This window comes from Malaclemys terrapin, chromosome 1 (genome assembly GCF_027887155.1).
Source record: "Malaclemys terrapin pileata isolate rMalTer1 chromosome 1, rMalTer1.hap1, whole genome shotgun sequence".
Lineage (NCBI taxonomy): Eukaryota > Metazoa > Chordata > Testudines > Emydidae > Malaclemys > Malaclemys terrapin.
The window spans coordinates 115127513-115199601 of record NC_071505.1 but is presented as its reverse complement, the minus strand read 5'-3'; positions in this window follow the sequence as shown (position 1 = coordinate 115199601).

Genomic DNA, 72089 nt, shown 5'->3' with positions numbered 1-72089 from the left:
TAAAAGACAGAAAATACAATGTAGTCAGTTTTTCAACATAGCATACTTACAGCTGGCACAGGCTGTGGGGAAAGGGTCCCCGTGTCCTGGCTGAAGTAAATGCCTCTTGGGATTACAAGCTACCAATGCAAGTTTGAGTAGCCTTCAAGCTGTGCTAACTCATGTTGCAGGCTGAGTGAGCCTCGGTTCATGACAGGGGGCATAAAAATGCCTTACAGCCATCTTTGAAACACTCCCTTTCCCCCGCTGATCTGACCCAACAAAATAATTATTTCTAATAATGTCTCACTATATTATACACACACATAGATTGAAAATGGGAGAGCACTTAAATGGGAAGGTGGGGATACACATTCATTCTTAAGTTTCTGAATATATTTTGCCTAAGACATGTGGGCTCTTTGAAATTTTTCTGCTCTTGTCCTGTGATATTAATACTGTGAAGTAGATCTTATTAGCACAACAGAACTAGTGCCATTATTACACTAATTAGTCCCATTTCTGCTGTTAGAACAGAAAATACTGGCTTTTTTTCCCAGTTTGCTTCCTTCAAAGATGTGCCAGATGAGTTCAGTCTCTGTTTTCAGACTGAAAATTAAAAGCAGTATTTTGATCAAACCATATTTAAAATGACTATGATCACTTAAAAGCTTGTTAATTCTGGGCCATGGAAATGAACGGCTGATGTTATTCTTTCTAATTCTAGTGGGCAGCCATATATACATGAAACTAGAAATAAAAAAAGGGGAGACATCATCTAAGCAGCAAATCATTTGATTTCTGCAATGTAATTTTTCTAGAATAAAACACAGAAACTGACAGCTTCTGCTCTGCTTTGCTTTTCTTCTTGCCATCAGCTGTAAAAACCACCCGTCGTGCTTAGATATCACGCAACACATATGTTATGCAGGATCACACACTGTTCTGAAAACTCTGCTCATACTTGGCATAACAGAATGAGTTATGGATAGAGTGGCAGTTTTACCCGGGCTAGATTTTCTTCACTTTTATAGCTTTCAGACAGACTCTTAAAGGAACTCTGTGTTAATGCAGTTTTCAGTAAACCTAAAGGTGGGATCTGTAAAAACTTTTACAGTAAATATATTTTATGTAATTTATTTATCTATTCTTTAAATATTAAAAGTGGGGAGAGAATGTATGTCTAATGTAGCAGGGGCCATATTCTACCACTAGTATTCATTATTGCTGGTTGAATTTTTTCATGAAAAATGGCTTTTTTGTCAAACAGGATATTTCCATGAGAGATGTCCATTTTTAAAGAAATAGTGGGGATTTTTGCCAAAAAACTGAAAATATTTTGATTTTAGAGTAATTGAAAAATGTTGCTTTTCAGACAAAATGTTAGGGTTTCCAGTTTTTTTGACAAAAACCTAAAACTTGTGAAGAAACATTCTGATTAAATAATTATTTTGGTTTTGTCAAAAAACTTTCCACAGGAATAAAAAGCATCCCCCAATCAGCACTACTATACACACAAAACACCCACTGACTTCCTTGGGGCATTTCATGGGGTGCAGAAGCTACACAAATGAGCTTTGTATATTTAAACACATGTTGTAAAGAAATTCTGCAGGGATGGGGGAACTCTCACAAAATAAAATGTAGGCAAGTCAGATACAGAAAGCAAATAGTTCTTCCTATTTCTGGTGAAATTCACTCAGTGCACCACTTAAGCCCCATTTAAGCTGTATTTTGAAGGTTCAAATGGGACTTAATTCATTTAGCTCATAGGCCTTTTGCTGGCCCCCTGCACATGACTGAATTCCACAGCTGGAGTATAAGCCAACAAAATGTGTTTTTTTTTTAGGAAAGTAACTAAGCAGAGTGTACTCAAAAACAACTGTACCTTTCAACCTACAAAGAATCAGTAATGATTTAACCTCTGTACTTTATTGCTAGTTCTGAATGTCCAAGAATAAAATTTGCTGCCTTAATGCTGAGGTGTATGTGTTAAATACAACCCTATTTTCACTACTGCCCCTCTGTTGAGCTGTAGCAGATGTTCAGGGCCCTGAGGTGTGGAGGAGAAACTAATGACAAAGAGTCAGGCTGGGTATATTCTAACTGTAAGTTGTTTTATTTACGCATATACACCAATCCTGAAACATAGGAGATCAAACAGCTTGGAGGGCAATCCCTTCTTTCAGGAATCTCAGCCCAACGCCAATGCTTGGTTCCCAGAGAGCAACTCTGCCTCTGAAATTGACTCCAGTCAGAGACCATTGCAGAGAGCAAATTCTCCTGCTGCTCACACAGCTCCCTCTCTTCTACCTCTACACAGAACAAAATTAGTACCAACACAACCTGAGTGAAATCTTGGTCACATTGAAGTCAATGGCAAATCTCTCACTGATTCCAACTGGGCCAGTATTTCACCCATATGTTTCCAAGTGTGAACATTAGCTCGCATACTAAGAAAAATATGCTGGAAGACACTAACAATTGCACGTCATGGCACCTGCCATAGCTCCACCATTATTTCAATAAAGAAACTCACATTACCATTACTGAAGAAAGCGTGAATAATCTTCGCTCAAGGGTACAATGTTCTTGACTTCAGTGGGACTACTTACAGGAGTAAGGGTTTTCAGGATTGGAATCCAAGTCAGAAGCCAAATGATATTGCCAGACCCACTGTACAGTTCATGATTGCATACATGCAAACACCCCATAATTAACTCACTTAGCAAACTGCCTTAAAAGCAAACAGGAGAATGTGTCAGACTGTTCTGTTTGCTTTATGTCCCTTAGGCAATGAAAGAATTTACAATGTGTTCTAAAAAACAGACATTTGAATTCTCGACTCATTTATATTATTGTAAATTCACCCATAGTTTAAATACACTCACACAGAGCAGTTCCAAGCCATTACCAGTGTTCTTTCAACAATATTGAAAGCTAAAAGAGAAATGTTACAGCTGGAATAAAAATTATAACCAAATAAACTACTAAAAATATTGATATCACTTCTACCTGCACATAAAACCAACTATGATACTACTAAGAGAAAAGAAAACTGCAGGAAACAGTCAATACAAAACAGAACTACAAATCAACAAACACCTAAAACAAGGTAGGATGATTTCTTTTTGGGATTTAGACAGGGGTGAAAGTAATATAAAACTCTTACCGGAAGGGGTGGGGCTGGGAGGGTCAGCCTCCCCTAGCCAGCCCATCCACGCTAACTGGGGCTCTGGTGGCAATTTAAAAGGGCCCAGAGGCCCAGGCCCTTTTAAATTGCCATCCCCGGGGCAGCTACCCCTTTTGCACCCCCCTCCCCAATCAGCGGCGGCTGGAGGGGAGGGGGGCAAAAGGGGCAGTGACATTAAAGCGCTGCCACGTATAGGCCGGTACTGGCTTCTTACCAGTATACCGTACAGGCCTACTTTCATCCCGGGGTCTAGACAAATCTAGGATTTTGAGGGGTTTAATTATGCTACACCTTTCCCTCTTAAACACACAGTACTAAGGTACAGCTGCAGGAAAATTCTACACACCACACTGCAGACATGCTTAACAGACACATGTTCATGTAGCATGCCAAGGACTTCCATGATAGTGCGGGAGAGAGAAGAAATAATAGGGCAAAAGAGAATCTTTATGTTCTTAATAGCCAGTATAGAGTAGCTGATGAAGCCAGAGGGCGGGAAAGAATTTAAAATCTGTGAAACTTACCATATTTCAGTAAGGGTGAAATTCACCCTGATGCACACCCAGCCATTTGGAACTACTCACAGTGCATTAAATTAGGCATGTGGACAAATCTTTGAAGGATTGGGGCTTTAATGGAGTGGAAGTAGAGTTATACAATGTGGGAGAGAGTTGTTACAAGACTGGATGGCAGCACTGGAAATGGGGCTGGGTAGGACTACAGCAGCCATCATGATTAAAGGTGGTGGAAAAAAAGGAGGGGGAGGTAGGACCATCAATGTTAAAAATAATCCTACTTTTTTAATTTCAAAATTCAAAATATTTTGACCAGTTCTTGCTACTACACAAATCTAATGTCTTCACATCCCACAGGAGGAAGTAAAGGTTACAAGAGGCCTTTGTGAAAATAGGGCCAGATCCTCAGCTGATGTAAATCAGCAGTGTCCTCCGGCTTAGGAGCTGTGCCTAGAATTAAATAGGAATGAAATCAGTACTGCTCTATAGAAATTAAGTTACTTTTAGGGAATTGCACTAAAAATCTTCAGAATTTAATAGTGAATTTTCTCTTTTCTCCAGGTTTGTTTTTAATAATCGTATAGAAAAAAATCATTCTCTATTGAATTTTATAGGATGGTTCAAAACCTAATTTATTGATACCGATAACTGTACTTTATTGAAAGGTTATCATTTTCTATTACATTCAATAGGACTTTTCTGCCAAGGGAGGTAAGGGGAGCAATGTAGTCCCACTGCATGGCCCTAGAGCCCTCATCCCCTGGCCTCGTAATGAGTATGATTTTGCCACTCCAGCCTCTCCTGCAGCCCAATTACACAAAATTCAATAACCCTCAGAGAAATTCTGGGATTACTGTTTGACTTAAACATCAATAATTATTTCAAAAGTGTGTTTAATTTCTGTGATTCCCTAAAGAAAATGACATTGCTCACCCCTCCCTCCCCCAGTTCTAAGGACTCTGAAATGTATTGTTTTTTTCTTCCTTCCTTTAGGAGTCTTAAGCTTAACAGCAATACCACATGTCTTAAGGTGCTAATTAAATGGACAGCTAGGATGTAGATAACATCTGCTTTCTGTAATAAAAAACTATTGATATTGTTGACCTGGCATATTTTTATCTGCAATAGACAGAACAAGATAGACAAGTCTAAAAATGGTGGGGGGGTTGTTAGCTCGAGAACATATATTATTATTATTAGGACTTATCTGTTCTTTTGCCCCCTAGAATGATTAATAGGATTGGCCAGGCATCTTTGCTCTTTATTCTGTCATATACACCATTTCCTCTTTCCCTCCTTGAAATGGAAAAAGCAATAGAGAGCCACCAAGAACCACCACTGGGACTTTGATCGTTTTTTCTATTCTATGGTGGTTTTCAAGGTGAGCCTATTATTTTTATGTTAGTATATAGAACATGGATCCCTGAGATCTATGAGAGTGAATGCCACTTTTCAAGGGATCGCCCTGTTGGGTAAAACTCGTAATAAGAAATGAACGCCGCTATTGGTAATTGCCATTTAGTACAGAATCGTTAATTGAAAGATCCCAAACTGTTCATACAAAATACAGATTATAGACCCAACCCTGGCTGTCTGCCTGGCGTCTCTCTCAAGTCACTGAAGGTATCTGTACACGCATGGCACTGAGTCTCAGAGCCCGGCTCCGCAGACTCAGGCTCACAGGGCTTGAGCTGCAGAACTAACACTAGCAATGTAGATGGTCAGGCTCGGGCTGGAGCCTGAGACCCTCCCCCCTTGCAGGGTTCCAGAACTCAGGCTCCAGCCCAAGCCCAAACATCTACACTGCAATTTTATAGCCCCACAGCCAAAGGCTTGCAAGCCCGAGTCAGCTGACCTGCACCAGCTGCGGCCATGCTGCAGGTCCTTTATTGCAGTGTACACATATCCTGAGAGCGCTGAACTAAAGAGTTTGCAATAGCAGCCCATTCGCAGTATATAACTCAATTAATCCTTTAGCCAAATGGAGCCACCAATACATTTCATTTAAATGCATATATATTTTTGCCATGAAGCTGGGAATGGGCAACAGGGGATGGATCACAGGATGATTACCTGTTCTGTTCATTCCCTCTGAGGCACCTGGCACTGGCCACTGTCGGAAGACAGGATACTGGGCTAGATGGACTTTTCGTCTCACCCAGTAGGGCCGTTCTTATGTTCTGTGATATTTAACAAAGCCACCATTCAAAATTATAATGCAGTGTGTTTAATTAAAGAACATTAAAAAAAGGGAACTTATCTAGGTAAAAGGCAAACTGTACAATTCAAAGGCCACATTGACCTCATGCAAACACAATCTACAGAGGGGACAGCGCTTTTCAATCGGTTCCCACTCATGGCTTTAGATTCTCAGCTGGTGTGAATCAACATAACTTCATTGACTTCAATGGAGCTATGCGAGTTTACACCAGCTGAGGATGTGGACCAGGGAGTTGTCCATTGGGAGCATCCCATTGGGTTGATGGACCTTCTGCACATTATCCTTTGGAACTGGCAGGCGGTTCAACTATCTACACCCCTGCATTCTGCCTGTTTCTGGATGGAGGGGAGTGATATTGAGAACAAAAGTCATTTTCCTAACCCCAGCAGTTTCCAGAGGATGAGGAGAACTTGAGGAAATACCACTGGGGCAGATTTAACTTCTCTCTTTTCACTCCCCACTCCAGATATCAGTGCCCAATCCTCACAGAGGGTTGGTCTGTATTATCACCAACCTCAAGCATTCAAAATTCATGAGTCAGGCCCCTCAAAATAAAATAAAAAAAAGCTTAAAGGGTCTGTAATTTTAACAAAAATAAATTGGGTACTTAAATGTATCTTCTGTCTTCTTGGGCTTTAGGTTTTCTCATGCATTGCTCTGCAAGCAGGAAGGCTAGAAACATACTTTTAAAACAAATTAAAGCTGAGATTGTCAAGTAATCTCATGTTTTCAGGAGCTCGGGCTTTAAGAAACACACCAAATACACGAACCTTGGCAACACTGGTTCCATGTCTGATATGCATCCCCAGCAAGGTCCATGCCTTCTGCCTTCAGGGCTTGTAGAGACTCATTTACAATGCAGATTGTCCAGCATGGAGCATGCTAGTGCATTACCTTCCTCCACCACCTCTAAGGGCTCCCTTAACAACTGTCAGCTCTTGTATCTCCCCCAAGACCGCGGCTGGTCTTTTACCAAGACCGTCTCAGGACCTGGAAGATAATCTCAGTGACCAGGTCCATAGCAGGTATTGAGTGGGAGGATGATTGGAGGTATTGGGTTGACCGCATGGGGCTCGGACAGCGCATGGAGCTGCCCACCCTGCACATCCCCTGTTGTGTGCTCCAGAAGGTGAGGCAGCTTTGTCTCCTGCTTCTCTCGCTTTCCTCAAGTGGACCCTGCAGGAGGGTGCTCCCCACCCTGATCCTCTGATTTCACCTTCAGGCCTAAGTCCCCCTACCTCTCCTAAAGCCACTCGACTGGCCACCTGAGCTGGCTGAAGGTCAGCCAGCCACTCTGCCTGAGCCATGCTCAGAAAACATCTGTATGTGGCCTTGCGTCACACCATCCACTTCCTGATCCAACTGTCAGGACCTGCTCTCACCTGAGGAGGGCAAAGAACCCCAGTTAGGCCAGTTTGTATTCCACTCTGGCTCCACAGTCCACAGAGGATATTAGTTGGCAGCTCCTCCATGGAGCCGTAAGCATAAGAATGTACCTGGCACGGGTCACGAACTCCCCCCAAAACCTGTTCCTTTTGTGGCGAAAGGGAGACCCTGGCTCACATCTATGTAGAGTGCATCAGATGTCAGCCCCTCCTCTGGCTCTTCCGGAACCACTTACTGTGGTTCTGGCTGTACTTTCCCCCCCACATCTCCTGATCTATGCACACCCCATCTGTTACTCCACAAAGCCAGGGGACCCCCTCATCAACCTCTTCCTGACACTGGCCAAGCTGGCCATTCAACACTCCAGGAGGAGGAAGCTGGACTCGGGGTGGTGAGAAGTGCTCTGTGACTTTAGGACCTATTTGTATTCCCTTGTTCAATCACATCTCCAAGCAGTGTTCCTCTGCGTGGTGTCCACTGACTCTTTAGATGTCTTTGAGGAGCGGTGGGTGCTGTCTGGGGTTCTCTGTTTAGTGCCACCCTCTGGTTCCCTAATTTTTAGCCTTTGACCTCACTCTTGTTCCTGTTTTCTCCTTTGTTGTCCCCAGAAATCAACTGTAGCATGGGATCAGTGGTTCCTCCCTCTGAATTGAGGGGGCAGACTTTTATAGTTTTGGGTAGGCCTACTTCAAATAGTACTTTAGATGATAGAATTTTCTTTTTCCCTGTGCGATATTTAAAAACAAACCAAATGATATTTCAGAAATCCTAAGAAGTGCTCACTTATACGCTCCATCTCCTGGGTCTATGTGTAAACCAGCTTGAGTTTAAATTGGACAATTGTGCAGAAATCTCTCACGAATGTTTTCCAGTATAACTTTTTGCCAATTTTGTGTTACATACATTTGTAGAGATTCACTCATTTCTAAAATAAAACTTTTTTAATTCATACCATTAATGAGATTTCAAGAAAACAAGTGAAAATATTTAAATTGATTGACTGATATAGAATTTCTAAACACCTAACCTGTGTATTTTTATAGGTTCTCTCTTGGTTTCCCATAAAGTCTTTTCTATATAAGCATATTAGTCTCACCCATATTAAATACTGGGAAGGGAGAGGAATTATTTAAGCTCAGTACCAATGTGGACACAAGAACAAATGGATATAAACTGGCCATCAGGAAGTTTAGACTTGAAATTAGACCAAGGTTTCTAACCATCAGAGGAGTGAAGTTCTGGAACATCCTTCCAAGGGGAGCAATGGGGGCAAAAGACATATCTGGCTTCAAGACTAAGCTTGATAAGTTTATGGAGGGGATGGTATAATGGGATAGCCTAATTTTGGCAATTAATTGATCTTTGACTATTAGTGGTAAATATGCCCAATGGCCTGTGATGGGATGTTAGATGGGGTGGGATCTGAGTTACTGGTGAGTCTTGCCCACATCCTCAGGGTTTAGCTGATCACCATATTTGGGGTCGGGAAGGAATTTTCCTCCAGGGCAGATTGGCAGAGGCCCTTGGGGTTTTTCGCCTTCCTCTGTAGCGTGGAGCACGGGTCACTTGCTGGAGGATTCTCTGCACCTTGAAGTCTTTTAACCACAATTTGAGGACTTCAATAGCTTGGACATAGGTTAAGGGTTTGATACAGGAGTGGGTGGGTGAAATTCTGTGGCCTGCGTTGTGCAGGAGGTCAGACTACATGATCATAATGGTCCCTTCTGACCTTAAAGTTTATGATTCTATGAAAGTGACTAGTGACTTTAAGGGAACAGGAACCTTACTTCCAGGTGGCATTGCGGTTAACTCTTTTTAAACTGCTTTTCCTGGGCTCTTTCTTGCTGAAACCCCACCACCTCTAACCCAAACAAATGAAAGCCTTCCTTTTGCAGGCCTGTATGAAGCCTCAGCTTCCCCCCCCCCCTTTTTTTTTTTCTGTCTTTTCCAGAGCATCACCTGGTTCCAACGGGGCTGAAAAGCCAGCTCTCTGCCCTCTTCCTTTCCTCCTTGTTGTTGTTCTCCTATTTGAATTAACTGAGACCTGCATTTGTCCTACCTGAACAGCTGCCATTCCTTCCGATTTTTGATTGGCTGTTTCAGGGTGGGACTTAGCTGTCCATCAAAATATCCCCGTGACCAGTCACAAAGATTTTCCTCTGCTGTTTGGAGGCAGTAACATGCCTTTAGGAGTCAAATATAATGTCTATTTTGGTACTAACTGAAAACCATGCATCCTTTTGGTGAAGATATTGATCAATGCTGTGGCTGCAGAATATTTGCTACAGAATACTGTAGTCTTAGGACTTGACTACACTGTGGGGCTACAGCAGCATAGTTGTGGTACCACAGCTATGCCACTGTATCCCCATAATGTAGATAGACCCTTTAGCGATGGATATATTCTTCCACTGACCTAGCACTAGGTCAGAATAGCTTCTGAGGCCTGGTCTACACTAAAAATTTAGATTGACATGGCTATGTCGCTCAGGGGCGTGACTTCGGCATGTCGATCTAAATTTATAGTGTAGAGCAGGCCTTAGATGCTGCTCCAAAAGAACAGAACCAGTGATCTTGGATGATCTTAATTTCCACAAACAGGAGGCCTCACACCAAAAAGCATGACCTCGCAGACAAAATTAATATAATGATTGCAAATTGTTAAGCTGATGTCCTTTTGGTGACCTATGGCAGAAATGTCATGTTTTCATTTCTTTCCTGTAATAATTGATCTATAATGAATGAGTGTACCAAATTTGAGGATAATAGCTGAAAAGGGTACTTATTTCAAGATACTAGCTCAAAAGGCACTTGAGGGGTCGAAATGTGAAAACAAAGACTGCTTGTGACCTTTTGGTGACCTCTGATGGAAAGTTCAAATTGGGTTATTTTTCCTGTCCTCATCTCATCAGCACCTAATGAATGAATGCACCATACTATAAGTTTCTAGCTCAACCGGAATATGGAAATTAATTGTGTTAATTGGTTGCTCAGTAACAAGCATCTGTGTTATATTAAATGCCAATACATTTTAAAAGTCTTGTTCTCTCACTGTCGATTGCATTGTGAGGAGATATTTCTCAAATGGCTACCACACAGCAGTCAGTTGATTTTATGTACGTACATATATGTATTTTTGTTATATATAGCACACACACAAATCATTATGTATACATACAAATTTTTATAGTTCATTCACAGTAATTCTAACTTCAGTTGGAGCAAACATCCTGCTTTCTGAAACCAGGTAATCGCACCCAGTATCTGCTAATTACATAGAAAGTTAGCTTGATTAGAAGAAATATTGAGGATCAAAAATCATTCAGTATCCTTCATGGAAACTAACGGTATGGCTACACATACAGTGCTGCAGCTGTACTGATGCAGTTGCGCCGCTGCAGCGCATCTGGTGAAGATGCTCTATGCCAATGGGAGAGAGCTCTCCCGTCGGCATAATAAAACCACCTCCATGAATGGCAGAAGCTATATTGATGGAAAAAGCTCCGGAAGCTCTCCTACCAACATAGCTCTGTGCACATGAGCGCTTATGTCGGTGTAACTCATTCGAAGGGGTAGTTTATTCAAACCTCTGAGCGACATAAATTATGCCAGCATAGGCTGTAGTGTAGACATAGCTTAAATAATTGAGGATGTATTTGGTATAGACTGTTCACATATACTCTCTCCATATTGCACTGAGCAAGTTTCTGTCCTGAACCAATAACAGCTTTATTATACCGACTCTAAAATATGAAAGGTTAGCATTTTGGACCCGGCAGGGCTAGAAACCAGAGCTACATTCCATTGGATACCAAAGTTCTCGGCATCCCAATGGGACCCCTACAGACACATTAGAATATCAGGAAGGTTCCAAGATAACAGACTTCAACAGTGATATTCCTAGGTATAGAAAAGCTATTTAGACAATTTTTAAATATTGTTATGGCTTCCTGTAGAGACGGATTCATGGTAACTAAAGCTTTGTAACTAGTGATGTACAAAACATCAGTCCCATTAAATGGAGTGAAACATCCTTAAAATGATACATATATGGCTTGCGCACACGCACGCACAGGAACGCACGCAGTGGGGGTCAATCAAATTATACCCACATTTGACTGCAATTTGATATCCAGGTAGGAAGCTGTGAGTAAAGGCCAATGAAAGAGTGAAACAAAACCAAACCTCCTAATTACTGTTCATGAATGCTCTCTCTCTAGAAAGTTATTCCGAAGTTCAGCACTATTTCTGAAACGTGCTATTTTGTGGGGTTTTTTTTAGATTAAACCTACCTCTTTCCCTAAGGTTTCACAAAATTCCTAATCTTACCCAGGTTATCTTCCTGTTCATTTTACACAAGCCTATGGCTCAGCTTCCATATGCTGGTTGCCAGCTGGTTGGTAATTTAAGGACCTGATCCAAAGGCCACCAAAGTCTGTGGAAATCTGACTGTTGACATCAGTATGTCTTGGATCAGGCCCCAGCTGCTCTCAACAGGTGTTTGTAGATCCACCCAACCACAACAGCAGCAAAGCCGCACCTTAAGCTCCTGCTGCCAGAGCCTCCATTCCCCTTTGTTGTAAACAACAGTGTTTGACGATTAGTTGCAATTAATGCTGCATGTCAGCTCAGTCCAGAAAATATAGTACCTCCGCTTCTTTTTAGACTCAGAGACTCAGACTCTAAGGTCAGAAAGGACCATTATGATCATCTAGTCTGACCTCCCGCATGATGCGGGCCACAAAAGCTGACCCACCCATTCCTGGAATAATTCTCTCCCTTGAATGAGAAAGTATCCCATTTTATATAAACACAGCCCATTTTTATTCAAAAAGCAAAACAAACATTTTAACCCCACAAAATGCTGAAACTACATTATTTCACCCAATTGATGGATGTGAATTCTATCCTCTCCCCAACCCCATCCCCCCAAAATACCGCGTCTCCCTACAGAGAGAAAGGGGTAATGCAATCTAATAAAGAAGCTTTGTTCATTCAAATGTGTGTGAATTTGAACCTTCTCCATTCCCACGCAAAGAAAAAGCCCTTGAAGTTTCTCTATATAACTCAGCCTTTTTCTGAGGCTCTTTAGAAAGCATCCTAAGTCTTATTTTTAAATACACGCAGAATTTTATTTATCAGGAACATCTCCATCTAAGACAAGGCTCTTATTGAAGTTTTTGCCTTCTCCTCCAGAGGCTTTTGAATATGTCTAATAGTTAAACCCATATGATTCCTTTCCATCTAAATAGCAAGACCTCCACTAAGGAAATTTGGAAAAGCTTCAAAGTCCTTCAAATAGCATTCTTAGCTGTCTGCAGTTAAAAAAAATAAAGATTTATGCAAGCAGAATACTTTGCCTGTAAATTCACTGTTTTTAAAGTACTGGATCTCATCTGGCACTGTTTGTACAGCACAGTGCACAAACAGTAGCATTCCTACCACAGCAATGCCAAGAGCAATAGAGGCTTAGAAATATTTCAAACAGACCAGTTTCCAATCTCCCACTGTTCAGTGCAGCAGGGAGTAGAATCTTGCTCTAGCTTTAAGCATATCTGAAGAAAACAAGCCAATATTCTTAGTATGATTATATATATATATATATATAAATAAAATAGAATTGGGAAGAAAAGAGAATATTTGATGAATGCAAAAATAAAGGAGATGAGAAACTGAGTGAAAAAGTGAATGAGAAACTGGAAGTCAGAACACTATTAGAAATAGAATAATATGTTTCCTCACAGACGGCTAGCTCAGGAGGGCTTTAGGCTGGGGGAAGGATATGGGACCATAGAGAGGAAGCTCATTATGTGAGGAAGTAAGAAACAAGGATAGAGTGAGTTGCGAGTATACAAATATTTTATGCAAAAGAGATCTCATTTTTCAGTGGACCAATGTGAGCAGGTCTGGGGAATGTTTAAAATGAATTTGTTCTTTGCAGCAGGAGAAGTGCCTGAAATGTTCTTGCTGCTTTGCTGTCCCTTACTGAAATGTGTATTACACAATCTGAGGCACTGGAAAAGCTTTTTGTCCCATTGATCCCTTACATGGGAGAGCTGTTCCATTAAATTAGCAGCTCAGAATGATATAGAATAGGAATGGAGGTAAATTGTCATTACTATGAGTTTGTTCTCATTTCTTTTGACAGAGGTAGTGTCTCAGGTGCCCCAATAGACTCTGACTGGAACTGTGTATGTCAACACCCCAAACTGAGGGGAAAGATGATTCCAGAACCTCACTCTATAGTGTTGGCTATTTTAGAGGATACATAGAGGACTTCAGTCTCTAGGCATGTGGAGGCAAAGAGCCACCATGTGTATGGATGAAAGAAATAAAACCGATTGTACATACGTCCGTCCAATCCCCTCACAGGGTATGTGACTAAAACTTAAAGTAAATAAGAATCTAGCTGCCATATCACCTTCACTATTGCTTTTTGAGGGGCAAAGCAGCTGTGAGTCATCCACAAGACACAGCTTTAACAAAAATGGTGGTCTCTAGGTGAACATCATTAAATGTAAGACATTGTGCATTGATGCTATTGCTTCAAGCAGTCTCTGAAACAAATCCTAATGCTACCAGATTAACAGCAACTTCAACATCAATAGCAACCAAAAAGCCCAAATGGACAATAGCCAGCACATTGTGTATTCTCTCACACACATTGCCTAAGGCTGCCTCCACTATTACTGGGGACTTTGTTAACTTGATAGCACTGAAGTTATTTACTATTGTCTTCAGTTTCTCCCGCGGCAAAGGCACTTACTGTGGTACTGAGGGATAACTTTCGGCTTTGCTCCTCTGGCTTTCAAAATTCACCTCTCCACAGTCTGTGCCTGTGGCACTCATAGAATACCCTCTCAGTCATACAAGACTGCATGAGCGCAAGAGCTGGGGCTAATTCCAGATCTTTGAAAGACAGCTTGATATAATCCCTAAGAAATCAGAAGATGTCCATATCATCCATGCCTACCTTTTCAAAACCTGTGCCTGCCCATGTCCCAGGTGATTTAGCAGAGGGCAAAAGCTCCATTTTCTCTGCACTACTACTCTCCCATGGGTCCTGCATTCTCAGCAGAGGGCTCCAGGACATCCTTCCATCCCTTCCTCACCACCACTCAGATGTTTCACAAAAGGAAAGGGGAGTTGGCTGCTGCTGAGAGTGAGAGAAGTAGCTGGCAGGGAGCCTGGGAGGCGGACCACTGAGCTACTACCAAGAGAGACACCAGCATGGGACACAGATAACAGTCCTTTGTGGGGGAGGGCAGGAGAGTGGAGAAAGCAGCCGCTGATGGTGAGAGAAGGGGGAGTCATCATTTGGGGGAAAAGAAACAGCGGTGGGAGTAGGCAGGAGAGAAACAGAGGTAGCAGCTATAGGAGGATGAAAAGGGAATTAAAGACTCCCAGAGGAGGGACTTAAAGACTCCCAGCTTATTTGGGAAAACCATTCATAGCAAAATTCAGATGCTGGAAAATATTTTTTCCTATTGCAGCTGTTGTGACTGCAAAACAAAGGAGCTAGAGGAATTGTAGCTGAAATTTAATTCTTGATTTCTAGCTCTTCATTCCCCAAGTTTCATTTTCATTAAAGCATCTTATTAAAATGCCAAGACATCCAAAATAATTGAATTGAAACCCCGGCTTTATGTTGTAGTCAGCCTGTGGGATTCAGACTTCGAAGTCATCTCACCAGAAATCTGTGGATGGATGTAAAAAAGAACTTGCTAACTTCATGAGCACTAACAATATTTGCAGCTGTGCAAGCTACCATAATTAAATGAAATAACCGCATTCATGCCACATTATGTATGAACAATTAAAATGAAAAAGAAATCAAGAAGTAATGTAATCATCCCAAATTCATGCTGATAAAGGCTTTACACCATAACTACTTTGTCATATATATCCCTGTATTTAGAGAGGGCCTGATTAAGGCATGGGCACTTTAGGCCAGTGCATAGGACCCCAGCTCCTGCAGTAATGTGATTACATCAGAATCTAAGCTTTCGTTTATATATAAGATGGCTGTGAAGAAGATCTTGAAAATACAAACCATTCATAAAGGATGCATAGTTTACCTGAGTCTGCAGAAAGCCTGAAATTATGGCTTTGCGAGTAGCTCAGTGGGGTTGACGTCAGTTGACGTCAAGATCCACTGCTTTGGAGCCCTCACCAGCACCATCCAAACAAGGAATCTGTCTGTGGCAAGAGGACAGGAATGTAGCAGGCCCGGTCCAAAAACTGATATTATAGCATGATGGCTTAAGCACTGGGGACTCCTACCACTATCCTACCTTTCTGCAGAGGAAAAGGGCTTTCCTGCCACTTTTGCTGCAAGTGGGGTTGGGTCCACAAAATGTGGATGAAGTTAGTGAGCCTTGCATCTGGCATGCCTAGGGCCTCAGATCTGACCCTATATTTTTTTCCCACCATCATCATAAAATCAACATTTACTGTATGTTTAAGAAGCTTTTGTTCAGTAACAAAAATGAGTCTTGGGTAGAGAGCAAAGATAGAAGATTTACACCCCTTAAAGGAGAATTTTCTTGGAAGATATGAGTGATTGAAAATAATGGTTATAACAAACTATTTGTGGGAATTAGGTATTTACACCTGCAGTGATCAGGGAAGAATAACCTATTTCCTCCCACTGCAACCAGTATTACCCAACTAGCTAAGTGCATTTAGTTTTATGGTTGATTGCAGTTTTCACTTTCATCCAAAGCATCAACCAGGAGGCAGGATAACAGACTAGAGGGATCAGCAGTATGATCTAGTATGTTTCTATATAAAAGTAAATGCTATCATTGGTGGGGGGGAGTGGGGGGAGAGGGGGTTGAAGACAGGTGTGTGATGGATATGTGGTTTCTTGATGGTGAATATGGATCTGTACCCCAAAATATGTTTTATGGATAGGATTTTGAAGGTGATAGTTTGGAACATCAGCAGGAGAAGGCAGTTTCAGCACACTACCTACAAATTTAAGGCCCGTGATTGAAAGCCACTAAGAATGAATGGGTCTAACTGTCAAATCAACTACTTCTTCCCCTTACCCCGTCAACTGGGGTCATTGTGCAACCATCCACCATCTTTGTCTGTCTGATTGTGCACTAAGGTCCACCTGCTGACCATGTTCTTTGATGCAATCCATCACTTCCTTGGCTTTCCTCAGGGTCTCTTTCCTACCACTCTCTCCTGCCATGCTATCTTCATCACGTCATCTTCATTCATCCTTTGCATGTGTCCGAAGCAGTGAAGTCACCCTTCCTGGATTCTGTCAGCCACATCACAGACTTTGACTTCCATACTAATACTTGAATTTCAAATTCTGGCTCTGTGTGTAATTCCTCTTATGGCACAAAGACATCTGTCTTAAGCACTTTTTGACATTGAACCAGCCATCTACTTATCACCCAGGCTTCTTCACAATACAGTCTTGCAGGGAGCATGATTTTTTATACAGTTGGGCTTTCAGTATCAGTGGCAAACACTTGTCATATGTAACCACTGACGTTTTTCCACACACTTCCAGAACTCTCCAATCTGGAGTTTAGCTCACATTCAAGCCATCTTCCATGACCCAGCCACCAAGGTACTTGAACTGATCAGTCTGGTTTAGTCTCACTCCATTAAGCTCTATGTCCAGTTTCTCTGTGGCACTTCTACTGACCCACATGGCCTCAGTCCTAGTCATGGTCATTTTTATCCCATGCCAGGTTATCTGGTCATATCACTGGGTTACTCTTTCCTCTAGGCCTTCTTTTGAGGATGTTTGCATAAAACTGCTTCTCACTTTTTCCATTGGGATCTTCCTACTGGCGCAGCCTATCATAGACAGATCACGGGCAATAAACAAAAATTCACAGACCTGTCCATGACTTATACTATAAATACCCTAACTAAATCTTGCAGGGCTTGCTTCTGGGGAGCCACCTGGGGGGAGGGGGCTGCTTGCTGAATTACAAACATGGCATCCGTAGTTCCTTGTCCTTTCCTAAAGCCAAACTGTTCTAGTTTAAGGAGGTAATCATTTTGCGCCATATAGTATATCCGTCGGCATCCCTGACATACACTGCAGTGAGAGGGCCTTTCCCTAGTTAGACTAAGTTCATATCTGCTCTTTTCCCCACATTTCCACAGTCCTGGCAGACTGCCAACTGGAGGTACTGGTGTAGTCGCTGCCCAACACCAGGCTTCATTTAACCCATGGATGGGGGTTTAAGATCAGAGTTTTTCTTCTCTTAGCCCAGGAGGGCCACATAACTAACGGGCTCCATCTGCCTTTAGCTATCTGGTTACTAACGGGCTCCATCTGTCCTTAGCACCAGATGCCCTGCCTTGTATATCCCCAGTTTTGGTAAAAAACAAAACAAAACAAAACAAACCTCTGCCACATGAAGGCAAGTGATGGGGAGTTTGGCTGTCAGAGAGGCTGGCCTTTTATAAGTGTTGCTAGTTCATCCCCATCCCAGCCATAACAGCCCTTATGGGAGGTTGCCAAATCAACACAAGGGTGTTACCTTAGATCACCTGGTTGGCCAACTGGGGGGAAAAAAAACAGTCTTGGCCAAAAGGAAGGCTTCAAACCTAGGCCCTGTAAGCCATTGAGATATATGGTAATTGGGTGAAGGCATACACAGGGAGGGAGGAGATTTCAGTAGAGCTGGTTGGAAAACAATTTCAGTACTGCAGAAAATGCTGACATTTTGAAACTTCCTTTCATCCCAAATCAGAACAAATAAAAATGTTGAAATTGACCCTGAAATGAAATTTCTGAAATGTTTCATTTTGGAAACACAAACATCTTTATTGAAACGTTTCATTTAGACTTTGTTGTTTTGACTTTTATGTTATATAATATACTATTATAAAGTCAAAACGTTTTGGCTAATAATAGATAATAAAAGGTGAAACAAAACATTAATGAAAAGTCTAGATTGGAACAGCCCCGACATTTTGGGTAGGTTCAAAATCTGGGTCTAGATCTTAACTTCACAGGTAGTCCAAGATCAATTAAAAGCCCTTCATATGAACATCCCTGAATTTATGGAGGACTCTGTTCCAATCTCAGCTTTACAACACAGGCTCCTCTCTTGCTTCATCTGTCATTTAGAGTACCCACTGCCTAGAAATTCTTTGCATCTAAAAATTCCTATTTTTTACAATTAGAGGTGAGAATAAAGAAGTCAGGATTTATCCGGCATGGCATGCCATATAAGTTAGTCACATCAAATACTCTAAATTTCACTATGCATAATCAACATAGAGGAAGCTTCCTAGAGATAATATTCAGCATCAGTACCATGTAAACAGATCACAAAAGAAGTATACAGCTGTTCATAGATTGAAAAATTATTCTCTCCAAGCTGCATGCAGATCCGTGCACGTTCTCTACATTAAATCTTCAGCTGCCCTGAAGGTGGACAAAGCAAAGATGGCTCTAAGCTACCTTTCCACTTCCATGACCCCAGGGCTAGATAGTTCTTAGGACAAGTTGTGGTTCCCAAAATGCCCCCTACTCTAGGGGCATCTACATATGGCAAATTATGCTGAATTCCTCAGCAGGGGTTTTGGAATGGACCAGGAATTGGCCCTGTGCTTGGAAATGCCATTGAGATCTATAGTTTTGTATGTGGGATAAATGTTGAAGATGGAGCAATGATCCACACTGTGGATTAGAAATGCCTTCTTTCCAGGCAGGTGCCAAGTTGTGCCACCCTTCTTTCTACTGGTGGGCAATTACTCCTATGCAAATAGTCCCAATAAAATCAACTTCAGGGGTATTACTCACGTAAATAACTGCTCCCTAGAGTAAGAACCCACAGCGTTTAAGAGTTCAGCGGGGCATGAGGAACATGATCATTTTGTTTAGCCCTTTTGGCAAGTTGTGTGTTTAAAATGCAATACTCTTGTATTATTATTATCTGTACAGTATTGCTGTTATGTTATCTTTACAGTAATGTTATGTTTGAGTTTGTTTATACAAAAGAACAACTTTTAATTTTTAATCCTATTGGGCAAAGAAGATTTCTATCCCACATTTGCGAGTAAGCAAAACTTTATTATTTAACAGGTAAAGGAGAAAAAAATCCTTAAATATTGTAATAAAGAGATTTTGCATTGAATGACAGCTATTCTCTTCCTGATCCTGGCATTGGAGAAAAAGCACTGAGCTGATTATACTTCTTGTTTTAAATATTCATGTGACAATGTTGAAGAGAGAAATGAATATAAGAATGAAAAAAAAAATCTACAAGAAAAAATGACTACATGAAATCTCCAGACATTTATCACAGGCCTAGAGGATACAAACCAATCAACTTCTAAAATCTACTCTTTGATTGAGACGCCCAGTTAAAGCCTACATTATTAATATGTGACTCTGTTTAAAAAGTCAATTAATCAACCAGGGATGAATGATTAAGTGAGTAAACCACTAGACTTTGACCCAAAAGACACTTTCACAAGTCTCTTAGGAATCCAATTAATAAAAAAAGAAAAAGAATACTTCAATATCTGTATAAATTATCTGGAAACAATGGTTCTCATTTTTTTTTAAATCATTAAATGGCTCATGTGTATGCAAGAGGACTATTTTCTTTATAGGCTCACTAGTGTGAAGGCCTGTTACATGATTGAGAATAATCAATAAATCATGTGCCAGTTGTACCGAATCTATAATAATAAAATACCTGCTTTGCACAATGACAGCTTCCTCCAGATGGTCTCCAAGCCCCTTAGAAAGATGAACAAATGAGGCCCCAATCCTGTAAATAGATCAATGCACATTGCTCTTGCACCTTCATTGAAACCAATGCACTTCCATGGGGTTCCTCATACAGCATCTTGCAAGTCTGGGGCCTTAAACCTCACAATATTCCTTTAAGGCAGGTAGCCATAAGTAATCTCTGGCAAGATGGACCTAAACCCTACCTTAAGGTCTGAGGCTTCTGCAGACTTCACTGCTAAACTCTGTGCTAAAACTGGAATGCTGTGGCAGCTCCGCTTGAAATGAAAGCAGGAAGATTTCAATGAATTTAATGTAAAAATGAATAATGCACTCAGTACAGGTTTATGTATTTATTTTTAATAAATGCTGTTTATTTTTATGCTTTGTCATTTTTAGTTTCCAATGTTTGCAGATTTTTGTATTATCGGTGAATAACTGATTGACAAAGTTAGTGGTGGGGAGTTGCATGTTTTATAGCAGTCATTGGAAAGTAATGCACAGGGGGCTGTTGAGATTGTTGGAACTAGGGAAATCATGAAACTTCTTTTTCCATCTCTTTCATGGCAAAGGCTACCAATAATTTTTAGGGCCTTCAGCACTCAGGCCCAGATCCTTAAAAGTAAGTAGTGCTTAACTCCCATTAAATTCAAGGTGCCTGAAAGGCACCTAAATATCCTTGAAGATCTGGGCTGTGGTTCTCCATCCCAGCTACACATATATGCTTAATTCTGTTCCCTGCATTTATGCTTATGATGCAGTCTGTCATGGGGTGGTTGGTCCTGGTGAATGAAGTAGGTCCAGCTTCCAGTGCCAGGACAGGGGCCCCCATTTGGCTAAGTAGGAGGGTGGGGCAGTTCCTGGATGCTATCCAGGATCAGGTAGAATCACAGACAGGGTGAGACCGGGTGACTCAGAGCTGCCTGAGTGAGAGTCAGGGGTAGGTTCTCTATGGTCCCCTTCCTTTTGAACCTCTGCATTCTATTTCCCTTTTCTTCTTTTTCTAGAAGACAGCTTTCTTAGTAACTTTAACCTCTGTAGGAAGGGTGGGGTAAATGACCACTGTAATTTCCGTTTCTCCCTATATGTTTATTAATCAAAACAAGGTGGTCCTCATTCCCTCATTCTATGCCCCAGCTTATCTCCTTTCTACCTGCCAGAGATTAGATGTTTGGATTCCAGTAGGAAACTGAAGGCAGAAGAGCAGCAAGAGGGGTTTGCTGGCTGATATCCTGGAGCCAGGGCTGGATGGCTGGAGAGGGCTGAAGGGAGGGGGAGCAGCAGAGAAGCTTACCAGCTGACATCTCCAGGGCCAGAGAGAGCTGGAACCAGAACCACCATGAGAGGGCTGGGAGAGGGAGGGATGCTTCCCTGGTAAAGATGATCTCCCTGCAGAGGGGCTGTATGGGGGTCAGAGGGGTACCATTGGGAAGAGCAGGGTTACACTCCAGTAGAAAGGGCTGGGGTGGCAGTCCTGGCACAAGGACAGGGGAGGATTGCCAGAGTCTAGGCATGGTCGAAGGCACTGGTGTGTGATAGGTGGGATGTTGTGGGATGAGATGTTGGGTGATCTCAATGGCTGTTTGCACTGGGGTGAGAAATGAGCTAAATGTGTTTGGGACTTCTGTTTTTGACCATTTGCATAATGTCTTGTAATGAACCAGGCCGAAGGAGAATAGTATTATGTCATGAGAGCCTGCATGGAATTACTGGAACTATGAAAGGGGAAACTGAGGCAGGTTGGCTGTCATGATGCGGCCCACCCTATAATAGTCCTTAATTACAATCACATAATATTTACCAGATGATACAGAACAATATTTTAAAAAACAATTTCTTCAACACTGTGAGGTTCTCAATGCATGAAACAAAGGATGATATGCTATAGATCAACTAGAAGTTATGGGCTTGAGACAGAAATGGACTGGGTGAGGTTCTCTGGCCAGTGTTATACAGGAGACCAGACTAAATGAACGTAAAATGTTCCCTTCTGACCTTAAAAATGTATTAGTCTATGAGTACTGTGCATAAGTGACTGTTACTGTTCTGGTCTGGCTTAACAAAAGCAACACACAGTAGTAACATATGCCACACCTCCTTTTCTAGAGTTTCACTTTAATGAAAAGTGGCTCTTGCTGAACAACAACAAAAAATTGATAAGGATTTTAAAAATGATTTTAAAAAAAATCAGTAAAAATTGTATGGAGGAATTTTCTAAAAAACATGATAATGGTAATAATTACCCAAAAATATTGTCTTTGAAGAAATGCCATTTCTCAATATAAAAACTTCTCATGAAAAAATGACAACCGGCTTCAGTAATACATTTTACTATTTACATTGCAGTAGCAATTTCATCTCCCAATCAACAATCATGGCTCAATACTGTTAGGCAGCACGTAGGCATTGTACATACCCATATTAGGACAACATTCCCCGCCTCAAAAGCAGGGGTGGATGTAGCCTCCTGATTCAATGAGGACATTAAAATAAACTGTCAAGGCAGCACCGACCACCTGCAGCACCAGCCACTACCCCTGTCATGTGGGTACAACCTCATACCCCAGGTTGCAATGCCCAGCGTGGTGAGCTAAGCCTAGCCCAGTGTGACAGGAACTGCCACTGTGGGCTCACTCTCCACCCCTGCCCTTCCCTAGGGCACCTCTTTTGCCCCAGGCCTGTTTTTGCACCCTTGGTTTCATGATTTCTGCGGGTGCAATGCTCAAGCCAGTCCTGCTCAAAAAGACCCAAAGTCTTATTTTCGTAATGATTTTTATTTGAAATTGAAGCTCAGATATTTACACAGCAATCTTTGGGCCTTGTAATTTCTGCAGGAAACTAGTATTTCTGTTTGCAGGGGCTTGGATTTTAAAAGGAAGTCTGCTATTCAGTGGATTTCATCCTACAGGACAGGCAGTAAAATGGCTCCTACTGATTTTATTTTCCCTGTACTCATCAATAGAGCATCAGCCCCCATTAAAATGAATGGAAGACTCCCATGGGAGCTCAATCAGGCCCCTGACGCATTTCAGATAAAAGTAAGTGTTGCCAACAATCAACTCCAAACCAGCAAAGAAATAGTGGAATCCCTCCCTCTACCATCCCCAACCATTTAATGGGAAAATGGCTGACAGCCTAAATTACATAAAAAGACAGTGAACAACCACTTCTTACACGGCTATGCTAAAAAAAGCAGCCATGTTTGGATTCTGATGGACCATAGGAGGGAATGAATTCCAGAGCTATTCTCCACTGAAAATACCCTGCTACCTGTCTCCTGAAGTTCCACCCTGAAGACAGACACCAAGAGCTTTCCAGTAAAATGCAATTGACACAGCAGGGAAGAGCAAGTCCTGAAGACAGACACATCCCCGACAATTCAGGGCTTTGGAGTTGATAATAGATATCTTGAACTGCACATAGAAACAAAGTAGAAGTTAGTACAGAGTGTGGAGCACTGGAGTTTTGTAGTGAAGGAGTCATCTGCCCCACTGCGACATGAACAGCTGCTTTCTGCTATAGCTGAAACTTCTAAGTGGTATAGTTTTCATTAGCGCTCATTACAATAGTCTAGGCTGGAGGTGACAGGAGGATGGATAAATGGTAAGTTTTGAATCGAAGAGGAAAGGTCACAATCTCTGGACCAGTGACTCAAAGAAAATTAAAAGGAACTTGGGCCTCCGCCATTGGCTGAGAACCCAGCAGGAAGCCAACTGCAAGCAACTGAGACAAAAGCTGCTCAGTGGATGGAGCTGTCATCACAATTTCCTAAGAATTCGTATTCCTCCCCACCAGTATCACACCATTTTATCTTGAATGAGGTGAAGTCAGATGACTATCATCCAGACGCCTAACTAGGTCAAGCACTGGGAAACCAAACAATATGAAGAAAGAGATTAGAAGAGAAGAGACAGATGAATATTACCCAAATTGTCTCATAGCTTCCACTTATGGCTGCATACACACTTTGAAGAGAAGGGATGATGGGCTGTCGGGGATAGAAAACATACAAGGCAACAAAAATCAGGCACTCTGAAAAAGTGGCTTTATGACAAAGGCATTGTGGGGATCCATATTTATTGTCTGTTTCCAAATCTAATGTGCTCAGTTAACAGATACATACTTATTTATGTATTTGCCAGCCTACATACTCTCCGTAAGATCTGAAAGTCAAGCTGGGTCTTCCCTACTGATACATCATATATTGTTCCCTTGTCCTCCCCTTTTCCGACCTTGTCCAGCTTGTTTGTCTCATCCCACCCATTATATCTTGTCTTTTAGACTGTGAGCTCTTTAGGGCAGGGATTGTCATGAATTGTTTGTTTTTACAGCACCTATCACCCTGGGATCCAACCTGGTGGTGGTGTTTATGTTCTACTACATTAATGTTGAACAACAATAATCATTACAAGTAATAGAGCTTCTACTAGCAAAATTATGCCTTCCATGACACCTGTGCAAACTCATTGCTTTTACTTTTTGTACATGTGTGATTGACTGGAATTTACTAACCAACTTCGTTGCTGATGCACACAAAAAAATAAAAATAAAAAAAATAAAAAAAAATGGAATCCAGCTCACACTTTCCTTGCTGTGTTGTTGCTGCTGGGTTAATAGAAGCAAGTAGTAGCATAGATTTATGTAAGTCACTTAAATTAATAGAAATTTCTTTGAACAAATCAGAGAGATTTATTGGTGCCATTTGTATATAGTCACTTTTCATAGCAAAGCTCCACTTTAATATATGGGTGATTACTTCTAAGCTATTGCCTTTTAAAAAGTTAAAACCATTATGGTCATTTTCCGGCAATGCACTTTTTCTAATTGCAGGCCAACCATGGCTCGTGTCTGTTCAACTTAGTAAATCTCCATACAGACAGCTAAAATGGTGTATTTGTACAATCCGTATCAAAGCCCTTTCCATCTGTCAGGCCCTAAAAGGAACTGCTATTTCTATGTATAAATTTGCCCCCTGCAGGGTATTTCTTTCTGATCCTAGAATTGCAATTCTGATATATTCCAAACCCTATACAAGTATCTTGGAAATTCTGGAGTAGATGACTGGAAGCTTTTCTGCATTGGATTTATACACTTTATATAGAATTACTTGGCTGACCCTTTAATTCACCTAAAGTAATTGAAGTAGAATGAAAGCTGCCCTTTTCCCATAAAACTTGCAAATGGGTGATACAACAGAGATCCTCCCACTCCCTACCTCCTTTTGTGCAAAATAATATAAAAAATGCCTAGTCCAAAGGAAAAATCCACACAAACAGTTGACCATTAAAATGATATAACCATCTACATTCTTAGCTGCAGCCCAGTCCGAGTAGAGGTTTTAGACTGTGTTTTATAGTATATTTGAGACATGCATCTGAAGTGCAAAGTTTTGCAAATTTAGCCTGCAGTCACTATACAATTTTTCCACTCTTTGCAACAAATGCCCCAAGGGACTGATTTGACTGGAATTGGATGGACACAGGGAGTGCCAGAAAATTCAGTGGCTTTGATATGAAACACCTGCTGCAAGCCATCAAACTCTTGTTATATCCTCAGCAGATCTTCTGGCTTTTCATACGCTCACTCAGTGCAAGAGGAGAAAATGAGGCACTTGATGTTATATAGCTATTTTTCCTTAGAGTTTTCTAGCTGGAGTTAAGTATTGATATGATTTGATGTTGCTTTGACAAATAATTCACCCCGACATCAGATATAGAGTAATGAAAATAATCATTTATGCTCCTGAGGTACTGCTTAATACTACAATGCACAGTAGGGGAAAATATTGTGAAAAATCCCTAAAATGATTTAACACCTTACAAATGTGATAGACCCAAACCAAAATCCTTCAGATCTTGGAGAGTCTGTCTCCTAAAGTGGATTAGGACTTCATGGCTGGATCCTACCTCTATAAAGGGTGAAATGAAAACCCTGGTTAGAAATACTCCGCACCCTAGTTAAATTCATATCCAAATTCAGCTGTCAAATTTGCAGCTTGGGCTCATCTCTGGTATGCAACCAGACACATTATTGCTCCTGGGTACAGTGTAGCAACAAAGTGGTCAGCGGTATTTGTCACCAGTACAAGAACATTCCTATTAGAAATACACTTACTGACAGGGCTTCCTAATGAAATGGTAGAGTAGATAGGATTCCTGAGGACCACATGCCTTAGAGTTGGGGTTGGCAAACCAGCTCAGTTAAAACAAGAATACATACGGACTTCAGACCTTTCCCCAAACCAGAGAATAGAAGTTAGAGGGAAAAATCTTCCTCCCAATATCCAGTAGATATTCACAGTACTTCATAGGGTTCTTCATTATCTGTACTTCAGTCACTCCACAATAGAGTTAAGCCAATAGTGGATTTTTCAGCTTGGTGGCTGAACAGAAAAATCTGGAAAAAAAAATGGTTTTAGGTTGGACCAAAACTGAAGTCTTTTGGTTTCTCTTGCTGAACAAAAAATAGAAAAAAAAAATTCATTTCTAGTTGAATGAAATGTTTAGTTGACACAAAATGAATTTTCTTTATTTGTTTTATGATGTTTTAGGTGGTTTTTAATCCTTTTAATTTAATTTTTAAACAAGACTGTTTCAAAATGACAAGTCAAAATGTTTCATGTTGAAAATGTCAAAACAAATCGTTTCCACTTTTTCAAATTGTTTTTCGTCATTTATTTGTCCAAAACTATTTGCCAAATTCCACCTGAATTCTCAAATAGTTTTGGGGTGACCTTTTTATGGCAAATAAACTATTTGACTGAAAAATTTCACCTGGTCTACTCCACAGTCAACATTTGCAGATTCTTGTCTTTTATTGTATCTCCTTAAACTCTAGTTTGCTGCTTCTTGGAATCTAGAATTATCTGTAATGTTCTCCATTATATATCTATGCACCCCATTATACACTGTATTGTGGGACCTAAGAACGTATCAGTCAATGCTGGCATGTGGCAGCAATCTGAAGGTCCAGTTCATGGATCTATTGCAGCAGTTTTCAAACTTTTTGAGCTTAGCCCCCACGATTTTTGATTGCGCATCCCCAACCCAGACCAAAATAGATGCAAAATCTGCTTCTCCCCCCTCACGTTTTCAGGGGAGCAGGAAGGAAGGCACATGAAATGGTCTCTGGGGGCAAATAGCCAGTGTGGGCACAGAGGTTGCTGGGAGCAGAAATTGGTGTGGCTGCAGCGATTGTTGTCACTGACCCACAGGCTGCGTGGCCTGCTGAGGTGTGTTGGGGAGGGGGCGGGGTTGGAGTGGTGGCGCTCCCTCCCTGAGCCCTGCCATGCGGTGCTGGCCTGAGCCACTTGGCATCACTGCTTGCCCCCTGAATGTTCCTCCATGCCACAGTGGGGGAGGGGGCACCCCACAGTTTGAGAACCTCTGATCTGTTGGAAGATCCTCTTAGCTGGGAAATTTAAATTTAGGAGGAGTTTGAAAAAGTTTAGGTGAAGGGAAGGAGAACTGCAGAGAAGGATGAAAGCCATGGGAGATGAGTATTTGGAATCTCAGAGGGAAGGGCTAGAATCCTGGAGAAGCATTCTGAGAGACTCTCAGAGTTTCATGCATGTTTGTATATGCCCTGGGGAGGGACACAGGCTGGTCAAAATTAATCTGAATTGAACCCCTGATGCTTTTTGATCTTTACTCATCTTCACCATGGGTGAGTGATCATCTCTACTTAACGTACCAGAAAAGTGGGCACATCCAGTTGGATAGGGTGAGAGGCCAGGATAGGAGTGATCTTGTGGTGAACTACAGAAATTACATTGAAACCAACCTTTAAAAACAAACACAAATGTCCTTGATACCCTTGATCGTTTTAGGGATGAAGAATTGGTCCAGCGAAAACAGTCTTTGAAAAAGCTGCGGTGGTAAAGGCACACTTTTTGAAGTACTTTAATTTGTTTGGCTACACATCAAGATCTGCAACCAGTTATAAATGTATTTGTTTATTGTCTCAATTTATATACTATGCCTATCAATACATTTCTAGCTATGTAAGTATCTTTTGAAAATACACACACAATAGTCAGAATTCATAAGTGCTCAGGAAAACTAAAAGCACTTTCCTATCTGAGATAAAACCCAACCTTCTTAACCCACCACTAAAGGCATGAGTAAATACACAAGCCACTCAGTGATCCTAAGAGATAAACAGATTTGGGCTCTTTCAGACTAAAGGGAGTATAAATTCCAGAGATGAGGGACCTCTTGCCTACAGCCGTCTGCCTCAAAAATGTTGGGACTCTAAGACTTAAGCATCAAATTAAGAATATTATTTCTATGAAGTGAATTGATTTAATGTCTATAAAGAAGGTAACAGGATTTACAGTCTAACCCTTCAGGTAATATTAAGTGGCCTAAGCCATAAAGTTTGGATCAGGGTCTGAGAGCCCCACATTTTGGGGGCTTGTTCAAATCCAGGGTTATGGGTTTGGCCTCTCTCATGTCAGACATAATTTTAAGAAAGGAAGTATTTCAGAGAGGTACTTAAAGGCCTGGGCTAAGATTTTCACAGCCAACTAAGGGATTTAGCAGTAGGTCAGAGTGCCTGATTCAATTTAGTGCATGGTAGCAAGGTTCACGTGGCCAGTTAGTGTGCAGCAGGTTAGAGTGCTGTACATGCCCAGGCTGTGCACTAACTCTCTGCAGGGCCGGCTCCAGGCACCAGCCGACCAACCACGTGCTTGGGGCAGCACCTGGTAAGGGGCGGCCAATATTGGGGTGGCGGGGGGCGCTCAGGGTTTTTTGTTTTTGGGTGGGGGGGTTTGGTCGGGCAGCGCTGGGGGTGGGGTGGGGTGGGGTGGGTTGGGTTGTTTTTGTTTTGGTGGCGGGGGGTGATTTGGCAGCGGTGTTCGGGGGGGGAGGGGGGAGTGTGGTGGCACGGCGGGGCACTCCGCGGGGGGTGTGTGTGTGTGTGTGTTCGGCAGTGCGGCTCGGCGGTGGGGTTGTTTGGCGGCACTCGGCAGGAGATCTGTGTGGCGGCAGGAGGGTTCGGCAGTGTGGTGTGGTGCTCTGCGGGGGAGAGGGGGAGGTGTTCAGCGGCGCTCCGCGAGGGGCTGGGGGGGGTTCGACGGCACGCAGCGAGGGGCTGGTGGGGGTTCGACGGGGGGGTTCAGCGGCACGCAGCTAGGGGCTGGCGTGTTCGGTGGCTCGGCGCTCTGCGAGGGGCTAGGGGGGTTCAGTGGCGTGGCGCTCCGCAGGGGGCTGGGAGGGTTCGGCAGCGCGGCGCTCCATGGGGGACTGGAGGGGTTCGGTGTGTGTGTGGGGGGGTGTTCAGGGGCATGGTGCTGAGGGTGTGTGTTATGGCAGCGCTATGGAGGGCGGCACTCTTTTTTTTTTTTTTGCTTGGGGCGGCAAAAAAGTTAGAGCCGGCCCTGACTCTCTTTATAGACAATCCCTAGGCTTTCACTTCAAAAAGAATGACGTCTCTAGCTTTTATGGTTGAGAAGGTACCCTTCATATAAGAAAGGAGATCCAAGTTGTGAAGATCTGCATAATGAACCCTTAGAGCTCTGGGTGGAGCTTGGTTTGTGGGCCCAGCTAGGCTTATGGGAGCTTGGGGGAGCAGAGTTTTTTTTTTTTCCTTCATTTGACTCTTGAACTCGGTGATTCTTCCTTCTATCTAATGACCAGGTAAGACGCTGCTCAACAATAGTTGTTCTATTTCCATGATCTGAAGGAACCATATCATATGGAGGAATGGCTGTAAGCCATACCTCATCTTTCATTTCCAACTATCCTCTTGTTTTATTTTACCAGATTATTTTTCTCGAAGGCTTGTTGGCTGAAATATTAAATCATTCCTCTTACACCCAATTACTTCCAGCTTGTATGTTAAGTAAAATTTTAGCTCACTAAGTGTTTGCATATTTCGTATTCAAATTTTTCTCTGAACAACTTTACTTTTCTATAGTGAAGCAAACTTTAAACGGCCTTAGTTATTTTAATTCTACTTAAATCCCTCATTATTTTATTGTTCTTACATTGGTTTCACTTTTTCCCATAAATCTTTTATCTGTCAAACACTGAATATACATATTGTCTGTACAGCGTTTATGCACATCCTGTTGTTTTAAATACATTGCAACAGCAAATTATTCACATTCTAAAGAAAAGCTCAATGTAGGTCTTAAATGTAAATCTTACTGGTTAGTATTTATAGTTACGTTCTTGGTTTCCATCCAGTTCTGGGGAAAAGAATGAATGGAAATCATATTTAACACTTCTCTGTGGCATAAGCCTGAAGACTATATAGCAGAAAATAGCTGTCATTTGCAGCGGAGTGTTTGTCCTTACTCTGAATGTTGCTCTGATAAGGCAGGCTTAAATAATCACTTCCCTGTGTCTGGTTTTAATTAAAATGGCAGTAAGTAAACAGTGACTAGAAATCAATGGCCTTATGGCAAAGTGACATAGAAAAATCTAGTGCGTCAGTCAAGATCAGAGTATGAATCAGTTACCCAGCCACTGCATGGGTGGTGGCACAATTACACCTCAAAAGTTTAAGAGCTCTGATCTTGTACTACTAATAAAAAGGAGAGGCGATTCTGAGTCAGCACATAAACTAGCAGCAGAATACGTGGATTATTCTGCATTCCCACCCTCTTTCATCCCTGAAGCCTTCTAGAGGAAGAATAAGGAGAAGAAAATGTACAGATAAGTATAGTCCAATTTTCATCTTTCCAGATCACTCCCGAAGTGGGCGTAACGTCAAACCAGTATGGTGATCTTTGCTTGTTTCAGCATAGATTTAAGTTAAGCCTCAGGCTACATTTTTACATTCATGCTATTCAGGAGCATTATGAATAAACCTTCTATATTTGCAAACAGAAAAGGGCACTCCAGGACAGGACTGTTCAAACCATATTGCAAGTTCAACCCAGCCACTCTTAGAGGGCTATTTGTGTAGTTGTATGTTCAGCTAAGTGTGTAACTGCATTTCCTTACTTCCAACTGATCTTATGAAAACATTTTCCCATTCGCTTACCTGTGTGACTATACCCCAGTTCTGCACTTAGAATAATAGTATGTACAGATATTGTCTCTTTTTGCTAGTAAGTGCTTTACAATCAACTAATTAATTTCACAATACCCCAAGGTATATAGTATTACATGTAATACTTTTATGGTCTTCATCTCCATAATAATTATATACCCATTTAATTGATGGCTAAACTGGGACAGAGAAGGGTTTAGTTGCTTGCCCAAGGTCACATAGAAAGTCAGGCGGAGATCTAGGAATAGAACTCTGGAGCCTAGAATCCATTTCTCTGCTCCAATCACTGGACTACTAACATTACTTACACATAGTATTTTAAGTGTTACTATTCTCAAAGGGGAGCAACTTATACGTTTCCCAGTTGTAATATTGTATTCATCTTAAAGAGAAATTAAGATACAGTTCAATTCTAATGATTGGACTTTACCCTGTTTATTAAGATGCTTTTAAAAAAAGAATGAACTGGGCTTTATTTTTTATTATTTTAATGCTAAGCAAATTATACTTCCTAGTAACTAGTTTGTAATTTGTGATCATGCATGATTCTGATAGTGAAGGAATTTCATTACAGGTACAGTAAAAAGAAGAGAATGCATGTGCATTTGCATGTCTGTGTGCAGGTAAATAAATAGTAAACCTCATTGATAACACAGGACATTATAATTTGAATAAGATTATATTCTCTCTGGGAGAGATAAAGGGTAATGAAAGACAATTCAAAGCTAGTTTGTTATTACTTCATCAAATACCTCAGCCTCAAGCTGATAAAATTCTGTTGTATAGCTCCCATGAGACATTAACTGCAATGATGCTGCCAACCATTTGTAGTGATCTCTAAAAACATTAATATCACTATTTAAATGAGTTTGTGATGTAGTATAACAGAGGGTAAAGCTAGAGGTGAAACTACTACATAAGCTTTCATAAAATCACTACAAGTGAGTTACTGGGTATGACAAAATGAATTATTTTCATACCAGACAGGTGCTCCAAAGAGACTTTAATAGAGTTTTTAGCAGAAGGCACACTCACAGAATGTTTTACAAAGTAACTTTTTCTGTCCTCACCTACTGCACAGCAAAAACTTTTATTCCTCTCTCTCTTCAACCAAGATCTTTCATTTATTCGTTTGTGATCATTAAATCCATTTATTTTATTCTTTAGCTGGTTTCAATGATAATGTCTAATTTTCAATTGATATGGAAGAATTTATGAAAGTATTTCCATCTGTGGCCCCAATCCTGCAAGGATATATCTATGTACTTAACTTTGTGCACACGAATAGTCCCATAGACTTCAATAAGACTATTCGTGTCTAAAATTAAGCACACACACACAAGTCTCTGCCAGATAGTAAAACCTGAAGAGTGCAATACTAGAAAACATAAAGGCAGTATATTGGGGTTCCATGTCACTTTCAGAACACGAATTAGTAACATATTAGTTTTTGCTTTCTTAGAATTCCAGAATAAGTTCAAAGTTATTGTGTTCAGGTCCACTTTAGGTTGAGTTTAACACAATCATCTCCCAAGAATTATGGAACAGTCAATTCTGTAAGTAAGATGCTGCTAGCAATGCATATTGGTGAAATTGTAGCTCTGAAAGGGAGTATAATTTACATTTCTGAATCAAGGGAATGGTGGGAAAAATACGTAAAATAAGAACCGCTCTACTGTTTGTCTTAATTATTTCAAATTAAAATGTTAGTAAATAAGAGATTTCATGTTTGAAACTGTATTTATATTAAAGTCTGTTTCTCAAGTGATCTAACTCTCAGACCAACTTTTACTTTAACCTCCCTCACAGGGAGTAATTCACTGTTATTTGTAAAGCACTGAGATCCTTGCATGAATGGTAGTATAGAAGTGAAAAGTATCATCATGACAGAGTACTGAATGGCAGGTTGTCAGGTAGCTTAACATTCTTAAGCGTAATAAATCCAGCCCCTATCTCCACAGTTACAGAGGTTCCCCCTCTGGTAGAAGAACCAATATGACCCCATTATGCAAGGCATGAGATAGTTAGGGTAAAAGTTTGCCCGAAGTGTGAACATCTGCTCCATAGTCTCTTTGGCAGGAGGATGATTTGTAAGCTCTTTTGGCAAGGGACCATCCCTTTGTTATGTTTCTACAGTGCCAAGCAAGTGAGGCCCTGGCCTATCGACACTACTGCAATACAGATAATAAATAATAGTAAAAAATAATTTCTTTACCACCAAGGGACCTCTTCCTTGGCTGCTGATTGCACGTTAGTTGTTTACATGGATTTGATCCATACCAAAAATTGCAATCCAACTTAAAGCTTGTAAATTTAGGACTTGTGGATCTACAGTAAAGTTAGTAAGTACATAAGAACACCATCCAGGGTCAGACCAATGGTCCATCTAGCTCCATTATCCAGTCTTTGGATGGTGGCCAATGCCAGATGCTTCAGAGGGAGTGAACTGAACAGGGCAATTTCTTCAGTGACACCATCATCCAGTCCCAGCTTCTAGCAGTCAGAGGTTTAGGGAAACCCAGAGCATGGGGCTACATCCCTGACCATACCAATTGATGGGCTTATCCTCCATGAATTTATCTTGTTCTTTTTTTAATCCAATTATACTTTGAGCCTTCACAACATCTCCTGGCAATGAGGTCCACAGGATGATTGTCCATTGTGTGAAGAAGTAGTTCCTAATTTTGTTTTAAAAAACGCTGCCCATTACATTGGGTGACCTCCAGTTTGTGTGTTATCTTGAAGGGGTAAATAACACTTCCGTATTAATTTTCTCTACAGTCATTGGAATAGTAAATTCACCTTCCCCCTCCCTCCAAAAAAATTGTAATTTCAGGTTGACAGAAACTATTAATGAATTCTAGTTAAATTCAGTGAATTGCCTCAGCTGCATAAAAATGATTTTTTTATAAATGTCAAAATGCTTTGTTTAGACATTTTCAAAATGAAGTGAGTTTCATTTAGAAATTTAACTAGATTTGTTTAAAGTATTTTTAAAAGGGTAAAAACAAAACTGAGAAAAACAAAATCATCAGTTTTAGTTAGAAACAAACCATTTTTTTTTCTGTTGTTCAGCTACCAAACTGAAAAATAAATTATTCACTTAGCTCTGCTACTGTGTTTATGCAACTGCCCTCTACTGGATAGAATCATACCTTTAACTGTGTACAGCCAATGGCTGATGAAAATTCTCTTTAGGGAGAAGTAGTCAATACTTCTTTGGCGGGGGGGGGGGTAGAAGGGGTACCCTTTGAAATGAATGCTATGTCTCTCACTGTTATAATGGGCTTTGTATCAGACTTAGTGCTGGTCAGGAATTTTTTGACAAAATGGCTTTGTCAAAAAAATGCCAATTCATCAAAGTGAAAGAGTCGGTTTCAATTAAACTTTCGTACGGAATCTTTAGATACAGGATGGAATTTCTGGGGAGAGAGAGCGAGAGAGACGCCAGCCTAGGCTGTGGAATACCCAGGCTCAGATGCCTACTCTGCCTGATATGGCTCAGGGAATTGAACCTAGCTCCCTTATGTGATGCTGGCAGATCAGATGCCAGCTCTTGCCAAGGCTGTAGGCATCAGCTGGGCACTAACAAAGTCATAGCTGGAAACCAGACCAGTTCACCTGTATGTTGTTATTGTTCAAGAAAGGTATTAGACTTATAAGAATGTATTTAGACTCAATGGAATATTTGTAAGTTGCTGCATGCATTAATTTCAGTTGTAATATCTGCGTTCCATTCTACTCCTTGTTCTGAACCTGTGATCCCAGTCACGAGGAATGGTCCACTGCCCATCAATGAGGACTATCAAAACTAACTGGGCCATTGTAGAACATCAAGATGCAAAGACTTGGTTAATGGCCCTCCCACATCTATGAGGGTGCTGTGTGCAAGAAAGCCCATCCCATCAGCTTGAATATTGGTAGAAGGAGATAAAACAGGGACACAAGAAAAAATTCTCTCTCTTTTTTTGCTGTTTGGACTTTGAAAGGGCTGGAGCTTCAAAACAGAAGCAGAAATCCCCAGGGTCAACCTGGGTTATGCCTAAAATACATTCAGTATTGACAGCTTTCTACAACTCTTTCACCTTTTGGTACCATAGATGGTAAATCCTGTGTGTGTCGATATATTTATTTGCCTGCTTTAATCTGTAAATAACTTCTAATTTCTTTTTCCTAGTTAATAAATCCTTAGTTTACTATAGGATTGGCTACAAGCTTTGCCTTTGGTGGGCGATCTAAGGTACAAATTGACTGGGGTAAGTGACTGGTCTCTTGGCACTTAATGCAACCTGAATCTTTTGCAATCTTTGGTGTATGGCAACCAACTATCACTCAGTCCAGGTGGCAAGATGGACTGGAGTGCCCAAGGGGACTGTCTATGGCAAGACTGTTATAATGCTTCAGGAGTTCACATTTTTTATTGAGTTGGTGAAATCTAATTACAGAACATACAACCCATTTGGGGTCTTTGCCCTGCTTTTTTGACAGTCTACCCTGAGGTTGGCACTCACAGTCGTGAACCACTCCAGACAGCATGACATCCTGCATCCCAGGTGAGTGCTCCAACCCCATGCAAGAGAGTCACTCACTGCCTTTTTTCTAGATCTCCGTTTTTGGTGCTGTTGCACTTTGTATAACTCATTAAATATTTATTGGGCCAGAGAGAAAGAGTGACACTAACTCTATAATCCAGGGCTATTGGCTATTCTGGTCTCTGCCTTGGGGTTCGTCTGCGGGCATTTGCTTGCATGCGAGCTTGTGTAAAAAACTTCAAAAGATCTTGGTTTAAAAAAAATCTTAAAAATTTTCACAGATGGGAAAACTGCTTCCAGCTCTAATCAGACCCCAGAAGCAGGAGTTTTAGGTTTGTAGCCCTGCTGCTGATGTGACGTTCTGCTTGGCCAGTGTACACAGCTCAACAACAGCCACACAATCCTAGGTAGCCACAGATTTGCAACGATACATTTAACAGTTTCATTCACAGGAGCCACAGAGTCTTACATTGTGAACTGCTAGATAGCTGGAGAAAGACAAAACTCCAACTGAAGTCAAGTGGATTTTGCCAGAGTAAGGTTCACAGGATTTGGCCCTCAGTGCATGAACATAACCAGCAGAAATTGTCTTAATAGAATCCTTCATTCTTAATGTAGCCAGATAAGTGTTACATGTATAACATGATTTATTGCGGGGAAAGTAAAAGATTATTTTGTGGTTCGTATTTTCAGTATTAATTTTATTTCGTTCCTTTGTGGATGACGGGTGATTTATTTTTTTGTCCATATCAGGATATCAAGACTGTAATTTTGATGGGGGAAAAAAAACGTCTTCTTATATTACTTTCAACAGGATTTACTGTGTTCCTCCCCTTTTCATTTACTCTAAATTTACGCAGACACTTTAAAAAAAAATTCAGGCAAATGTACTAAGATATTTGGAATGCCCTATGTTTTGTTTATAAAGCTTTGCAATCTTTTTTCTACCAATAGACTGAAAGTGCTTCCCATTATACAGTAAGTGATGCATATTTTATAATCTCAATTGCACCCTATTACAGGACATACCAAATAATGAAGATAGGACTGAGGTTACAGGAAATTGATTTGTGTTATAAACATATTGTTTTTCCCGAAGGAAATTGCAACTGTGCATATCCTTCATTTTTCCTTATATCCCTTCAAGCAATCTAACACATAACAATGACCATTGTGAACAGCATGTAAATCCTATGCTTCAAGGAATGACGCTTAAGACCCAGTAATACATAAAGACAGACTTTGAGCAGAGAAGTTACTATGTTTCTATTTCTCCTCTGCTCCCAGATTGTTAGTATCTTGTCCTGTGGCACTCTCTGGAGTTGACAGGGAGTGACCAGTATACATCCTTGTTACCCAATACCATGCTGATCCTTCAAGGAGCTGAGAAAACCTCCACATCCCACCAACAAGAAAGAGCACACAGCACCATGCAGGATCAAGTCCAACACTCAGTGAACCTAAAACTAAACTTCTCTTGCACCAGCCTCTAGGACATGTTGTTGAAGAACATGCCTCTACCAAGAAGTTCCAGGGTTTGCTGATCTACAGAATGACTGAGTTTAAACTGATTAAATGACTGCCTATAGAAATACCCTTATGTTCTTACTTACTAATTCGGAGACAGCTAACCTGGAAGGGAGAGGGGGTGAGGAAGGCCGATAACACAAATTCACATACATAGTGCCCAGCTCTCACTGAGGTCAAGGGTAAAATATTACCATGGATCTCAATGAGAGGCAGACAGTTGAAAGTCTCTGGGTAAAGATAAAACCAGTAAAAAGTAGGGGTGACCATCATAGCAGGGATCTACTATAGACCACCAATATCAGGAAGATGACGAACACAAGACCTGGTAGTAATGGGGGACTTTAACTACCTAGACATGTTGGAATTGAAGTACGACAATCACAACATTTTCAGTAAGTTCTTGGGCTGTATTGGGGCAACAGTTTGTTTCAGGAAGTGGAGTAAGTAATCAAAGGGACAGCCATTTTAGACTTGATTCTGAGCAACAAGGAGGACCAAATCTGACGGTGGAAGGCAAAGTGGGTGAACCTGACCATGAAATTATATATTTCATGATTCTAAGAAAAGGGAGGAGTGATAGCAGCAGAAAAAGAAAAATGTATTTTAAAAAACAGACTTTAACAGACTTATAATTGATAGATTTTCTTCCCATGGTACCTCACCTAAGGGATAAAGGAGAATCCTACAAATGTGAAAATGTGGATGAATTGCTAAGGAGGAGTACAAAAGAATAGCACAAGCATGTAAAGATAAAATCAGAAAAGCTAAGGAACAAAATGAGTTACACGTAGCAAGAGACGTAAAAGGCAATAAGAAGAGGTTCTTTAAATACATTAGGAGCAAGAGAAAGATGAAGAAATGGGTAGGACAAGTTAGTAGGGAAGAAGAGCTAATAACTGATGGCTGAGGTGTTTAATGCCTATTTTGCTTCAGTCTTCACTAAAATGGTTAATGGTGACAATATTAATTGCATTGAGTATCTGAACAACAAGGGGCAAGGAACACAAGTCAAAATAGGGGAAGAGGTTAAAGAAGATTTAGATAAGTGATATGCAGTCAAGTCAGCAGGACCTGATGAAATTCATCCTAGGGTACTTAAGGAACTAGCTGAAGCAATCTTGGCACCATTAGCAATTATCTTTGTGAACTTATGGAGAATGAATGAGGTTCCAGAGGACTGGACGGGGGCAAACATAATACCTATCTTTAAAAAGGGAAACAAACACCTGGGGAATTATAAACCAGTCAGCCTAACTTCGATACCTGGAAAGATAATGGAACAAATTATTCACTTATCAGTTTGTAAGCACCTCGAGGACAAAGGGGTTATAAGGAATAAGGAATAGATAGTATGGATTTCTCAAAAAATTAATCATGGCAAACCAAACTCATTTCCTTCTTTGACAGGATTAATGGCTGGTGGATAGGGGAAAGGAGTAGACATCATATATCTTGATTTTAGTAAGGCTTTTGATACAGTCCCTCATGTCATCCTCATAAGCAAACTAGGGAAATGCGGTCTAGATGAAATCATCATAAATTGGGTGCACAACTGGTTGAAAACTGGTACTCAGAGTACAGTTATCAATGGTTCACTGTCAGATTGGGATGATGTATCTAGTTGAGTCCCACAGGGGTCAGCCTGGGTCTGGTGTTATTCAATATTTTAATTAATGACTTGGATAATTGAGTGAAGAGTATGCTTATGAAATCTACAGATGACACCATGCTGGAAGGGTTAGCAAACACTTTGGATGACAGGACTAGAATCCAAAGTGACCTTGATAAATTGGAAAATTGGTATGAAATCAACAAAATGAAATTTAGTAAAGATAAGTGCAAAGTATTATAGGAAGGAAGGAAAAATCAAATGCACAACAACAAAATGGGGAATAACTGGCTAGGTGGTAGTACTGCTGAAAACGATTTGGGGCTTTAGTAGATCACAAATTGAATACGAATAAACAATGTGATGCAATTGCAGAAAAGGCTAATATTCTGGGCTGTATTAGCTGGAGTGTCATATGTAAGACACAGGAGTTGATTGGTGCTGGTGAGACCTCAACTGGAATACTGTGTCCAATCCTAGGTGCCACACTTTAGGAGAGATGTGGACAAAATGGAGAGAATCCAGAGGAGAGCAACAAAAATTATAAATGACCAATAGTTTAAGGAAATTGTGGAATCCTCATCATTGGAAGTTTTTAAGAACAGGTTGGACAATCACCTGTCAGGGATGGTCTCAGTTTCCTTGGTCCTGCCTTAGCACAAGGGCTGGACTACATGACCTCTTGAAGTCCCTTCCAGCCCTGTATTTCCATGGTCCTATATTTGAGCTACAGGTAAACAAAGTAATAGTTGTTGTCAACATTTCAGATCAAGATAATTTAAAAAAAATGCTGTTAATCAAAAACAGTTTGAAAATTTTTTGTCAGACATCGCGGAAACATTTTTCTTTGCCTTCAGAGTGAATGTGGAAATGTTCATGCCAAATCAACTTTCCAAGGCAAAGTTTATAGCATGGCTAAAATGTAAAGTATTAGAAGGGAGCTTAAACTTGGGGACAGGTCATTGCCTCTTAGTAATCCATTTCTAAAATGGAGGTGACAATGTGGCAGTGAGAAATGAAATCTGTTTTTTTTTAATTTGTGTCTAAATTTACAGTTGCAAACGTTAATATTAATATAAGGACAGATTCTGTTACTCTTATTCATGTTGAGCAGTACTGTACACAAGTCACCCAAATGGTTTCAGTAGGACCACTCAACTTCAGTAAGTGTATCAGAATCTGGCCCAGAGGGTTTGTTTATGTATTTCAAATAGATTTTTCATCATTTTCATTCATTATAGAGGAGTCCGAAACTCATAGTTCAGAGTCAAACTTCCCCCAAAGTTGAAGTGGGTCTGGTCCAAAGTGCTTGGATTCAGTTTTCTTGTTCAGTTTCCTTATTACAGAGAAGACGGCAGGCTGCAAATTTGGATCTAGATTCGAATGCCCTACATTTGAAGGAGATTCGGTTCTGGCATCCTCATCCTGGCCCATGTCTCTCTCCAGAAGAGAGAATTTCCATATCCTTTATAACGTTTTGCATTGATTATGTTTTTCATGTTTGAAAGATATGATATTCCACAATTCTTTTCAAGAGTCTATTCTCTGGGGATGGAGTTTGGTAAAGATTTTCCATTAGTACACAAACCTTTCCTAAAATCACAGCAGATACAATCTTTGAAATGTGCTTCATAGCTGTCAAACCAGATAAGATCACAGATTTGTCTGCTCTCGGAAGTGTAACGTCATATAGTCCCATTTGCTGCAGCACTAGTCATTATCTATCTTGTCTGACAGTGCTATACATGATCTTCAAGATCAATGCCAGGTATGTTAAAGGGAAAGCCCAAACACAACTGTGTTCCTGCATTCTAAGGCGGACAAGAAGGAGTCAAGATGCCAATATAGGCCTAAATTATGGCTGACCCTACGTAGGGTAATTAGAGTGGACAGAGAGCCTTTCCCAACCAGCACACTATGCAGGAGCCAGCCATTGCTTGATTGAAAGCACAAGAGAACATGATAGGAGGGGAATGGGGTGTCAACATCTGGCTCTGTCAATGGCGCCCACAACTGGCAGGTCATGTCTACACCCTACTCCATTCATAAACTTACAAGCACTTGGGGAGGAAGTACAGGATATACCTTTTAAATGATGTAACAAGAGCTGCTCTTCACAATGCTTTGTCAAGATTCCCAGGAGGCAATATGCTTTACAAAGGCATAATGGCTTTCTCCACATCACCCAGGGACTACAGCACTGGTGCAAGTAATCTAGTGGCCTGCAGGGCCACACTTTGGCCTTCAGAGAAAATTGGAAAGTCTAAATTAAATTGCTGAACCTGGGCCACGAGGATGCAATTCTAAATCCCAAATGGAGTTGGATATATTTTTTGTGCTGACTGTCAGAAAGTGACAAAGGTAAGAGGGGCCTTCAGCAGACAGTTTTAAACTAATATCTTTCTAAAAAAGTGGGCCTTAATTCAAATCCTTGATCTGAACTTCTTCAAACCTTGGGCAAATTCACATCTTCATTCAGTTCCCAACTTTGGGTCTCAGGCGCAGACCAATTCTTTTCCTCATTTCAGCTCACCCACTGTAGTGCCAATAATGTCACATCCTGTTTTGATGTCCCCATATAGATATTTCTGTGTTACTATAGCTACCATTGGACTTCAGCCAGTTCATGGGGGCTCAGGTAAATGGTGGTTTTTAACTAGGTAGCATGACTTTGTAAACAGTTTTTAAAAGCATGTTAAACATTATTGTACTAAACTTGCTTCAATGGGACTACTTGCATGAGTAAGGTGAGCAAGGCTTGGTGAATTTTTTGATAGGCAACCTGTTTGGCCTTCAACTGCTGGGATTCCAAAAACAATGCCATTGTGAGCTTTTTTCCAAAGTATTTGGCAAACATTGACAACGTTTTCAGAAACTGAATTTTTCATGAATTGTTTGTGAACAGTGTACAATGACTTTGGTATTCATAGCGTGTGACTTATCACCCAAGTCACTTGATTTTGTTTCTGCTCCATGATTAGATGGCAAACTTTTAAAACAGGAGCATAGCCAAATAATGGTTTGAAGTTGGAGTATGATTATTCAGGCGAACAATCATTTCTACTAAAATTTGTGACAGTTTCAGAATTTGTAGCGATCTATCCAGCAGACTGAATTTATGTCTCAGATTTACAAAATCACTACCCAGGTTTTAATTATTCATACAGATGGATTTATTATGAGAGGAAGTTTCCAAGGCATAAATAGGAGATGGATGCCCAATTCCCATTATCTTTCTCCTCCCTGTATACTTTGCATATATTACATCTTTTATACAAAAATCTCAAAGAATGCAAGTATCAATATATGCATTTTATAACTGTTTGAAATAAGCCACAAAATGTTTAAATAACATGCCCCAAAACACCACAAAGTCAATGGCAGAGCCAGGAGGGAAAGAATGCAGGAGCTCTGACTCCTAGTCACCTATGCTAATTACTAGAAAACACTCTCTCAGTTTCTATAAACAAAGAACAGTGATAACCCATGCAGGCTGGCAACTCTTCCATAAAGAGACAAGACAGTAAACAGAAAGCTCATGATTTAGCTGAAAGATATCTAGGCAACTCCAAAAGATAAATACATACATAGAAATACTAGGTCTCTATTTTTGATTAGTGGGGCTCTGAACATATATCCCTATTTTCAGATGTACCTGAATTTTTCTGACTCAGTTTGGCTCAGCTGTGTATAAAAACAATAATATTTCATGAGTGTAACAGAAATGCTTGACTAGGCAAAAGGGAAGCTCTTAATTCACGTTACTGCTATATAGCCATGTAACAGGGTGCTGGCCAGGAGGTCCTGAGCCAGCCCTCTGTTAGCCCAGCTCCAATTAAGAAGCATTACTTGGGGCTGGCTGAATATGCCACATCTAATTGATAGTGGGCCTCATTAGCCAAGGGGCTCTATAGGGCTGGCAGGAAGGAAGTGAGAGGGGAGAGAAAGGGAGGAGCCAAGGCCTGTGTGTCCCTGCTTGCTGGAGAAGCAAGCTGCCCCCAGGTTGCTAGTTTGGAGTGGTCTGTAAATAGAAGGCGGTGGGAGCTGACACTGCAGGGGTCCCGTAGTGAGAGGGCCAAACAGGAAGCCCTCGTTACAGGCCACTTAGCTATTTTACAGAGTATTAAGTGTACATAATGTTTTATTTATTTCACTGTCAAAAATACGTACAGCCTGCCTACTTTCTTTGAACTTCACTTAAAACTTGCTTCACTCTTGCATATGCCTTTGTCAGAATACACATATTTCTCTCTGTTAAACTCAATTACAAGTGTTTTTCTAATACACATGAATATATGAAGTTTATCATTTGAAATTACCCGTAAATCTTAAATCAACTCTTCAAGCCCATCACTGAAATCATATTTTGGGACAAGTTTACTTTCACCCCAATTTCACCCAATATTTTATAATATTTATGAGTTGTTCAGAAGCCTTTTGTCAATTTTCTCTTAGTAAAAACCAAATCTGAATTTCTCCTCCCAACCTTCTTCATTTGTACATTTTTTTTATGGGAAAAAGAGACTACTTTTAATTTTAAGGTTTTGCTGGAGAATAGAATACGACCCTTCAAATGTGAAATGTCTTGATTTTTCTTGGCAGTTTTGACTTTTTAGTAGTTGGTTTTCCGTGGCTGGTTAATATTTTCAGCCAGTGAATAGAACAGCATAGGGAACCAGAAAAATGTGGTGAAACTGATTGAGAAAACGATGATAACCAACATCATTTTTGACTGAGTAAACACATGCAAAATTTTTGTAGTAGGATGCCCTCCATACAAACTTCCACAACACAACAGAACGTTCTTCTTCCCTGTACCAACCCCCTGCTGAAATAATAAAATAAATAATAATAATAATAGGCTTAAGAGTAAAATTTTCAGAAGTGCCAAGGGGGGCAGATTTTCAAATGCACTTAGGCACTTAGTAGGATTTTTACAACTGCCTGACCAGGTTAGGTGCCTAACTTCCATTGATTTCAACTCCAATTGATTTCCAGTGAAATAGATAATTTTTTCCAAAGCACTTAAATCCCAATCAGAGATATTTATTGATATCAACTGAGATCTTAACAATTCAAAACCAAAAGAGAAATCCTGGCCTCATTGTATCTAGCAGCTACAGGAGATTTCTCTCAAATTAAGAGGTAGAAGCCTGTATTTTTTGAGCTGAAGAACCAGGGTTTTAATTCTGGTACCCTGTCTATGTGTGTGTCATATACTTTTTTTTGTTTGAAGAACATACTCATCACAGTTTACAGCCTTATAGTGGTTGCACAAGTTTAAATTAGAAGAATTTAGCCCATGAATTTAGAACTTTTAAAATAATATAAATGTCTCATATTAGACAGAGGACCAAGTGTAATTTACATTAGTCAGAGTAGTTCCAATCTGTACTCAGTTTTGTTCTCATTTGTAATCTTGTCAGGTGCATGTATTTTAGAATAGGTGTTACACTGATGTAAACACTTAAGTCAATGAGGTTTCATGCTCGTAAGATGAAAAAAAAATGTTATAATTAATGAAAGTTCAAATTGAAACGTGAAATTGCAGGAGATCACAAAAAAGGTCTGGCAAAATTTAAGCCATCCCTGACTCTATGATCAAAAGTATTGCATTAAGTCATTCAATCATGCTAATTCAACCAGTTTTATTACTACCTCTTCATTAACACTCACACTCAATGTAATTATGCAAATACCTCTGAAGAGAAAATGTTCTTTCCCAAACCTCTTTTTCAATTCTGGGGGAAATGTAACATATGTTGTTAGATACTGGTATATTTTCATTATCTCGGTTTCCTAGTTTTAAATTACTGTGGTGCAAAAGATTAGAATGGGGAGAGAGTTTGGTCTTCAGATTCACTTGGTATTCATATTAGTGGATCTCACTCTTTGGAAAATATTCTGCAACATTTGTCCCCTACTCCCCCCATCCTGAGTTGCACTGTGTGTTGCTCAGCTGTAGCCATGACACTTAGTCAGTATGTTTCATAGTCCAAATGCAGGGGACTTAGAAGTCAGTGACTAGCATACGAGTTTAGGGAAGTCAGGTAACCTCTCTGTGTTTACTTAATATGGAGAGTTATAAGATGGAAACATTTTAGTACCAGCCTCACTTCATAATGTTCAAAAGTTTGCTGGAAGATTGGGGGTTAGTGGATGCACTGTCTGGGTGCAGGGCTGTGGCAGGGTTCAATAGTCAATACAAAACCCCAAGTAGCTATGAGAGAGACAGTTAAAAGCTTTGTGGCCAGGTCATTTATTGGCTCACCCTAGAATCCAATAGCGATGGCATAGTGCCGGTACAGGTAGTAGTGACCAGAGTGTGTTCAGAACTCAGTGTTTCTCTTCCTGCTGATCAGAGAAAGGGAAATGAGATGTATCACTTCCTGATGATTGCTACTACAGATAAACTTTTCCAAGAACATTCATAGTCATATGCCCCAGGGTGCTGATCTTCTGGATTTGGAGCTGAAGTCAGATCACACTGTTGGCCAACTGCTTTAGCAGTGAGCAAGTAGTACCTTACTGCTACTTACTTACTACTTTCCAGCTATGCCCCCTCAGCAGATAACTCAGAGCACTGACCCTAACAATACTATATATCTGCTGTTTGGCACTCTTTGCACAGTGCACAACTGGCTGTGCACACCATTAAACACATTCAAAATTAAGTCCCACAGCTAGCAGCTGTAGTCGCCCCATTGTTTCAGAACAACAATAGCACTAACTTCCAATGCACATAAAGTGCCAAGACGGAGAACAAATGAGAATTACTGCATTTGATCTGCACCCAGAGGTAGGCGGAGGCAATACTGCTCCTATCCTTGCACTGATAGCCATTGCATCAGGCAATATCAGAGACTGAGTTTCTCTTTTTCTCTGCTTCTAATGCTGCAACATTGCACAGCCAGATGCATCTGCTCTGGGAGCAGCTTCAGGACCAGGCCCAATAAAAAAAATATTTTTTTTAAAAAGGTAATTTGATGCAGGGGTTTCTCTTTTCCTATAACAGGAACAATGAGATTGGAGTGAAATCTTGGTTCCATTGAAGTCAATGGCAAAACTTCCATTGGCTTCATGGAGGCCAAATTTTACCTTAGAAGGACAGCAAATCCTTTCCCACCATAATCCCAAACTGTCCGTATAGTGAATGAAAAACAGGTGTCGAGTTGGTCACATGGCTGAATTTAAATCCAGTCAGTAGCTGGCTGAAATTCTCCCATGAGACAGCAAAATTTCCTTCTAGCTTCTCATCCAATCCAGCATACAGGCACCTGCATATCCAGCAGCCAAGTATTACCTGACTGATAGCTATATTTGGGAGGCAAATAACTCTGGATGATAGCATTGTTTAGCAAATTCATTACTAATTTCACCAATCACTCAGAGGTCATCCTACTTAATGTCCTTGGATCATGCTAGTCCAATATCTTAATAGACAATGAAGTGTAATACATGTCCATTACATAAGTATTCACTAAGTCTGTATTCTTTCAAGGAGGAAGACACAAGCCTAAAAAAGAAATAAAGGATATTGCACGTCTTTGATTATAAAAAAGGATACGATTTAGTCATGGAGGTCAAGGATTCTGTGACTTTAACAGATATCCGTGACTTCTTTGGCTTTGGCTGTCAGCCCTGCCATGACCATATCCTGGTTTTGTACATTTTCCCCATGACTGTTCTGTGAATTTTGCTTTATTTTACCGTAAAAAAATTGTATCCATAATTATAAAGAAGAGAGGAGCATAAAACAGTGTGTACGTGTGTCTGTGGATTTGTGCATGTGTGTGCTTCTTTGCCACATGATCTTATGCCTCACAAAAAAACCCAAACTGTTTAATTCTGATTTTTAAAGAGCAAAATCATTTGCTCTATTGGAACAGCCCATTCATCATATAAAGCATTTGATTCTGTCACCTCAAGTACTTGTTAAATCACTTCCAGCTGCTACAATCAAGGGCCAGGTACTTCCAAGGTCTGGCACTTTCTGAGCTCCATTACACCTTTAAGTATGAATCTTCAATCCAGTTCTAGCCTTCATAATAATCAAGTGCCCACTCCACATAACTTCAAGACAACTGGGGAACTTGGAATTCTCCATATATGTCTGTATCTGATTTTCAATCAGACCTCTTCAACCCAAGACTGAAAGCCCCTGAACCTCTGCTAAGTATTATAACAGCATAATTTACACTGAAGATAGTGTCATCAGTAGCACTTCTGTTGTTAAACCCCTATTTTCCTCAGGTAGAAGGCTAAATTTTTATCAGGCTGAAACAAAATATACTGGACCATAGTTTTAGCTGCAAACATACAACCAATGCTTATCGTGTGCACAAGCCCTGTTTTTCCTCATGCCAATTGGGTAGCTAGAGGCCTAAAACCTCATGTGCATGTGTGTGTGCAAACAGTAGCTCATGCACATTGTGAGCCTGCTAAATTAGAAGTTGGCATAATAAATGCCTCACAATGTTCCTTTTTTGGTTGTTTTAAAGCAATATGCTAATTTTCCATTGAAATAATTTATTCTGAAAGGAAACATGTATTCTCTGGAAATTTTTGACCTCCGTGGTATGGTACTGCACAAGTGTCCAGGGTATATAGTAATTTTTTCACCGTGCTCTGAAGCATTAAGTTCTGTTCACTGTTGGCAGCAGGACTACATAGATTATTGATCTATTGTGGGCAGGAATGTCCATTTCTATGTGCTTGTTAGTGCTACAATAGATACAAGAGGGGCATAGGTGACTCAAAACTTGTAGGAGGCTTGAACTCCTAGTTCTCCAGACCACCAACTCCCAACATGCCCCTTAAGGTTTCATTCTCACAGGCCCCTTATTCCCCCTTTGCAGGACCCAAAAAGTAATCATCCACATTGATCTTCATTGGTATCTTATTCCTTTCCTTTGGGGCTACGGTTGAAGGAGTGATTCGCAACAGTATATTCTCTTCTCCCTACTCACCAGGTCCTTGATATGTCACCCGTGCCTCCCTTTCAGCCCCCTTTCCTGGTTCCCCACGACACTGCACTGAGAAGGAAGCAGGCAGCAATAGCAGCAGTGAGAGAGGAGAAGGAAAACAAGCAATTCCTCAAATACTGGGCAGGGAACCATTGCTTAATTTGTGCCAGAGCCCAGTACTAGCTCAGCACTCCCTGATCCTCTTTGCTTGGCAGAAGGTAGGGAGCTCTGTGTTATGTTCCAGCCGTAACTACTGAACAGCGTTTAAATATACCTAACAGAGAACAACACTAAAAAGAAATCCAAAGCTCAGGCCTGGATGAGCTGGGCTCAGTACAGAACCCAAGGAAGGGTGGGGTGACAGAAAGATGGATTTCTGTTATCTTTGCGGGTCCCCATCTCTAGGGCCAACCAGGGAGTGGCAGTAATATTGTTTTTCCTGCTTCTCTTACACCCACTACTGTAAGTTTTAAAAAAACATCATAAAGCTTTTTGGCTCAAAGAAGCCTTTTTATTTGTATATAAGCTGGAATGTCATGGGGCTTCTAAAAATGTGCTAGTTATACTGTTTAAAACATGAAATATAGTTCTGTTGAGTGAGACTTTTTGTTTTATTTGTTACAGAAAGTGCTTTTGAAGTCTCCACTTCAAAATGGGGCAGGTTCGTTTTTTTATTTTGGTATGGAAAAATCCACTACTTACCATTCTCCGCTGTAGCAAAGCTGACTAGCCAGTTAAAGGAACATTGCTAAACAGGGACGATTAGTTAAAAACATGTTCCACAAAATCAAATATGCACAAAAATGCATGTGATTTTTTAAAAAAAGAATAGCTCTTTTAAAAAAATTAAATATTGCCTGTGCTGTACTTTGAACCCCACACGTGAAATGACTACGGTTACAGAACAAACAGGATAAAATGCAGGAAGTAAACAAATACCATAAATAATATATTTTCAAATTAATTATTCATCTTAGTGGCACCCAGAACCTCTCAAGATCAGGCCTTAATAATATAAGATTATATACATAGCATATGTGATTTTTGTCTCGACAGTGAATCTGCTTCTGCTGATGGGGTTGTGCCACAGACTTCAGTAGGATCAGGAGCAAACCCAAACTCCTCTAATCTTTTCAGAGTAGGAGTCCAGACTAGGGTATTCCCAATGTGATACTCCTTGCCATTAATAGTCACACAAAAGTTGTTTGGTGATATGAAGAAGGAAGAGAGAGAAAAAGGAGCAAGAGAGAGACACCAGGGTTGCATAAATGAGAAGTATGATTTGACATAGATGCATCGACTGCTGCCCTAAAGAAAGCAGCATGGCTCTTTTAGTCTATTGAATGAATAAATAGAAGATGACAGAAAGTCCTTTGGTTGCTTATAAATGTCAAATCCTTTGAAGTGACTGCCTTTCCTTGTCACTAAACATTAAAATACATTTATGCTCAGGACACAGGGCTTAACGGATGTATAATAATTTATACAAGAGTGTGTATATATATATATATGACTGCTGTTTTTAAAAACATTAATTTATCCTCTTGTATATTTTTGTGTGCTTCTCATGATGCATATTGTTTGTCTAGATGGATACAGTGAGGTCAAATTTATGAGCTTTCACAAAACTTAAGACCTACATAAATGTTAGGGCTTATAAAAAAATCCAATGGAAATATGTTTAAATACATAAATAAACTTTCTCCATCAGTGTTTGCAAACCAAACATTGCAACATTTTGCTGATGCATGAAACCTGAAAGTAAAATTGACCCAAAATAAAAGTAAAAGCAATTAGCCTATTTTAATATGTAAGCCAAGAGAACCACAGGGAAAACAAAACAAAAAAACAAAACCAGCACAAGTGGTGCAAAACAAAAGATTTTAAATTCTTCCCTTTTTTAACAAGTGACTGTGTTAACTAGGTAAGGAATTATTTTTGACTCCTCTTCCCTACACTCAGCCTGCATGGCTAACGTTCCAAACCTTTCTAATTCTTCTCTCTTGCTGGTCTCTACACCTGCTGTTACGTGAGACCTGGTCCTCCATGCTACAGTGTATCTCTGCCAAAGGGCCTGATCTTAACTCCTAATTCCCCTCCAGCCACTGCAATAGTGACAACCCCAATCATTCAAAAATCATGAATCAGGTCCCTGAAATTAATGAGATTGGCTTAAAATATGATATAATACATTTGGGGTTCTTTTCATTTGATTTTTGGGCCTTTAGATCATATTCAGATCACATTTTCAAGGTTTTCTCTGCAACCATGAGGGCTAGACACTTTTTTTTTTTTTGTTAAGAGGGAGGCAGAGATTGTTAAGTATTCGACTAACTTTTGGAGCTAGGACTTTAAGAAAACTATCAAATATTGAGACACTCATAATAAAAATGCATGAGCTGGCAACACTAACTGATCATCATAACAAAATACTATACGATTTTAACATTTCTCCAATCCTGAGTGGGATTTTCTTCCCTATAGAATGCACTTCATTTAATAACATTGAGACCCTTAAAAATTCCCTCTTTTATAGCATTTCTCTTCTTTGAGAACCATCTTCAGCTGCGGTTCAGGTGAGAGCAAGACTATGGGATGGGAAGTTGCAGCTATTTCTTTGCCAACATGTAAATTTCTCACTCACACCCTTTTTTCTCCCAAAGAATGCCCACTTAGCCAGGTGATAGTCCATTTGATTATGCTGAAAAAGGCTGAAGTGCTGGCTAGCCATTTGTTTCTGGGGTTTGAAGCTGTTTCCCTAGACTTGGAAGATGTCTTATACAATAGAATTTTATTAAAAAACGGTTACTCACCTTTGTACTCACCGCGTGCATGATCGGAGAAATTTTCTACCCTAGCAATACCCGGTGGGTCGGCTGTGGAGCCCCCTGGAGTGGCGCCTTCATGGCGCCGGATATATACCCCAGCCGACCCAGCGCCCCCTCAGTTCCTTCTTGCCGGCTACTCCGACAGAGGGGAAGGAGGGCGGGTTTGGAATGGATATGAGCAACACATCTCGAAGAACAACAGTTACAAAGGTGAGTAACCGTTTTTTCTTCTTCGAGTGCTTGCTCATATCGATTCCAATTAGGTGACTATCAAGCCTTACCTAGGCAGTGGGGTCGGAGTGAGACATCGCTGTGTGCAAAACCGCTGATCCGAATGCAGCATCGTCTCTGGACTGCTGTACCAGTGCATAGTGAGCAGTGAAGGTGTGGACCGATGACCAAACCGCCACTTTACAAATGTCCTGGCTCGGGACATGATCCAGGAAGGCAGTCGAGGAGGCTTGGGCCCTCGTGGAGTGGGCGGTGAGGCGCGGCGTCGGGACACCAGCCAGGTCGTAGCAAGCACGAATGCAGGACATGATCCAAGAGGAGAGACGTTGTGAGGAGACCGGTAAGCCTTTCATCCGGTCGGCTACTGCAACGAAGAGTTGTGTCGTCTTCCTAAACGGCTTTGTACGCTCAATATAGAAAGTCAGGGCTCTGCATACGTCCAAGGAATGCATACGCTGGTCTCGACGGGTAGCGTGTGGCTTAGGATGGAAGACCGGGAGAAATATATCCTGGTTCACATGAAAAAGCTGAAACTACCTTGGGGGCGGAGCTGCACCTTGTCTCTGTGGAAAACTGTGTATGGAGGCTCAGACGTGAGCGCCCTGATTTCAGAAACGCGCCTCGCTAAAGTGATGGCTACGAGGAAGGCTGTCTTCCAAGATAGGTACAGGAGTGAGCAAGTAGCCAATGGCTCGAACGGGGGCCCTGTGAGCTAGGAGAGAACCAGGTTGAGGTCCCACGCCGGAACGGGTTGTCGTTGCTGTGGGTACAGCCGGTCTAAGCCCTTGAGGAATCTGACGACCATCGGGTTAGAGAAGACTGAGGAAGCGAGATCTCCTGGGTGGAAAGCCGATATAGCGGCCAGGTGCACCCAGGGCTGGCTCTAACTTTTTTGCTGCCCCAAGCAGCAAAAAAAAAAAAATGCGCCGCGCCGCTGGAACCCCACCTCCTGAGCGCCGCGCCCCTGCGCCGCCCTCCCTGCCGATCACCACGCCGCCGGAGCCCGCCCCGCGCCACCAGAGCCCCCACCCGAATGCCGCGCTCCGCGCCACCCCCCTGCCAAGCGCCGCGCCGCTGGAGCCCACCCCCCCCGAGCCGCTGGAAACCCCCCCTCCGAGCGCCGCGCCCCGCGCCGCCTGCCCCACTGAGCGCCGCACCGCTGGAGCGCCCCCCCCCGTGGAATGCCACGCTGCGCTGCCCCCCGCCACCCCAAGATTGGCCGCCCCTTACCAGGTGCCGCCCCAAGCATGTGCTTGGTTGCCTCGTGCCTGGAGCCGGCCCTGGGTGCACCCTGATTGAAGATATCGCCAAACCCTGCTGTTTCAGGGATAGGAGATATTCGAGTATAAGAGGAATAGACGCTTGCAAGGGGGGCATGGCCCGGTCCTCGCACCAACAGGAGAACTGTTTCCACTTGGCTAAGTAAGTGGTCCGTGTAGAGGGCTTTCTACTTCCCAGTAGAATCTGCTGCACGGAACATGAGCATTGTAGCTCTGTCCGATTCAGCCATCGAGCATCCACGCCATGAGGTGGAGCGATTGCAGGTTGGGGTGACAGAGTCAGCCGTGGTCCTGAGAGATGAGGTCTGGGCACAAGGGAAGTGTCATCGGAGTTTGAATCGATAGCTCCAGCAGCGTGGTGTACCAGTGCTGCCTTGGCCAAGCTGGAGCGACTAGAATCATGCATGCCTGGTCTCTGCGTAGCTTGAGCAGTACCCTGTGGACCAGTGGGAATGGAGGAAAAGCGTAGAACAGCTGGTCTTTCCACGGCAGAAGGAAAGCGTCCGACAGGGAGCCCAGAGATTGTCCTTGTAGGGAGCAGAACGCGTGGCATTTTCTGTTGGCTCGAGATGCGAACAGGTCAACCTGGGGAAATCCCCACCTCTGGAAGATGGAATAGATGATGTCTGGATGAATCGACCACTCGTGTGTCTGGAAGGACCTGCTGAGACGGTCCGATAGAGTGTTCTGGGCTCCAGGGAGGAACGATGCTGTGAGATGTATCGAGTGGGCAATGCAGAACTCCCACAGGCAAATGGCCTCTTGGCATAGGAGAGACGACCGGGCTCCTCCTTGCTTGTTGATGTAGAACATGGCCGTGGTGTTGTCTGTGAGGACTGACACACAACAGCCATGCAGGAGACCCAGAAATGCCTGACAGGCTAGGCGCACTGCCATCAGCTCTCAAACGTTGATGTGCAGAGCTAGTTGGGATGCGGTCCACAGGCCCTGGGTATGGTGCTCCCCGAGGTGAGCGCCCCAACCTAGGGACAAAGCGTCTGTGACCAGGTGGATGGAGGGTTGTGGGGTGTGAAATGGCACTCCTGCGCAAACCGCCTTGTGATCCAGCCACCAAGTGAGAGAGGTCAAGACCGAGTTCAGAACCGTGACCACAATGCCGAGGCTGTCCCGATAAGGATGGTACATCGACGATACCAAGGCCTGAAGTGGACGAAGCCTAAGTCTGGCATGCCTGGTTACGTAAGTACAAGAGGCCATGTGTCCCAACAGACCGAGGCAAGTCCTTATTGTGGTAATCGGGAAGAGCTGGAGTCCATGAATGATGTTTGTGATGGTGTGAAACCAAGTGCCTGGCAGAAGAGCTCGGGCGAGTCTGGAGTCTAACACTGCCCCGATAAACTCTATTCTCTGGGTTGGCTCCAGAGTGGACTTCTCCTTGTTGAGTAGGATGCCTAACTCGTGGAATGTTTTCAGTATTATCTGGATGTGAGCTTGAACTTGCTCCCTGGTGCGGCCGCACACCAGCCAGTCATCTAGATACAGGAACACCTGTATCCTCTGTCGATGAAGGTATGCTGCCACGACAGCCATACATTTTGTGAACACTCTCGGAGCCGCAGACAAGCCAAAGGGAAGGACAGCAAATTGGTAGTGCATTCCGTTTACTACAAATCGAAGGAAGCGCCTGTGTGGGGGGTAGATCGCTATATGAAAATATGCGTCCTTCATGTCAATGGCGGTGAACCAGTCTCCAGGATCCAGGGAAGGGATGACTGTCCCCAAGGAGACCATGCGGAACTTCAACTTTACTATGAATTTGTTGAGTCTGCGCAAGTCTAAAATGGGTTGCAGACCCCCTTTGGACTTGGGGATCAGGAAGTAGTGGGAGTAGAACCTCCTGCCCTTTAACTGCGGGGGCACCTCCTCTATGGCTCCCATAGCGAGGAGGCCAAAAACCTCCTGTATAAGGAAATGCTCGTGAGAAGGGTCCCTGAAGAGGGACGGGGAGGGGGGGTGGAGGGAAGAAACGAAGAAAACTGGAGAGCGTATCCCCTCTCCACCATGTGAAGGACCCACTGGTCCGAGGTTATAAGGGACCAAGCACGGTGGAAATGGGAGAGGCGATCCCGAAAGGAGGGAGATGGATCCTGGGCAGTGGCTGGGGCGCCGTCCTCAAGCGCACCTTCAAAAGTTTTGTCTAGGGCCTGAAGGTGGCCTAGGCAGGCCCTGGTTCTGACCGGGTTGGGGGCCGGTCGACCTTAGTCTACCACCTCGACCCCGCCTTCTGGGAAAGTCCTGTCTCGGACGAGGTGGGGGAGGGTAGAACCTTTGTGGCTGGGGCCTAAAGGGTCTGCGCTGGGGCCCTGGGACATGCATCCCCAGGGAGCGCATGATGGTTCGAGTCCTTGAGGCTCTGCAATCGAGAGTCCGTCTTATCTGAGAACAGTCCCTGGCCCTCGAACGGTAAATCCTGCAGGGTCTGCTGCAGCTCTGGCGGCAAGCCCGAAACCTGGAGCCAGGAGACGCGTCGCATGGCTATGCCTGATGCTAGAGTCCTGGCGGCAGAGTCCGCTATGTCCAAAGAGGCTTGCAAGGAGGTCCTAGCCACCTTCTTACCTTCCTCCACTAAGGCCCCGAACTCCTCTCTTGAGTCCTGGGGAACCAACTCTTTGAATTTACCCATGGAGTTCCATGAGTTATAACTGTAGCGGCTCAAGAGCACATGTTGGTTCGCGGCTCTGAGCTGTAAACCCCCGGCTAAGTACACTTTACGCCCAAACAAATCGAAGCGTTTAGCGTCCCTCGATTTGGGCGCTGCCGCCTGCTGGCCATGCTGCTCTCTTGCGTTCACCGAGCACACAACCAGTGAACACGGTGGAGGATACGTATATAAGTACTCATAGTCCTTAGATGGGACAAAGTACTTTCTTTCCACCCCTCTGGCTGTGGGTGGGATGGAGGCAGGGGTTTGCCATATAGTAGTGGCATTAGCCTGAATCATCCGAATCAGTGGTAATGCCACCCGGGATGGGGCATCAGCCGACAGGATGCTCACCACCAGATCCTGCACCTCCACTATCTCCTCCTCCTGGAGGTCCATATTACGTGCCAACCTACGTAAGAGGTCCTGGTAGGCACGAAGATCTATTGGGGGCGGGCCCGAGGCTGATGTGCCCGCCACCGCCTCATCCAGGGAAGATGAGGAGGATGCCTCCAGGGGCAAGGGGTCCAAAGGGGGGTCTGGCTCTAAGGGTCCCTGAATCGGAGGGTCTCCTGGCCCAGAGTCCAGGGCCTGAAGTGTAGGCACGGGAGCCTCCATGCCCCCTGGGGGAGGACGGGAGATGGTGGCCTCCAGGACTCTGGGCTCAGAGTGTGCCGAGCGAGAGGCTGATGGTGGAGCCCCTTGCACTTGGTGATACGCCCACGGAGTCCAGAAAGACCAATGTGTAGGGTCCTGCGCAGGGTCCTCTGCCCCCTCCTGCCAGTGACTCAAGTCAGTGGCAGCTTGACCCTGAGGAGGGTATGCTGATCTTGAAGCGCCCTCGGAGGAGCGAGACACTGATCTCGAGGGCCAAGGCGGTGCCGAACGCGTCTGAATGGGCTCCGTACGATACGGTGCCGATCGGTGCCGGTCCGCAGGCGAGCGGTCCCCGTGCAGTGCCGGTGAGCAGTACCATGATTGAGATGGGTGCCGTCGGTGCCGAGATCCAGATCTGGACCGAGACGACGACGACTGCCTGTAGACATGGTGCCGGGAGCGGCCCCTCGAACTGGAGCGGTGCTCATACCGGTGCCGGGAGCTACGTCGCGACTCCGATTGGTACTGGTGATCCCGACAGTGCTGAGACGTAGATCGGTGCCGGGAAGAGGACCTAGGCTGCGAGTACGACAGTGCTGGGGTGAAAGTCGGCCCCGGGACTGCGAGTGGCATCGGGACCTGCTCCGAGACCTGGAGCGGTGCCGCCAGTCCACGCTCGGAGATGGCAGGCGTACCAGGGCAGGCTTGCCCCTGGATTGCACTGAACGAAGGGCGGGCGGTACCGCGGGTTGAGACGGCGCCGGCTCCGTGAGAGCGATGAGGTCCTTCGCCGTCTCAAAGGTCTCCGGGGTAGACGGGAGACAGGGCTCAATGGCCCCGGTGCTGGAGTCAACGGTGTAGCCGATATCTGCGACTTCTGGCACTCTAGAGGCGGACACGGCTCTACCACCGTTACCGGGGGAGCCGGTGTCTGTAGGACAGAGGCCTCCTGTGTCGTGCGGGGTCTCTTATGTCCTGGAGACAGGGACCGGCGCCAGGGCACTTGCGGCGGACACGGTGCCAAAGGAGGACGGTGCTGCGAGGCCTTATCCGCATCTGCTCACGGTGTAGTACTGGTAGGTGCCACAGGGGCGCTGCGCACCGAAGCACTTGGTGCCAGAACTTGGCACGCCGAGGGAGGATCTGGGCTAAGTGCCGCCTCCATGAGGAGCTGCTTAAGTCTAAAGTCCCGCTCCTTTTTGGTCCTGGGCCTGAAAGCCTTGCAGATCTTACACTTGTCCGTCTGGTGAGACTCCCCTAGACACTTCAGACAAGAGTCGTGAGGGTCTCCCATTGGCATAGGCTTAGCACAAGTCGCACACAGCTTAAAGCCAGAAACCTTGGGCACGAGCCCGGCTATGCGTTGGGGGAAAAGGGGGGAGAAGCAGCCCCCTTAACCCCCGCTAACTATTTACAACTATTTAACAATGAACTATGAACAGGAATAACTAATCTAAAGAACATATAACTATAAGTACAACTATCTATAAGAATTAACTGGATAAGCTAGGGAGAGTGGAGAACAGCTATGCCACACTCCACAGTTCCAATGACCGTCAAGGGCAGTAAGAAGGAACTGAGGGGGCGCTGGATTGGCTGGGGTATATATCCGGTGCCATGAAGGTGCCACTCCAGGGGGCTCCACAGCCGACCCACCGGGTGTTGCTAGGGTAGAAAATTTCTCCAACAATCATGCACGCAGCACACGCACACCTAATTGGAATCGATATGAGCAAGCACTCGAAGAAGAACTTTACATACAATGATGCCACACATTTTACCAGCACAATAATGATCAGCAAATTATGAGTTTTCAAATGATATCTTACAGGCATACTTTGTACGAAATATATAATAGTCTTGTAAAAGGGTACAGACTGTCACAGACTGGTGAAATTTTAAGTTCTCAAACCCGCCCTCCCACCCAAAATCCTACCACCACCTCAAATTTGTAAGAGATGCCTTCTCCTTTTTTTGCATTATTTCTATGTAAATGATAAGCACCTATAAGCTGATTTTCCAATGCCTTTACACCTTGTGCAAAGGAAGTGAAAAGTAGGCGTACAAGGTTCCCAAGTCTGATTTGATAACACTGTATACTGGTTTAAATGACTACACAAGATGCAAGGAAGTAGAGAATCAGCCCCCTTATTTTCATGCTTATAAAGTAATGACACTATATTGGTTGGTCACATTTCCTACAAAAGGGAAAAAAATCAAAATAATCAAAGTTAAATAAATAATTTTTTTTCAAACCCGGCAGCACAATTAACTCCAACTGAATGCATGAATTCCCATAATTAAATCTGCATTAAATTTTAAAATAGAACACTAAAAAATAACCCTCCCTCAAAAAATATCTGCACTTAGAATAATGTTTATTATTTTAATGGCACCCCCAGAAAACAGATAAAAGAGAAACTTCTGCTCTGAAGATCTTTCAATAGAGATGGTTAGAAAATGTTCTTTAAATGCCCACTTTTTGTAAGAAAAAATGGAAACCAAAAGTTTTCAGCTACAAAATTTTTGGTTTTCATTTTTTCCGATTAAAAACTAGAAGTTTTCCATTAGAAGCAGACACTTTTTCCAAAATATAACTTAGTTAAAAACCTCACTTTCTGTCTAAATGCAGTTTGATGGGAAAATTTTGCCCGGCCTTATTCACAATACGTTAACTGCTTTAAATAAGAACTGGATTTGAAGTGAAAGTCCAGATCCAAGCTCTCCTGAACTCTGGGAAACTTTGCATTTGGTTCTATACTTTGTGCCTTAGTATAGCTGGACTGACCCAGAATCTGAACATAAATATCCCCAAACTTCAAGGAGGTTTTAAATCAAATCTAGACCTGCAGTTCATGGTTCTGACCATCTTTAGACTTTTAAACTCACCTCAGTTACACACCAATGCACATGGTACGTTCTTATTGAAGTGCTGATGTTCCAACATAATACCTGCACTTCAAAGAATGTTTCCGTGTTCCCCTACTGCTCAGTACCTTCAGTGGAGAACAGTAACTCAGTTGCTATTATGATGCCTGGCTCCTGCTTCAATATAACATCAAGGGGACACATGAATATTTTAAAGAATTTGAACTAGAGCTGTGCAAAACTTGCTTTACAAAACTGAGTTGTGTGTTTATATCTCACCTTTCTTTCATGCTAACCATTTCATGCTGTGTGTCCTGAAACAGCTAGTGTTGATCTATTTAGTAGCATAGCAATACTGGCTATGGATAACCTCAATTACCCAAAATGTCAAGAGGAGGAAGGATACTGTGAAGTTCGGATAAGTGAGGGAATTATCATTATCCTTTATAGAGACTGGGAAAATGGGCCTATTTCAGTTAAGTAAAAATTGCAAATAATGGCAGGAAAACCATCCATATTGTATATTGTGTTTAGTCTAGTTCCTTTTTTATGTGTGATTTGTATTTTCCCCTTGTGTTCTGTTACTTTGGTTGCATAGTGTGCATGGGCACATGACCCTAATAAACTGTCAAGTTTAAGATTTTTAGACAGACAATTGACATTTTTGATCGTAGGTGGACGTTTTTTGTTGAAGTTGTTTACCTATCCTAGCTAAGGTACTTCACAATCCTTAATGCATTTATCTTCATAGCAGCCTATGAGGTAGGGAAGTGCTATCTTCACCATTGCATAGATGGGGAACTGAGACAGAAAAGACTAAGGCCCAGATTCTCAAAGGTATTTTGGCTCTTAACTTCCACTAATAGACCCTAAATACCTTTAAGGATCTGTGCCTAAGTACCTTGCCCAAAGTCACACAAGAAGCCTGTTGCAGAGCAGAGAATTACACCCGGGTCTTCCAACTCCCAGGCTAGTAACCTAATCACTGGACTACCCTTTCTCTTTGATCCATATTATGTGAGTGAGAGGTCAAATAATGTCTACCATATTTATGTTTAGTGCTCAGTTACTCAAATGCTCTTGGTGAAATTGATGAGGTTGTTTGTTTATTTTGTGTATTTTTAAAAGGTTTGAATGGGTGCCTGAAGCAGTGGAACCCTCTTATTATAAGTTACAAAAGTCCAAATAAATAAATGAATTAAAAATCAGTGAATATTCTCTCAATTTTACCAGCATAAATTCAAAAGTACCGCCACTGAAACCAACAGAGTTAATCTGGATTTACTTGAGTTTGATTTGGAGCAAAATTCTGCTTCTTTTCCCTACTTAATACTACTTCCTAAGCTGTTTCAATATAAATCCCTAGAGAAACTATGGAACATAAACCTCCTCCTCCCTTGCTAATACATATTTTATAGATAACCGAGTATGATATGATTGATTATGTACTGTAATGATGGATAAGGACAATTGCCTGAAAGGTCAAAACTATTAAGTAAATCCTGGAATATTTTTAAAAAAATGTTTCTCTCTGAGGTATGGTAAGTCTTTAAATGACAGGTGGCCTTCATGCCACATGGTAATACTGATGGCATTGAGAAAGATATGTATAAGTTGAGATTAAAAGTATGCAGCAATTAGTAGAGCATTTCTGGGTGTTCTTTGAGTAAAGAGTTTGGATAGAGTTAAGGTTGTTCAGATTGCATATCCATGTTTTCCAACTTTTGGTTTTTGTAAAGTTTTACCTTAAATAACATGTCTGTCTTTACATCTTGATATTCTTATAATTTGCCCTTTAGTTTTTCAATATGCATTCACAATCTGAAAGATTATTGTCAAGAAGTATATGACTAAATCCAGCCTGGGTTTAAACAAGTATAGAACCATATAGACTTCAATGCAGTTGTGCCAGGGAATTTAAACAAATGTGTATACATGAAAGTTGAACAGAGCTGAAATACAACCTCAGCTCATTGACAGCTCATAATCCTATCCACAGATGCTCTTCAGTCTAGGAAGTGCAGAGGAGTTGCTGCCTCTGAATTCTTCTCTCACTTCAGTATAATTCCATTGCATTTAAAGCAGTTACTCTTGATTTATGCTCGTTTAACTGAGAATAGAATTGGGGACTGCAGGACTCTGTGGTTCCTGTAATTGTGGATGCTGAGCAGAACTTCATTCTCAAGTCCCTCTACATGGACTGTGTGGTAGTGTCTGGAGGCTTGCTCCACTGTAAACAGGGAGCCTGTGCAGAGCCCTCTGCATGCACACTAAAAAGCTGCCACTGCCAAACACAGCAGAACCATTTTATTGAGGCCTGTTTGAATCCCTATCTTCATGGGTATGTCTCACTGCAACATAAACCCAGGGTCTGTGGGACTTGAGTCCTCAGACTCAGTGCTAAAAGCACACATTTGAGTGTCCACACTGATTAGCAACCCTAGATTTACAATTTCTGGACCCAGGTCTCACACCCATGCTCATGAATCCACACTACAATATTCAAATCAGAGTCCAGACAGCCTATCCCAAGCCTCCTAGCGCCCTCCCCAGCTGTAGCTTCTCTGGCCCTTGGTTCATGGTGCACTGTGGGAAAACTTGACTGTCCATCCCATGGCACTTTATTGGAAGTTGTCTCAGCACACCAATGTATCCAGCCAAGCTATCTTTTGGGTCTGCATGCTCCTAGCACCTGGAGCCAGCAACATAGGTGAGGCACTATTTGAAGAACTTTTCCTGCTTGCACTTTCACTCTTGTTTCAAGACCCAGGCAGAGCATCCATGAGATGCTGGTGGACATATTGGTGACATTTTCTGACCTTCCAATGGTATCTGTTGGAGGAGGAGAACGACACAGATGTTGGCCTGAGACCTGATCTACTCCTACCCCCATATTAAGGCAGCCTTGGATGAAACTCAGGGAGTTCACCACTAAAATTGAAAACAAACAAACAAAAAATGTTATGCTGCTGATAAAGCACCCCCACCTCAGGAATGTCCTAACGAGTCTTATAACCACCAGGGTCGTCAAGTAGAGACACCCAGGTACTGGGAAATTATAAAGGGATACAGAAAGAGACTCAACAAATGGTAAGATAAGCTCTGACCAGCATTTTTATGCTGACCATCTGCATAAATAGAGAAGGTCACAACTAAGTTACAATTTGGACATGAAAGATAAAATGTAAAAAACTTGGGTAGGAAGGAGGACACACAGGTGCCAGTGTGTAATTGGTTAACATTTTTTGTTATTTAAGTGTGTGGGACAATGTGATAGGTTTAGTAAATTTGAAGGAGGTAGTTAGCTTTACCTCTATAAAGTAAATGAAAAACAATGCTCTTTGGGAACCATTTCCGGACTGCAGTTCAACTTCAAGATGATGGAACTCTGATCCTTCTGCACGACCGTGACGTGTAGAGACATCACCGGGACCCCCCAGATGAGTGGATCCTGATTGGCCATCAGGTAAATTTGTCTGTATATTGGGAGGGGTGAGCATGAGAGATTTGCTTGGTACATGTATTCTGTGTGTGTTGCTAATAAATAGATGTTTAGAGCACAGCTGTGTAAGGCTCTTTTACCATAGAGCCCTGAGCCCCGTGGGAAAGGATGGGTACTTAAATTGACCAGATTTCTTCCTGCATCCCATGGGCAAGGATAGGTGCCTTACATCCTGAGCCCTTGGTAGGGAAAGGCTGGGGGTACCTAAATTGACTGGATCATGCCTTGAGCCCTCGGTAGGGTATAGGTGGGGTGCCCTAAATATAGGCAGGTGTAACAGATGTGGCAGACCCCAACAGATTGATGCTCCTCACAACTCTTAGGATAGCTGTTGATGCCCCCATATAGACTGGCACTTCTGGAGCAGGGCCACGAGCATAGATTGATGGGATCGCCTCATTATGTGGACCTGGGATGACCAGCAGTGACTCCAGAACTTTCATATGAAGAAAGTGACATTTCTGGAGTTTGGTGAGCAGCTTGCCCTGACCCTCCAGTGCCAGGACAAATGCATGATGGAGGTCATGTCAGTCCAGAAGTGGGCTGCTATAACTATCTGGAAGCTGGCTACTTCTGACTGCTACAGGTCCATAGCTCACAGTTTGGTGTTGACAAGTTGACCATGGGGATTATGTGACGCAGGTTTCTGAGGCAATCAGGTGTGTGATTTACTCAAAAAGTTGTTGGCATAAACAAAGTACCTGAAATAATGGCCAGTTTTGAGAGATTGGTGTTTCCAAACTGCCCTGGGGCCACTGATTAAACTCATGTGCCCTACTTTGCACATAGTTGACTTTAACCCTTAGTGAATCAATTATGACTAAGTTCTAATATCCTAAACGTTTTTTGTTAAAATTTAATTTGCAAGTGGCCAGTGGAAGGACTATCTTGCATACTTTTAAATCAACAATTTCCCCCCCAAAGCTGTCTTTGCATAAATAGCTCTGCTATATCCACAAATCACTGAATCTATTTAGCATCTCTTGAAGAGGTGTAATTTTTTTGAAAGTGTGACATGTTTTGAGTGTGTGTGCGCGCGCGCCAGTGCATTTGTCAACATTAGTGTAATTAGCTCAAGTTTCATCAACTAGCTGGTGCAATCTGTTCAGAAAGTGACTTGGAATGTTAAGAATCCTAATAGGCTTCTCTAACTACAGTCTGAAGCCTACGAGATTTGATTTTTAGTGCCGCCATATGAAAATAAAATCAGAGGAAACCTTTTTAAACACAAGTCAAAAAAACACACAGAGACCAAGTCAGACAGAATTGTTTGATTAGGTGGAAACTTGTTTCCATATTTTCAGGTCCTGTGCAATTTTTGGAATGAAGCAGGGTTTTATACAGAAGAGCTAGGGCTCCAATCCTGCAAATACTTATGCACGTGAGTAACTTTACATATGTGAGTAATCTCATTGAATCCGTGAATATTTGGATGATCAGGGTAATAATAAAGTACTAGCAAATATCTGTGCCTGATGAAATAACTATGCAGTGTGCCATCTCTGTACTATATTTGTTGTTTTTTTAAAAAAGCATAGATACAATCTCTCTGCTTAAGGCACAAACAGGAACAAAGATTTATTTTTAAATACAAAAAGTATTTATTGATAGGGATTTGTCTCCACCAAAAGGCAGCCCAAAAATGGAGCCTCTGGAAACATCTTTAACAGCCACTTGAACAAAATCAAATTCATTTTCAAGATACTGAAGATAAAGCAGGCTTTTTCTCCCTGTAGCAGTCACTCATTCCCTCAGTTTAGGAAGAGAAGAGGTTGGGAAAACGTTGAAGTGTAAAAGTCATTTAAAAAGGTATTAGCAGTTCTTTTGGTTATACAATGAGAACAACAAAAACCATTTTTATATATATATACACACACACACACACACACACATTAATATGACTTGGTTAAGGTGAAGTCAGTGTGAGAACTGGGACTAGAATCAAGAAATAGAATGAATGCTGATTCAGCCTCTTTCTCTAGGCTCTGACTGAGAAAAGCACTTGATATGTCCGTTCACAAGTACTTAAACATGTGTAAGAGCTTTGCTAGATAGGGTTGGACTTACAGATGTGCTTAAGGTGAAGCATATACTTTAGTGCTTTGCTGAGCTGGAGAATCAAAGCAGTAGCCAATGCTCCTGTTCTTTCCCATGTATGTTCATATCCTATTTGCGTACCATAGTTAGGCAAAATCATTAGGCTTGGTAGAATCTGCTCAACTGGTTTTGATGGCAGGCCTTAGTAGTAAGATGGAGGAGGGTCTGTCAGAGACACAGCAAGGAAACAAGGAATAATTTCAAGGGGAGGAAAAGATTTAAGAAAAAAGGCCAGTAAGAGAAGTTGAAACAACTCCACAAAGAAAATAATGAAAGAAAGTTATTGAGCATTTCATCAGTGAAATGCAGACATGAAAATACACTCTCTTATTTGATCACTTCACAAATATTTTTTAAAGATTTTTAAGAGCTTTACAATGCATTTACTTATAAGCAGAGATGTACTAAAAATTACCACTTACAGGGTTTTAGCTGAAAATCATTGTTTCTTTTGGAAACAGTAGAGGGAATAAAATTAAAGGTGATTTTACAATGTTTCCTAATTTATATGTATAGTATTACTGCTGTTTTGTCTAGCATTAACAAAAATCACAGAGGGCTTGTGTTGATTTTTAGCTATTTTACTTGTGCATCCATCCCATAGTGTTGCTTATCTCCAATGTATATTACTCTTTTCATTAAAGTGAGATATTCCTCTGCAATAGTAGTGGGTATTTCTCAGTTATAAATAATGGATGACATCCTGGCCCATGATCCAAATTGTTTTGGTTGCATACCAGTGCCATAAAGCCAGCCCCAGTAGCCACCTGGCATAGCTAGATCTACTCTGTCTCCTCCCAAACACCACTACCATAAGGGGGTTGCCAGGAACATGCTGTAGTACAGTGATTTCCAACCAACCAAAGTGATCTTGGAGGCATACGATATAATCTACAGCAGCTCAAAGGATTCTCTAAATTAGACTGGGGTCTTGACCAGCCTTGCAGTAGCTCTGGTGGATCAGGGCAGTGCAAAAGTGGTTTACAGCCACCTTTGCCCGTGCCAAGCTATAGTACCGCTAAGCATATGGATGAGGGGGGAGGGGGAAGGATAACTCAGTGGTTTGAGCATTGGCCTGCTAAACCCAGGGTTGTGAGTTCAGTCCTTGAGGGGGCCAGTTAGGGATCTGGGGCAAAAATCAGTACTTGGTCCTGCTAGTGAAGGCAGGGGGCTGGACTCAATGACCTTTCAAGGTCCCTTACAGTTCTATGAGATAGGTATATCTCCATAAAAGTTAATATTTCTTTGTAGTTCTGCAGGACCATCTAAATGAGGATCTCAAAGCACTATTCAAACATTACTGACTCTTCTCACTTACACTAGTGTGCAGTTACACCAGTGAAAAACTAGTATGAGTGTACTAATGGGTCAACTTTAGGCAACACTCTGCTACCGATTTAATAACATTGTTAATAATGGAGGTATAGCAACATGTGGGTAATTCCTTTCCTTCTAGGAATTCTGTAACAGACTTCTCCCTACAGCACTCTGATTTCTCCTAGTATGTATTGATACCAATAGGACTCCATCTCAGTGGTTACACACAGTCTTGTGCACCAGACATTAATTTTAAAAATAACCAAATTAATATGTGGTTTGGCAGAATCTCTGGAAGTCAGGATTTTGAACAGCCACTGAAACAGACACATGTTAGACTCATTCATACGCTCATACTATTTTTCCACTCATGCAGTGAGGTTTGAGGTGGAGTTGCGTCAATGGCATTTAGTCATTCATGGCACCAATCCTATGCCCACAGAAGTCAATGGGAGTCTTCCCCATTGAACTCTATTTTCCAACACAGTAACTGAATACAGACTTGCACCCAAATATACATGTTATACGGCTCTGTATTCAGCACGCAAGGTACCACAACATAAGAATAATACTGTATTATGATGCTATTGTCCATCAGGGATCTATCTGGGTATCTGATATGTGAATACACACTGACTGATTTGTTACTCCAGGTACACCAAGGATGAGCCATTAATTCCTCAAATACTGACATGAAATTATATATAACTGATGGCAAAATCCTCTCCTTGAAGGGCACCTCTACAGAAAAGCTGGTGCTTTTTGGCTCCAAAAGGAAAACGGAGACAAACTAGATATGAGGAAATTGTACAGGGTTGTCTATGTGTGTAGCAGCCCACAAACAGGGGAAGAGTCATGAGATGGACTCTACAGAGTAGCTATATCAGTGCCCCAAATGGTCTATCCCATTTTCAGATGCCTCTCCAACACAACAAAACATGCTCCTTGAAGGATGTTCACCTCCTCCAACGATCACTCCTGCCTCAAGCTTTGCTGCCTTTTTATTTTCATATCAGTTCTTCTTTGATCCTTAGGCTGCTTTGATTTATGATAGACCCAATAGCCAGTTGACCCCAGGATCGGGTGTGGTAGAGGTGTCTTAAAATCTTTGCACACACTCCTTGTGAACACTACCAACACTACCACTACTAGTGGCAACTGAGGATCTGGGCCCCAAGGAGAAGCATAAAAAAATATCTGGGAAATAAGCTCTTCCACACTGTCAAACCTGGCTTGTTTCAACTATAACACCCCGAACTCCAAATTGTCTTTTAAAACAGCATAGCAGGCCATATTTTATCTAGAATTAAGTTGTTGACAAAACAAGCCATTCAACAGTCTGAATATTTTATTAAAGTACTACAGCTTTTAAGTTATAATGAGATAGCCTTTTCCTTTTAAAGGAAAATCTTTATATTAAAAAACACCACTTGATCTAACAGAAGATAGCTGAATAGATGGAAAGTGGCTATTCATCTCCAGTCTATTATTTAATAATTTAGCTGTATTCAGCTATTATAATAATTCAGCTATTATTTAATAATTCAGTGATAGTCCTAAAATGGAATGTTTTCTATGCTGCCAATTCACCCTGAGGGTAAATAATCCACGTCACACAAACATCATAATCAGTAAGCACCACAGGCATTTCTGTGCCTTTGCTCAAAGTGTGGAAGAAGATAAGCGCAAACAAAGATTAAATAAACTACTCCATGTTAGATTTTGCACACCAGGGCAAATTCAATCCTCATTTATGCCCAGATAACCCAGCTGAGGTCACTAGGGTCTAATTCAATGGGTTTGCATGGGAACAGCTGTAGGATGAAGTTGGCTGTGATATCTACCACTTAAGATGACTAGCAGAGCAGAAAAGAAGTGGGATTCACAATACTCTGTACAATATTTGCACCACACCTAGCTAACAGCTACAGTAAACAGAGAATGTTATTTGCAGTACTGCCTGTCATTTACACACCAAGAACAGAGCTACATGAAATTCCCAAATTTTGTTTTTATTCATACAGAGTTTGCCCCTTATTTATTTCATTAGGCTTTAAGCACCTTTGGGTCTCCCAAATTATCTGACCTTCCAGGATCTACCTTGTTTCAAGCGTAAGTTAGAGCACCTTTAGGGTTGCTCTTATACTCTGGCTCAAGAGCCCCATAGAGGGAATGGAAAAGATGGATCAGTCTACAAACCTTCCATGGGCTTTCTGCCAGCTGAGGACACCCCTCAGGTATTCCTCAGGGAATAGTTCTCTCTTCAGAGCAGCATAAAAGGACTGGGATTGAAGAGAGAATTGGGCCCTTTGTTATCTCCTCTTTCCTTTCCTAGTAACTAGCAATAAACTTGAACCAGTTCTTTATCCCAACACTTTGGGAAAGTTTGGATGAGAAAGGTTATAGCCATGAATCATAGCTTGAAGAAATATGTAGTACACCTGTGTACACTAGTAAACTAAATTCAGTTTGCTATTTATCTACTGTATTTATCTCAGTTAAGTAAACTGAGTTTGTTCAAGATTTCCTGCTGGAAATTCTCATGATAATATGAGTATAATTGGCTTTTTATTGCTACAGACATCTGTTACACTTTTCAAAGAAAGCCGAGGGAAAAGAAAGTACTTTCTTTCTATGGAATAAGGCATGGCTTTCCTCTAATTTTGTGTGAAATGCATTGGGCAGGTGGGGCTGCGGTAGTCCAAAAAAAAAAGAGTCACGGGGGGGGGGGGGAGAAAGAGACAGAAAATAAAAGCATAAATATGCGTAGTTAATGCTGTAATTCCTTAAGTGACCCCATTCTTTTAACAGGAATTGCTATACTGGAACAGAGCAGTGGTTAGCTAATCCAGTATCCTACCTCTCCTCTCTCTTGCTGAAAACTCTTGGGGGTGGGGGCAGTCAGACAGCCTATATCCAATAGCAACGTGACCAGGGAAAACACCCTCTTTATCCACTGGCTTTTCTACATTCTGGAGTTATGACAAGCAGAAGCTCAAGGAAATCCCCTTTTGGCATAACTAAGGTACTGCTCTACCAGCCGTCCAGGCAGAGGTAAGGGCATACAATCAGGTCAAGCAGAACTAAAAGAGCAATAATCATGCCGACAACAGTACACTGGCCAGGGATTCAGTCCACCCTCTGGGCTAGCATACAAGTACTCACAGTGAACAAGGCATTAAAAAATTAGACACGATGGCACTAGTTTCCTCGTCTGGCTGAGCTAGGCATGGTGAAGGATGCAAGGCGGCGATGACAAAGTGGCTTTAAACCATCTTTGCAGCTCTACATTTTACAGCCAGCTGAGGGGTGATTTTGACCCTAGGCCTGAACTGGAGCATTTTCAGGGCTGCTCTGAATTAGGCCCAGCTGCTTATGGCCACAAAGCATCATTCTGGCAGTTGTTAATAGTCAGAACAGTGGAGATAATCTGTCCAAGTTTATTCCATTGAGAGTTGCAGTGGTGGCATAGAAATTAATTCAATATAGTTGAACCCGCCCTTCTGAAATGAGCTTGGTGTACCTTCCTGCCAGCTCAATACAAATCTTGACCATCTCAGAGGTCATGTGGTCTCTGATTAGTACATTGTGTCAGGGTGCTAAAACAGTAACTTTTAATAATAATGGTGCATTTGTATAGTGCCTTTTATAAAAAAGGAAGCTCTCTACAAACATTAATTCAATCTCAATATCTGCCAGGTAGGTTTTGTAACTATTTTACAGATGGGTAAACTGAGGCACAACAAGATCAGGTGATTTGTTTAACATTCTACAATAAGTGCTCAGTCAGGAAGAGAAGTCAGTCCTCTGCTCTAGCCCTTAGATAACAGTCCACATACTTCTCATCACCTACCTACTTACATAGTGGGATTGACAAACATTAGTGGAGGTTGTGCATTAAAAGGTGGGATTTGCCTCCCCCCATTATTGTCCCTTGCCACTGTTGTGGCAGTAAACAAGGGCCATGAAAACCACTTAGCTGTCCGAGGAAGAATTCTCTCAGCAGGTACACTACATAGACCCAGCCTTAGATTGCCCTGCACAGGTACTATCACAAGCCTCAAAAAAAAATGCCTCACAGGGGCAGGAAGGGAATCCCTACAGCAAACACAGCTACAGGGATGCTTAGCTGCCGTGGAGCAGCCCAAATATAGATGGAGGCAGGGAATCATAGTTTAGAGCACCTCCCAGATGTTCTACATCACTCTGGGGGTCACTTTGGCTCCCAACGTGGTCCAGAATCAAATGGCTGTAAAGATGCCATCTTTGTTTTCTCCTCTTCCTATGCGGCACCTCTTGGAGGCTAGCACAGAATCTCAGTCTGTATTGTGCCCTTCAGGCTAGGGGATAGGAGCTACAAGTAAGTAAATAACAGCTAAATACCCATGGTATCACTTCACCTACCATATGCAAGAATATGCCTAATTTCTCAGGAATATTAAGAATCAACATAGTAGGAACCAAAAGTACTTACCAGCTGAAAGAGAAGGAGCAAACAATAGTCAGTTAGAAAATGGCCACAATAGGGCTACAGCTGCTTTACTCAAAGAAATATAATAGCCCCAGAAAGGCATGATGGGAAAAAACATTCCTATTAGAGGGCAACATGGACCTGAGTAGATTTAGTAGAGATCAGCTGTTATCAATGAAGGTGGTCCTGTGCAAAGGTCTGTTGTTGTTTTGTGTTTATTGCTGATATATCATGCAATGCTTTTTTTCACTTTAATGTGGATCACAGAGACTTAGGGAAAATCCTACTGTCTAAATATTACTGGGGTTCCCTACGGCATTTTAATAAGTGTCTAAGATAGTTCTTTTCAACCACTTTGCTGCTGACTCTGTCTCAGTAGTAGAGTGCACCCAAACACAAAAACAATTAATGTACTCTACTCCCCAATTAAAAACAATTCAAAGAACACTTATTGCTCCACACCCTTCACATTATCTCAAAATAGATTAGAAAATTACAAGTGCTAGGAAAATTTCACAACGTTTGGTTCCGATAACCATCCAACAGTTTACATTATCCAAAAGTTCTTGGGCTTCATTCTCCTCTCACTTAACACTGGTTTTACAGTGCTGCAACTCAACTGACTTCAATGTGGTATTTCTTATTTAACACTGGCGTAAATGACAGGAGTATCAGGTCTTAGGGTCTGCAAAATTATGCTGGAAATCTTATGGTAACTCAGTGATTAATATTTCTGAGGTTTCCAGTACCTAGTTTGGCTGGAATTAATATTTCTGAGGTTTCCAGTACCTAGTTTGGCTGGAATTCTGATGGGCACAGCCTTCCTTGTGGCATGTTGCTCTTCCACTTCCAGTCTTGAGAATCCAGCTCTGTTCTTTCTGGATCTGAGTAATTCCCATTCAAGTTAACTCCAGTGGGATGTACTTAAATTCTGGGAAGAGGAGAATTGCTGATATGGTCAGACCAGAAAATCCAGGGATATATAAAAATGAAAAATAATGTGAAAGTAACCCACACTTTATTAAGCTCTCTCTCTCTTCCTTTCTACATGGTCTCTTGTTTCAAATGTTAGAGACTGAGAAGACCTTTCAGGTCATTCAGTTCATCTCCTTGCAGATGTAGGATATTTAATTTATCATGGGATTGTTATCAAAACAAAGAAAAAAATCCTAACAACTTCATCCAGACACAAAGTCCATACAAACCCAGCCAACTCCTCCTGAAAGCAAAAAATTGGATAAAGTCTTGAAGAGCTGGTAAAGAGCGCAAAAGACAATCACTCCTGGTTAGAGCAGAGGTCAATGGGGAAGTGTGGAGATGCTTGAATTTTTTACTGTACAGTTTGTATTATGTTGTATTTAATTGGATGAGAGAGAAGGAAAGGACCAAAGTTCAATGTTTCTTATCACTTATCCTTCATGAGACTAGCTATTAGCCTTTTCATTAAAAATAATAGTAACTGTACAAACATAAGTTGCATCAAAAGTACAATCTTACTTTTTTTGGAATTTGGAGTAACTAACAGTAAAACAACCAGTGGGCAAACAAGGACTGAACTGAATAGATGAGTGAGTACTAGAAAGTCTGGAAGCAGCCCTGATTTTGTTAACACTGGACAAGGAACTGCTGTTTAAACTGAAGGTTTTAAACAGAGGCTGGCTTTTAATCAAATATATCTTCAATGATAAAAAAAGAATTCGTACATTCAGCCACAGTGAGCTAGGTTAGACAGCTAGCTGGGATCCATAATTGTGTTCTGATTTATAATGTACCTATTCTATTTGCTTTGTTAATGGCTTTGGAAATCTGGAACAACTATGACTACTAAAAAAAAAAGTGACATTTGAAGATCTTGGAGTCATCATGCACATCTGGTACGTGCAGCACTCATGTTAGATAGGGGGGTGACATTACATTATGACATTACACAGCAGTGCAGTATTTCTGATGGATATAAGTGGCTACTCATTCAGCAGTGAATGTGTATTTGGAGTCGCTTTTCAAGACATTTGCCATTGTCATAGGCATAATGAAAATCTCTCTCTGAATCGCATGATGGTTCAGCAGCTAGTGTGGCATGACTTTTGACCCCTTCAGCCAGGTTAAGAACTGAAATCACAGTGGATGGCCACATGAGCATGAACATAATGCACAACAGGCCACTCTTTTGTGGAGTTAAGTGAATTAAAGATGCCTTTAAAACCACAGTTGACAGAGATGTGCAATACGGAACCTGTGGAGGTGCTGCATTCTTTGCATTCTCAGGATACTGCTAGAAACTGAGACATGCAGAAACTAGTTTAAGCATGTGCCAAGGATGGTCTAAATTGCCCAGTGGCAACATTAAAGAGTAAAATAATTGTGTTTTTACAGCCAATCATTTCCTACCTTGTGAATAAAAGTAAACCAGTCAGTTGAAGCTGCACCCAACCTAGATGAGTGTCAGTCAGCTATGAATGGAACCCACATATTTGCTTTATTTTCCATACTTTATTTTTGCAAGTTGTTTTCTGAGTTCTAAAATAATCTCATTGAGGAGAATACCAAGAGAACATCCGCTCACAGTATAAAGTG